This window comes from Ascaphus truei, chromosome 7 (assembly GCF_040206685.1).
Source record: "Ascaphus truei isolate aAscTru1 chromosome 7, aAscTru1.hap1, whole genome shotgun sequence".
Classification (NCBI taxonomy): Eukaryota; Metazoa; Chordata; class Amphibia; order Anura; family Ascaphidae; genus Ascaphus; species Ascaphus truei.
Window position 1 is genome coordinate 60982025 of NC_134489.1, and position 62184 is coordinate 61044208.

The 62184-nt window shown below is 46.0% G+C and overlaps 1 protein-coding gene across 1 annotated transcript; it reads right to left on the reverse strand.

The window, feature by feature from the left end:
• Positions 1-8216: 8216 nt before the first annotated feature.
• LOC142499382 (caspase-8-like) lies at positions 8217-41576 on the reverse strand. The gene is made up of 9 exons (XM_075608649.1): positions 41422-41576; positions 38558-38867; positions 28287-28389; positions 25441-25573; positions 13467-13517; positions 12716-12795; positions 11627-11756; positions 9591-10080; positions 8217-8721 (listed from the first exon to the last, which is right to left on the reverse strand). Exons 2-9 carry the CDS (start codon positions 38836-38838, stop codon positions 8544-8546), a joined length of 1446 nt encoding a protein of 481 aa, XP_075464764.1. The 5' UTR covers positions 38839-38867; positions 41422-41576; the 3' UTR covers positions 8217-8543.
• Between the last annotated feature and the right edge of the window lie 20608 nt (positions 41577-62184).

The following is a 62184-nucleotide window of genomic DNA, read 5'->3' on the forward strand; positions in this document are numbered from 1 at the left end:
ATATACACACACACACACTTTCCCCCCGCAGCTCCTTCCCTTCTCCCAACCCAAGCCGCCTCCCTTCGGTAGCTACTTCCCTCCCCTCCTTCCCTCATTTGCCGACTGCCGCACCACGTGACGAGTCAGAGCTGCAAATTACTAGGAGCTTGCAGCATCGGCCGGCTGACGCGTCACAGCACGCAGTCAGCCAAGTCGGAAGGAGCAAGCGGGGACCTCCAGACTGCAGAAAAGGTGCTGGTGGCCCGCTTCCGCGCACGCCGCCGGACGCAGCGGGACCAAAGCCACACTTTTGTTACTTTACCTTCTAATACCGCTTTGTGAGCTTCCCGGACAGATGATGAACTGTTGCACTGTCTTTATTGGTTTGAAAAGGTGACACTGTGTGGTCATTTGCATGTCATTACCCAGAATCCTTGGCTGCAGTGGAAGAATTGTATGCAAAGAGATAATAGGGAAATGAGATTTTTAGAAGTAATTAGTTTAATTTCCAGGAGTAAATGGAGGGAGGTCAATATTTTTTAGGACTATTTCAACAGATGCGTGATTTGACCAAAGGATTTTGTGAATGTCCGCTTTGCAAATTAGGGGTAAAAAAGATGCTTTTACATAAATATAGTCATCGTGTGTAGGGGTGTGCAAACGTCTTTTACTGCGCCCCGCTACCTCCACTCCCCCTTTCCTTCCTGTCGGCGTCAAATGACGCAATGGGGTCATGTGACATGCCATGACCCTGTTGCCATAGCGACGGCCGTCAAATGACGCCGCGGGTTTATTTGACGCCTCTTTGCCATGTCAACGCATCATCTGAAGCCGGCTGAACCTCAGTAAGTTCAGTTGCAGAGGCCTCACCGGATCCCCCGGCATTTAAATGCCTTGGGGAAAAGCGCGGGGCCTCTGCAACTGCCGTGCCCCCCCAAAAAAAATTCTGGGCCCCCCAGTTTGCGCACCGCTGATCTAGTGTATAGTTAATGTGGGGTAGAGAAAAATGTATAATCTCATTTTATAGGATGTAATTATCTCCAAGCGTCGGCCATGTCCATCTCTTTCATGTGTGACGACACGGTATTGAGAGCTCTTTTGTTCTGGATAACGGATGAGGGGAGGGTGCTCCTGATCTAACTAATTGGTCTGAAATGGTGAGGTTAAAATCTCCTAGAATAGTTCTGCTCTTATTAATGCTGCTTAGGATGCCAGAAACTCTATCTTGGAATTGGGATCTGTTTTCGTTTGGGGTGTATATGTTGGCTATTGTTAATTGTTTGCTATAGAGCAGTGATTAGCAACGTGATACACATCAAGGGCTCTAAGTGGGGCCCTTCAGCCCCTAAAAGAGCCGCACATAGTGTTTTGCTATATAACCGCCCCCTATAACTCCTATCTCCCCAGATAACCGATACCTATAACACTACCTATTGCTCCATATAACCCCTCCCTATAACTCCTGCTGTAGCTCCCTATAACCACTCTGTATAACATCTCTCTTGCTATATTTCTGTGGTGATCTAGCTCTCCCCCTCCCTGTGCTATTTTCACAGCTCCCTCTCTCTCTGCCCCCCTCTCTCTTTCTGTCCCCCCCTCTCTCTCTGTCCCTCCCTCTCTCTCTGTTTCTTCTCTCTCCCCCATCTCTGTTCCTCTCTCTCTCCATGTTCCACCCCTTTTTCTTCCCCCCCCGTCTGTCCCATCTCTTTCTCTCTGTCCCCCCATCTCTCTCTGTTCTTGTCTCTCTCTTCGTTCCTCCCTCTCTCCCCCACCCGCTTCCCCCTCCTCTCTCACTGCCCCCTTTCTCTGTGTTCCCCATCTCTTTCTGTCCCCTGCCCTCTCTGTCCCCTCCTTTCTCTCATTCTCTCCCCACCTCATCTCTCACTCTCTCCTCCACCCCTCTATCACACTGTCTTCCCCATCTCTCTCTCTCTCTCTCTCTCTCTCTCTCTCTCTCTCTCTCTCTCTCTCTCTGTCTCTGTCTCTGTCTCTGTCTCTGTCTCTGTCTCTGTCTCTGTCTCTGTCTCTGTCTCTGTCTCTGTCTCTGTCTCTGTCTCTCTCTCTCTCTGTCTCTGTCTCTGTCTCTGTCTCTGTCTCTGTCTCTCTCTCTCTCTGTCTCTCTCTCTCTGTCTCCCCCTCCTGGTTGACACAGAAGATCTGCAGTGAAAATACTCTATGTTGGTCGGACAACAAGAAAATTAAAATGAAGGTTCGCTGAACACATTACCAACATTCAAAAGGGGTTTATGCAACATAATTTATCGAGACATTTCAAGGAGTGTCATGGTCAAAATCCTGTTGGAATCAAATGCATTGGAATTGATAAATTGGAGCAGAACTGGAGGGGAGGCGATATTGTCAGTCAAATCTCCAAACTAGAGACCAAATGGATCCACACTTTAAAGACATTAGTGCCATTAGGGCACAATGTAGATATTGATTTAGGAGCTTTTCTCCTCAAATAGTCATTTTCCCCTCCAGTTCCATTTTTTTCTCCAATTTTGTCTTGTACACTTGTGTATTTCATCTGTAGAATATCCATGCAAATATATTACACGTTTTTTGCTCTGTATGTATATACATTATGAGTTGAGCTATGCGCTAATCTTTCTATAACAATTGTGATACCTAGCAGTTTTATCGCTTTATCATATTTTCTCATTTACTTTCTATAAGTATAAATTTAGTTTTTCATTTGATCATTTTATTATATATATATATATATATATATATATATATATATATATATATATATTCCATATTTATTTATATGTTGATTATTAAATATGTATAAATTATAACATTTTATTATGTGCTTATGGGTATACAGTGTTGTTGTTCCCTCATGTATTTCAGCTCTTAGTGTCGTTAGTGGTTGAATTCTACCTCTGTACCATTGGAGGATTAATTATTCAATTAACCTATCTGAAAACAGACACTGGTATAAATAAATGTTACTATCTTCATTTCTTTATACCCCTGATGAAGTCTAGATTAGACGAAACGCATAGGGTTTATAGAGCGTACCTACTGTCTATATTCTTGTACATCTGTATGTCAAGTTTCACCAAATATAATTTTAAAAGAAGCAGGCGTTTATTGTTCATTATCTCCACCATGTGAATCACCAGTGTACTGTGATTGGGGCTCCTGATTGGGACAGCAGCTTGTTTGACTGCAGATTTCAGCAAGAGAGGATCTGTGGAGGTGCATCCCATGCACCTGCCTGCGTGCAGTGGTCGGAGGACGGGGTTCCTGGTTTGGAGTGGTGGCGTGTCCAGATGCAGGCTGGAGTGAGAGGAGATCCGTGAGAGTGAATCCTATAGCACCTTCTTGTGTGCATTGGCCTGTGGACGACCTAACAGGCTGTGTTTTGGGACGAGAGGCACGGGTAGTTGTGTGACATCCGGGCAGACTTAGCAGGCACTCCGCATAGCGGTCCGTTTGGAGATCCGACGGAGAAACGCTGAGAAGGGGCGTGAGGTTGGAGGACGTCCTGGCGGAAAGACTGGGGCACTGAGGTTCTCAAATTATTGGTCATAGCAGACTAAAGGTGAACAGTCTTATCAGCGTGAAGGTCCGATTACCAACTACATTCCTGAGCAGTATAAAGCCCAAGGTATTAATCATATTGTCCCCATTTATAACTGGTTAACCTCTATCCCTCTTTCAGTTTGTTGGACTCTTAAAAAAATTGTACTGAAGCTTTAATTAATTTTTTTACTTCAATAGTTTCATGTGGGCAATCACTAATTACTTAAAGAACTGCATAGCTGCCGGTCAATTCGATCTCTGTCTATTGATTGGCAAAGTTTGGCGACATCTTTAAATATGGGGAATGTAAATCGTTGCTATAGGAACAAGCATGCTTGTTAAAATAGAATATAAGAAAATTGGTCTTTCAAAGTTGTTTTTTTAAAACAGAAAATGCTAAAAGTATTTTTTCTTACTACAGAACTGATTTATTAAAAAAACACGGATGCAGGATATTGCCTGAACTGCAGCTTTAATAGAAGTCACCAACAAGTGTGACAAAGAAATTTTGTATCTACGGCTTAAAAGCAACATTTTGTACAATAACTCTTTGCACACTATTTGTCCATGCTCTGGCTGCATTGGTAAAACGTATCATTCTATAAGTTCCAAAAAATATCTGATCTACAATCAAAAAACTTTATCAAGTCCCTGGACTTCAACCAGGATTATTTTACATAAGGACTATTATTAAAACCAGCATTGTGGCTGCACTGTTAAGAATTTTTATCCCCATTGATCCTGTGCGCCTGATATCTTTTGAAATATATATATATATATATATATCTTAATATATAAAATCGAAAGGTTAGTGGTATCTGCGTTGAATCTGATTGGTCCTTAGCCTCTGGCCAATCAGATTGGTGGCTCTGACGTCACCCAACTGCCTCTCTCTCTCTCTCTATCACACTCACCTCCCTCCCCGGCGCTCACTCACCTCCCTCCCCGGCGCTCACTTCCCTCCCTCCCCGGCGGGGGGACAGGCAGTGAGCAGGCAGCCTCGCCGAGTGGCTAAGATGGCGGCGCCCGGTAGGACCCCCTTCCTCCTGCAGCTGCCTCGCGGCACCGAGTGCCTAAGATGGCGGCGCCCGGAAGGACTCACCTCCCTCCCAGGCGCTCACTTCCCTCCCTCCTCGGTGCCCACTTCCCTCCCTCCCCGGCGCTCACTTCCCTCCCTCCCCGGTGCTCGCTTCCCTCCCTCCTCGGCGCTCACTTCCCTCCCTCCTGGCGGGGGGACAGGCAGTGGGAAGGCAGCCTCCGGAAGGACCCTCGCTCCCCGGCGCTCAACCACTTCCCCCCAACCGCCCAGAGCACGCTCTCTATGGCTCACCCCCCACCCCCACACGCCGCTACCCCGGTCAACATCCCCGAGGAGCAGGAGGAGGGCGGCAGGGAGTTGCGGCCGCGCAATAGCTCCTTTGTGCCACCGGGAGTCGTCGGAGGCCACGAGGGGGAAAAGAACCACTGGCAGGCCGAGGAGCAAGCACATGCTGCCAGGTGAGGAAATGCAGGGGGAGGAATCCATGCCTTTGACGCCCCCCCCTGCCTTTGACGCCCCCCCCTGCCTTTGACGCTCCCCCCTACCTTTGACGCCCTCCCCTGCCTTTGACGCCCCCCCGCCTTTGACGCCGCCCCCCCCTGCCTTTGACGCCCCCCTGCCTTTGACGCCCCCCCCGCCTCTGACGCCCCCCCCTGCCTTTGACACCCCCCCCTGCCTTTGACGCCCCCCCCTGCCTTTGACGCCCCCCCCCTGCCTTTGACGCCCCCCCCCCTGCCTTTGATGCCCCCCCCCTGCCTTTGACGCCCCCCTGCCTTTGACGCCCCCCCCTGCCTTTGACGCCCCCCCTGCCTTTGACGCCCCCCCCTGCCTTTGACACCGCCCCCCGCCTTTGATGCTGCCCCCACTCGCCTTTGATGCCGCCCCCACCCGCCTTTGATGCCGCCCCCCCCTGCCTTTGACGCCCCCCCTGCCTTTGACGCCCCCCTGCCTTTGACGCCCCCCCTCCCCTGCCTTTGACGCCCCCCCTCCCCTGCCTTTGACGCCCGGGATTCTGGGAAATGACATGGAAATGAGCACACCGTGTCACCTTTTGCCTGAAAAACCATTGTACATGAGGTAATGCTCGCTTTTACCACAGTTTTAAAGCACAGCATGGGAATCAGATTCAAAGCCAGAGAAACCACTCACAGACATGTTTCAACCATAATGGGTCTCATCAGTGTGAGGTTGGTTGTACTGGCTTTGCAATTTTCAAGGCTGTAGGATTTACCATCACGTTTTAAGTTATTGTGGGTGAAAAAGGCAAAAAGAAACCTCCACCGTATTGCATATAGCAAATAAAAAGATTGGGATTTGATTCACCTTTCACCTACTTCCATGAATGAAGAGGATAGCGCTCCTCCTCCAGCTCCATTACCGCATTACATATACACACACAAATTGAGCCCCTCCTTGCATTGCACTGATAGGGCTGCCTGAGTGCTGATTCACACACCCACACCATACACATGTCCAAATTAAGTAAATATTGTATACTAGCTGAGAGACCCGGCGTTGCCCGGGATGTAAATGCGTAATAGGTAGTATTATTTATAAATCGTGGAACAATAGGTGACTGTTTGTTGTAAAGGTTGGATAATAATATTGAAAAGAAAGATGGAAGAAAATGTAATACGATGTTGTATAAAAATGGTTTATTGTAACCACACCACAGTACAATGTATATTTTGGTGGCATAAGTGATGTAAAAATCTGAGTCGTGTGTCCTGCTAGGGTGTGAGGCGGCGGGTGGCGCGTGGGTTGTGAGTGCTGTGTGCGAGTGGGGGTCCTGCTAGGGTGTGAGGCGGCGGGTGGTGCGTGGGTTGTGAGTGCTGTCTGTGAGTGGGGGTCCTGCAAGGGTGTGAGGCAGCGGGGAGCTGATGGGGGGTGAGGGGAGGTGAAGGCCGCTCACTCACCCGTCCGGCAGGTCCCACGTGGATCTGAGGCGGGAGGCAGCGTGTTGTGGCCGCTCTCCCGCTGTGTCCCGGGCGCTCGCTCGCTCCCCCGCTGACTGTTGCGGCGCCGGGGGGGGGGATCGGGGAGACACTGACACTGGAGGGGAGGGGGGGGGGTGGAGGGGAGGTGAAGGGGGGGTAGAGGGGAGGTGAAGGCCGCTCACTCACCCATCCGGCAGGTCCCACGTGGATCTGAGGCGGGAGGCAGCGTGTTGTGGCCGCTCTCCCGCTGTGTCCCGGGCGCTCGCTCGCTCCCCCGCTGACTGTTGCGGCGCCGGGGGGGGGATCGGGGAGACACTGACACTGGAGGGGAGGGGGGGGGGGTGGAGGGGAGGTGAAGGGGGGGTAGAGGGGAGGTGAAGGCCGCTCACTCACCCATCCGGCAGGTCCCACGTGGATCTGAGGCGGGAGGCAGCGTGTTGTGGCCGCTCCCCCGCTGTGTCCCGGGCGCCGCCATCTTGGGCACTCGGCGCCGCGAGGCAGCCTGCCTGGCCACTGGCTGTTCCCCCGCCGGGGAGGGGTGAGTTGTAGCGCCGGGGAGGGGGGGGCATGTATATGTGTGGGGGGGGGAGAGGTGGGAGATATAGAGGGGGGGTCTCGCACGGCCGCTGACACTGGGTGGGTGGGGGGGGGGGGGGCGCTGAAGGGGTAATAATAGTGTGTGTGTCCCGCTGACTGTAGCGGCGCCGGGGGAGGGGGGGGGTCGGGGTGAAAGCGCGGGAGACACGGGGAGAGGAGGAGGTGCGCGCGGGTGCTGCTAACACTGTGAGCCCCGCTAATGTATGTAACAGTGTGTGTGTGTGTGTGTGTGTGTCACTGTGTGTGTGTCACTGTGTGTGTGTGTGTCACTGTGTGTGTGTCTGTCACTGTGTGTGTGTGTCCCTGTGTGTGTGTGTGTCTGTGTGTGTGTGTGTGTCCCTGTGTGTGTGTGTCCCTGTGTTCCCTGTGTGTGTGTCCCTGTGTTCCCTGTGTGTGTGTCCCTGTGTTCCCTGTGTGTGTGTGTGTCCCTGTGTGTCCTTTGGCCCGTCACTCCGCCTCAGGCCAATGAGAGGTGTGCGGGGGCGGGCGGGCCAAGGGACCAATGAGATTTCCCCTAGGGACACCGGACATCCAGGCAGGCATGCATGCAGGCAGGCAGGCAAACATACAGTGCTTTCACTAATATAGTATAAGATTGCACAGAGGCTGCACTTCAGAACAGACAAGTACGTCCACTAATTCTATAACATTGTAGCACAGATTGCACATGGATGGTAATGTAAAAGAGAACACATTTATTTAGTTCATGGTCTACATGGAGAGTGCACAGATTGCACCTAGAGAAACAGAGAAATCACTGCAGAGGCACAGATTGCACCTAGAGAGAGCACTGCACAGGCACAGAGCAGAGATTGCACTGCACAAGCACAGAGCAGAGATTGCGCTGCACAGGCACAGAGCAGAGATTGCACTGCACAGGCACAGAGCAGAGATTGCACTGCACAAGCACAGAGCAGAGATTGCACTGCACAGGCACAGAGCAGAGATTGCACTGCACAGGCACAGAGCAGAGATTGCACTGCACAGAGCAGAGATTGCACTGCACAGGCACAGAGCAGAGATTGCACTGCACAGGCACAGAGCAGAGATTGCACTGCACAAGCACAGATATTGCAAACATGCTTTTTTTTTTTTTTTATATATATATATATATATATATATATATATATATATATATAAAGAGAACATACATATTTTGGCTCATAGTGCACATGGAGAGTCCCAGAGCACATATTGTGCAATTAGTGTGTTTGCAGCACAATTACCCCAGTACAGCATCTGAGACTTTGATAAATAATAAAAAGTGCAGGTATTTTTTTTTTTCTTTCCCCCAAAGCATTTAAATTAGTCTTTTATATGCTCTCTGGCAGCTTCTGGTGACACGTCGCCATGGCAACACAATGGCAAATGAAGCCGTGGGGTCACACGACGTCGCGTTGCCGATGTCGCGACGCAAGAAACGCAGGAGAAAAGGTAAGGGTGTGGGGTTGTTCCTAGGAACCTTGGTTGAAAACCACTTGTGTAGGAGGTGGTAGAATCAGTGCTTTGCGCAGCTCTGATTTGAATGATGGCATCTGTGTACAGTCTCTCTGCGTTCCTCCGCTGATCTGCAACTTCATCTCAGCGATTTTGTTATTCACATGGGTCAGGATGGTTAACAACTCTGTATTGCTTGCGAAAATAAAAAAGAAAGGATAATATGAATCAAAAATATATAATTATGTGACTGCAAAACATACAACAGAGGTATCGGTTCAAATGTATAGATTTTGTGGCAGTGCAGCAAATGTAAGGGTTAGAAGGTTGGACTAAAATGTATGCTTTGTTTTATGCTCGTGTGTGTGCACTTAGAAAGCAACAACGCTAAATAGATATCACTTTTCTTTGGGCGGACTAACCCCAACTGTTTTTAAGTGGGGACATCAATTATAATATATGTATTTTCTGTGTACGTTACAGTGTCACAGAAGCAGTTGGGTGTTGTATGCAAGACCCCTGATAATTAGTGGAGGTGAGTCTTGGAACATTTTATGTAGCAGAGGCTGTAGCGCCTAATATGCAATCTAACACAATGGAGTATGTGTATCAAGACAAAAGTGGAGCAACTCTTGGATAAAATAGTCCCATTGAAAGCGATAGGATTTTTTTCTTTGATACATCGTGCCATTTCTTTGTCCCACAATTGCTCCACTTTTTTGCCTTAATACATAGACCCCAAATTGTGACCCAATTCATGCACCTCTCCCAGTACTGTAGTCATTGCTTATTATGCTAAAAGCATATATATGTGAAGGTAAACACATTTGCAGCATAAGGCTCCCCCAAGCTCAATTATTGTGACCTAATCAGGGTCCCAAATGGCCCCCTGTCAATGGGACAGATTGAGTGAGTTCAGTTTTTTAACCCAATTGTCTCAATAGGATAAATAAGGCCGCACATTCCTGAATGCCTTGAGAAAGGAAAAAAACCTCAATGTATCCTATCGAACTGGCGCTGCCGCACCACTGTTGATAGTTATGTCTAACATCGCTGGTACTTACTGAAATTGGGGACTTTCCAAAGTCTGGCACAGTTGCTGAATATAAATAGTACCAGATTTTTCATGCCTCAGAGATGTATAATCTTCGACAGTGGCAAAAGCGGTTAAAAAATCCGCCATGATTGGAAGGTGGCCTTCTGCAGCATCACTAGTATATCCAGCAGCATTGTCACCTATATGATAATAGACAGGTGGCTGCATATCTTGTCCTCGGCATGCTTGAATGAAGAATACTTTGGGTTTGTTAACCAGAGATTTGCAATTCTGTCCATTAAAAGGGTCCGTTAGCTTCTTGATAGCTACCTGTGCTCCGTCTGTGCCATATACAGTTCCCACATCCCCGTGTGAGAGGACAAAGCAGACAAAGCTGTCTCTCTCTGTGTGATCCAGTTTGCGATATTTCTCCATTATTTCTAATATATTGTCCCCAGTCAAGTCTTTGTGCTCTTTTATTACATAGCCGCGGGCTTTAAATACATCCGTTATTGCCTCTGAAAGTGGAAAAAATAGGAGTGAGAAAACAAAGGGCGTTATTTACTCAAGTCTCCCAGTGGTAAAGAATTGCACCTGATTTATTCATGGAAAAAATCCCACTGCTTTCAATGGAAATAATTTTCTTTAATTAATACAGTGCTGTTTTTTTATACTGGTTTATCCTCAATTTTGCAGCGAATAATACTTTTTGTATATGAGATTTTATTTTTACATTACTGTTTATCACTATACCATAAAGTACGCGACATTCAGTGGGGTAACTACATTTTTTGGGCTCCCCTGCAAAATTTTGAAAGTGCCCCCTAAACAAAAAACTTAAAATCCATTTTGTTACTACACTACAGTGTCCCCATGTGAGGGGCATTGCGAGCATCCCCCTCCTCTAACCCCCCTCCTCTCTCCCCCCTCCTCTCTCCCCCCTCCTCTCTCCCCCCTCCTCTCATCACACACCCCTCTGCTCACCCCCACCTGTCCCACCCCTCCTCTCACACAACTCCTCTCACACCCCCCTCCACTCTCACACCACTCCTCTCACCCACCTCCTCTCCCACCTCACACTTCCTTACTGTCTCCCTCCCACCTCTCTTACCACCCTCACACAATCCCACTCCTCAATCAATTACACACACACACAATTCCTCCTCCCCACACACACATACACAATCCCCCCCCCCACACACACAATTTACGCCCACATGCACACACACAATTTCCCCCCCACACACACATCCATAATTCCCCCACATACAATTCCCCCCCTATGTCCACATAATTCCCCCACACAATTCCCCCCACCTGTGTACATACTGTATATACACATACAATTCCTCCCCCCCCATACGCACACACACACACACACACAAAATTCCTCCCCCCTTACACACACACAATTCTACCCCCTATACACAAACAAAATTCCTCGCCCCTCCTCACACACACACACACAATTCCTCCTCCTCTACACACACACACACACACACACACACACACACACACACACACACACACACACACACACACACACACACACACACACACACACACACACACAATTCTACCCCCTATACACAAACAAAATTCCTCGCCCCTCCTCACACACACACACACACACACACAATTCCTCCTCCTCTACACACACACACACACACACACACACACACACACACACACACACACACACACACACTGGCAGCTGCTAAGTACTGAGCCATGTGGGGGACAGGGAAAGAAGCAGGCGGAGGAGAAATTAATTGTTTGCAGTGAAGACCCCGCCCCCGCATTACAGAGAGCAGCGAGCATCCTTAAACTGCAGGCTGTCAGGGCCCCCTGGCGCCAGGCCCCCTCCCCCTCCCACATTGCGGGGTTTAAAGGCACGACAGTTACACCATTGGTGGCATTGCAGAATAAATAATAACAAGATGATCCTATAAGTGCTGTAGTTTACTGTGACTGTCTGCTAAACAATGCATTGTTGTTTTTCGTATGTCACTGAAACCGATTTGTTTTTGTTTTTTTAAAGGATCCTTTTTTTTTTTTTTTTACCTGCATCTTTCTCTGTCCCTTTCCTGTCATTCAATTGAACATTGCGAGACCTGGCTTCTTCAAAATTGTAATTATTCATGATCACGAGCCAGCCATGTGGCTTCTTTTCCATCTTGTAGATCTCTGCATGCTGTTGAGAAACAGTGGAATATGCATATTACATCTTCAAGAGTCAACAGTGTTGTGTTGACTACCACATCAACTCAACGCAAAGAACAATGGCCCAGATACATCAAGCAGTGTTAAGGAAAACTGGAGATGTTGTCTCTAAAAATTAGTACATTTTTGGTCAACTTGCATGCAAGTTGATGAAAAACGTACTAATTTTTGGAGATAATATAGATAGTTTTCCTTATCTCTGCCCGTGATGGCCGCCTGTCCTACTTGCATATGCATTTACTACAATTATCAAACTCCCAAAAAACACACAAGTACCCAGTCCATCCTTCACCTCTACAATTCATTTCAGGCTCATCTGGCAGCAAAGAAATCCATTCATTAAAACAATTTGTGTATCTCTTATGTGTGTACAGGACCAACGTGCTATGGGTTAACATGTGCTTGTACTTTGTGCAACGTCAATCCCACCCACTGGTATGTTAATGAGCTAAGAGGACACAAAGAACTTATTCAGCTGCAACAGATTCAATCTCAACCACCCCAGTGTACATCCGCGTTGCCCCAAAGGCGGACAGCCTTTGGCACAGCCAAAGGGTGTGAGCCGTTTGCTGCCATTTGCTGATGTTTGCTGATGTTAAAGCTGCTCTATTTCAAATCTGAAACTCACAAACCCTTTATCCCCTGTACCCAATTTTCCAACTATATCTGTCCATGAAATGTCTGTGAATTCCCTGTATAACCCTGTTTTTTTAATGTAGCCATGTATTTTTTATAACTCTGTGCCCAGGACATACTTGAAAACGAGAGGTAACTCAATATATTACTTCCTGGTAAAACATTTTTATAAATAAATAAACGTTGTATATCACCGGTGTGTACAATATGGGCTACCTTTGGCCCCTATAAAACTTTCTTTTCTAATTGCTTTACTAGTCCCATTTCATTTTCAGGTCTTATGCCTTTTCTCACCGTCGCTGGAAGAGATTCATTCTGCTGTTTATTGAGTGGGGAGTCTTTGGCAGCACAATTTGTTGAATGTTGGGCCTTCTCTAGAGGTAAGAGATATACAAATATGAGAGCCCTCTAGTCAGTGTCGGACTTACGCAGAAGCTAACGAAGCTACAGCTTAGGGCCTCATAATATGGAGCGGCTTCGAAAATAGAAAAAAATGAATGCATTTCAAATTGGATGATAAATAAAGAAGATATGACCCCAAGTATCATGTGCATTGAAAGTGACTAACTTTGTAGCTTATCATTTGAAGACATCATCAATGACTTTGCTCTCCAAAAATCACGAAAGAAAATGTTTTAATATTAAAAGTAATATGATGTGCAAGCACTGTTCATTTTAGCTGTACACCGTCATCCTTGTATATAACGATGCTAGTACCATGCTTTCATTCAAGTTCATGTTTATATTTTTCAATGGTACTGTACCATCAATCAGAATAATACATCTATTTCTAATTGTTGGGGCCTCTGAAACTTGAAATAGCTTAGCAGGCCTGGACAACTCCAGTATGAAGTAGGGATATCCTGAATACCTGGCCTGTTTGCGGCCCTCAAGGACTGGAGTTGTGCAGGCCTGGCTTAGGGCCTCAGCGGGTCAAAGTCCGGCGCTGCGTAAGTATATCTTTGCTACAATATAAATAATTCATTCATACACAATGATTTTAGCCAAATGTTCACACTAAAGAGATTTGATATGAATTGAATACCTTCAACAGACATCTTTTCAAATGTAGATTCCAAGTGTGGTGCTTCACTACCTGCAGTAGAAAGAAGCATGGTTGAATTCCAATTTTATTTTATTATTTCTATTTGTGAAACATTGGACATCTGTTTTTCACTTGACATCCTATGTAACATTTAAATGTATTCACTTTTTAAATATATAGTGATTCTTTATTTGTCTATGCGTTTTTCATTCACATTACTCCTAGCACCAGCTTGTAATGTTTGTAAATTGTTACACAGATAAGCACATAGATTACTATTTATTATATGAATTATATTTTTCATTGACATTGTTTCACTACACATTTTGTATTTTCAAATAAATTATCTGAGAACTAGGCTCTAATATTCTTTTCTATTAGGTACGATCAACTTGTTATTGTGATGCAATGTCCCTCCCTTAATTACAAGTCTCCCTTTATAAGAAATGCATGTGGTTAATTAGTGATTGGGTATACACTGGCATTAGATCTCACGTAATGATTGTCCCCTGATGAAGACTATGAAGGAAATGTGTTGACGTTATGCGGTCGTTACTCAAAGTCTTACGGGACATGAAGAATCCACACGTAGGATCTAGGGACAGCATTGCGCATGGCCTTGCACTGTAGAACAACTATGGACTGTGGAAATCTGCTATGTTTTACTTAATTGTAAGTTTTAGATATTCTGTATGCTGTACAAATACAATTCATTTTTACTTATCTCCTGTGCGGATTTTCCATGTTCCATTCTCTTTGTATTCAAATGTGCCTTATTTTCCGGGGGTTATTGGTTGATGCTAATTGATTGTTAGTGTCTTGATGTGTGTATATATATGTGGTTTGTCTGTCACTCTCCCCTTGTATCCCCCTGAGGAAGGTCCCATATTGGAGGACCGAAATGTTGGGTTTCTTGATGTACCACTATTTTCACCAATACACTTTGTGAAGTTTTCTACAATTGAGTGCTGTCTCTTGCTTTACCAGACTTTGGAACGGTAACGTATGTCTATATTATCCATATGGGGCAAGCACCTACAGCCTATCAGCACCTAAGGAGTGCCAACTGTTCTATTTGACTATATATATATATATATATATATACATACATACATACATACATACATACATACATACATACATACATACATACATACATATACATACATAAATACACACACACACTGTACACACACTGTGTTTATGTAATAGGTGCGTTATTGTAACACACATTATTACTTTGAAAAGTAAAGGAAAGGTTCCTTTAAAGACAGTGCTTCAGCAAAATGGGGTACAATGGCAATGGTTGCTCAAAAATGTAGATAAACAGGTTAGGACAAGGTTAATTAAGTAATACAGAGTATTGGACCCAGTGCGTCATAAAGCAGGGAGTGATATTAAAGATTAAACTGTCTTTGGTGAGGACACATTTGTAATGCTAGAAAAGCACCTCACCAGACAAAAAATCTCTCTTACCTGCGGCACTGTTACTGGTCAGCAACTCCCCTAAATCCATGAGTGGGGAGAATCAAACTCTTTTGGAAACCTTGATCCATCTTGTGCGTGCATCACGCTGAGTAGGTAAATGTATAGAAAATTATCCAAGGATAGCAGCGGAGCACAGCTGAAGGACGGGATCAACACCAGCAATGAGAGGGTTAAAATTCTTCTTTATTGTAACATGGTGCAGTGGGGGAGACAGCAACAACTCTAACGCGTTTCAGGCTATGCAGCCCTTTTTCAAAGAGTGAAATCGCGTCTCCACTACTCGCAGTTTTGAAGGGGAAACCCCGCCCACTTTTCCCAGAGATGCCGTGCGGTTTTCGCGCGGATGCTATTAGCTCTCTGGTTGGTCAGAATAGACCTCCAACTGGGAGCTGGATCGGAGGGGCGTCTCTGGTAGCTGCAGATACCAGCTAGCCTTCTGTTTGGTCAGAGTTAGTCTCCAATCAGATTACTGATTTAGAGATGCATCTTTGGTGGTCAGGGTTACCCGTTCAGCTGCGGGAGTGGGGGAAATAACAGAGGGTATAACATACAATTGTGAATGACAACACAAATATAAAAACAAAAATCAATGACAACGCAATCAATTTCCTCATATGGATAGATTCAGGATATGGAATAGCCTAAGGTATATTATTGGTATACAGTGTATGGTTATATCAGAAGTATATAATTCCTTCTAGCCCTTAATTTATTTATAATCAATATGCAGGGCAAAGATTTATTCATAGAGATATTTAGTGATGAACAGTATGTTCCTATTTTTGTGCAGAACAATAAATGTCGAATCCATAGAGAATGAGTACACAAATGCAAAGAGAAGGCAACAGAAGAAGATGGAAGAAATAAGTAAATGAATGAGCCGGGAGGAGGGGGATAGGGGGTGGGGGGGGGAAGGTGGGGGGGGGTGGGGGGAAAGTCAAGGTGGAGGGGAGGGGGGGGGGGGTGGGTGGGGGGTTGGGGGGGAGGGGGGCTGGAAAACAAGTGAAAAACGGAGAATAAAGATATACTGTGAATAAAGAAAAACAAATCATTGTAATAAATCATTATAATATAATCTGTATGAGATATGGAACATAAATAAATCAAGTAAGAAAATGTTTTAATTCCCAGTCCTGGTTCATGCCCCTGGGTGCCATTGTCCCAAGGGCATAAATCCAGAACATCTCTCTACGATTAAGCAGGGCTTCTCGATTGCCTCCCCTGACGTGACTCTGAATGTGTTCTAGAGCACTATATGTGAAAGATCTTAATGTTCCCAGAGGGCAGTGATTAAAGTGGCGTGCGACCGGGTATCTGTCATCACGTTTCTTGATGCTCCTGATATGTTCATTAATGCGGACTTTTAGCGGTCTTATTGTGCGGCCTACATAATTACTCCCACAGGGACAGTTAAGTAGATATATCACAAAGTTGCTGTTACATGTAAGAAATTTCTCAATGCGATAAACCTGATTGGTATATATATTCTTAATAGATTTAAGTTCCTTGGCATATCTACATGTGTTACAGTTCCCACACCTAAAGAATCCCTTTGGTGTTGTGGGGGTGGGTTTCTTGGTAGAGCAGAACAGACTAGGTGATAAATGATTCCCAATGGTCTTGGCCTTTTTAAAGACTATTTTGGGGTTAGATTTAACTAAGCTCTCTAAATCTCTATCCAATTTAAGGATAGACCAATGTTTTTGTAAGATGCACCTAATCTGTTCTGCCTGCTTGGAATAGGTGGTTATGAAGAGTGGTACCTGAGGGGTTGTATCTCTCTTGATTTTAATTACTCCTCTTTTCTTTCTAGTATTTTTGCTGTTTGTGTTTAGGAGCTCTGCTCTATCCATTTTGAGTGCGTTCTCAAATGCAACCTCTAGGTCCTTCTCTCCATAACCCCGACTCATAAATCTTTGTCTAAGTTCCTCAGCCTGAAGGAGGAAGGATTGTTCCGTAGAGCAAATCCTCCTTAGTCTGAGGAACTGTCCCTTTGGAATACCCCGAATTAGGGATCTGGGGTGAGCACTGTTGGACCTGAGCAGCGAGTTTCTTGAGTTCGTTTTTCTAAATACATTTGTCTGTATACTCAGATCTATGTCTATGTATAGGTGTAGATCAAGATAGTCGATTTTAGTTTCATGATAGTTATGAGAAAATTTCAAATTATAAGTATTTGCTTCCAGATATTCAAAAAAGGAGTGTAGAGTGTCAATATCACCGTTCCAAATTAATATCAAATCATCTATAAATCTACGGTAAAACATAATGTTGTGCCTAAAAGGATTCTTATCACCAAAAATGTGAATGTTCTCCCAGAAACCCATGAATAAGTTCGCATATGAAGGTGCAAATGATGTGCCCATTGCTGTGCCTTGTGACTGTAAATAATATTGTTTGTCAAACATAAAATAATTATGTTGTAACAAAAACATAAGTGCATCTAGTAAAAAAGTGCTCTGTGCTAAGTTAAGGTTAGAGTGATTTAGAAAGTGACTTATAGCTTTAGTGCCCAAGGTGTGTTCAATTATTGTGTACAGTGAGGTCACATCCAATGTGACCCATATGAAAGTATTAGACCATTTTATGTTTTGAATATCTAGAAGCAAATCTGAAGAATCCCTTAAATAAGAAGGGAGTTCTTTTACAAAAGTCTGCAAGAAGTAATCAACGTACCTAGATAGACCATCCCCCAAAGATCCAATACTAGAAATAATAGGTCTGCCAGGAGGGCTAACCAGAGATTTATGGATCTTTGGGAGATGGTGAAAAATAGGCACGTTGGGAAAAGGATTATACAAATAAGCGACTTCTTGTTTTGTGAGAACACCCAGCACGCTGCCCAGGTCCAACAGGTCACGAATTTCTACCAGAAAGGCTTGTGTGGGATCTTTATCCAATTTGCAATATGATTTCACATCACTAAGCTGTCTGAGGGCTTCTAAATGATAAGCCTCTGAGTGCATCACAACCACTGCACCCCCTTTATCCGCACTTTTTATAACTATATTTGATCTTTTTTTGAGTGTGGAGAGATGTAGATGTTCCTCTTTTGTCATGTTATTAAAGGGGGGTGTGGTAAATGAGTAACCCTTGGCCATAAGTTGTAGGTCTTTCTCAACCAGTTTCTCAAATGTCTCTAAATGGGGGCCTTTTGTAAAGTTCGGGCAGAAGACTGACTTATTTCTAAAGGAAGTGTGTTTAGCTCCCGTGAGGAATGCCAGTTGTTCCTCCTTATCTATACAGTCCGCAATTTCTTCTTCACCTATAAGATCAGTGAGGTCTTGTATCGCGCCAAACTCTTTGAAAGATAGTCTTTCCCCCCGTGTGTCATCAATCACATGGTGGGGATCAATGTCCCCAGCATCTGATGGAGGAGACATGGGGATCTGAACATCCTTAGAAGAAAAGAATTTTTTCAAGGAAAGTTTTCTAATAAATCTCTGGAGATCTATAATAGTATTAAACAGATCAAAGTCATTCATAATGGCAAAATTGAGGCCCTTGTTCAGGATCGCCAGTTCTTCATCCGGGATCGGAATGCCTGAAATATTTCCCCCCACCCCCCCCCCCACCTTCCCCCCCCCCCACCCCCTATCCCCCTCCTCCCGGCTCATTCATTTACTTATTTCTTCCATCTTCTTCTGTTGCCTTCTCTTTGCATTTGTGTACTCATTCTCTATGGATTCGACATTTATTGTTCTGCACAAAAATAGGAACATACTGTTCATCACTAAATATCTCTATGAATAAATCTTTGCCCTGCATATTGATTATAAATAAATTAAGGGCTAGAAGGAATTATATACTTCTGATATAACCATACACTGTATACCAATAATATACCTTAGGCTATTCCATATCCTGAATCTATCCATATGAGGAAATTGATTGCGTTGTCATTGATTTTTGTTTTTATATTTGTGTTGTCATTCACAATTGTATGTTATACCCTCTGTTATTTCCCCCACTCCCGCAGCTGAACGGGTAACCCTGACCACCAAAGATGCATCTCTAAATCAGTAATCTGATTGGAGACTAACTCTGACCAAACAGAAGGCTAGCTGGTATCTGCAGCTACCAGAGACGCCCCTCCGATCCAGCTCCCAGTTGGAGGTCTATTCTGACCAACCAGAGAGCTAATAGCATCCGCGCGAAAACCGCACGGCATCTCTGGGAAAAGTGGGCGGGGTTTCCCCTTCAAAACTGCGAGTAGTGGAGACGCGATTTCACTCTTTGAAAAAGGGCTGCATAGCCTGAAACGCGTTAGAGTTGTTGCTGTCTCCCCCACTGCACCATGTTACAATAAAGAAGAATTTTAACCCTCTCATTGCTGGTGTTGATCCCGTCCTTCAGCTGTGCTCCGCTGCTATCCTTGGATAATTTTCTATACATTTACCTACTCAGCGTGATGCACGCACAAGATGGATCAAGGTTTCCAAAAGAGTTTGATTCTCCCCACTCATGGATTTAGGGGAGTTGCTGACCAGTAACAGTGCCGCAGGTAAGAGAGATTTTTTGTCTGGTGAGGTGCTTTTCTAGCATTACAAATGTGTACTCACCAAAGACAGTTTAATCTTTAATATCACTCCCTGCTTTATGACGCACTGGGTCCAATACTCTGTATTACTTAATTAACCTTGTCCTAACCTGTTTATCTACATTTTTGAGCAACCATTGCCATTGTACCCCATTTTGCTGAAGCACTGTCTTTAAAGGAACCTTTCCTTTACTTTTCACTGTGATATATACAAAACAGTTGCACGCTTAAGGGAGACATTTATGGTATATGAACTACATCATTGGGATCAACACACATCACATTGTGATCACTAAATCACGGTTTCAACCTATTTTTTAATATTGGTTGCCAGGGGGGAGGCACTCTATTTCCATAAAATGGATGAGGATGCACAGGACTCAGATACAGTGGATATGATGAACAGTACATATGTTCAGAAATGTGCAGACAATACCACTAGAAAACGCAGAGCAGCGTATTTATTTGACAATACTGTACATGATGTTTGTGAAGATACGGCTGATCTTGGGTTCTATTTCAATAAACTAGAAAGGATCCTTCTCACCAATATTCGGTTGTGGTGGGATATCACCACGCTTGACAATTATCTCATTACCAAACGAATACCAAGGGGACTTCGCGTTAAGAAAGCGCCCTCCTTTGGCTTCCCCTCCAAAGATTTCGAATTGGAGTGGACGAGTATTCTCAATGAATGTTCTCTTAAATTGATGGACCTAATAATAAAGACAAAGGTACAAGAACGAATTAATGTGAAGAAAGATATTAAAAATATACAGCAGAAACTCAATCAATTCAAGGAAATGAAAGATTTTGAGACCATGGATAAAAGGTTGTCTAACAACATAGAAAAGGCTGAGAAAGAGATTATGGTCAAAAAACAAGAAAAGTTCGACCGAGATAGAGTCGATTACGAACGGAACCAGGTGTACATGTGGCAAAGAGTGCCACCACCTAGGACACCTACTCGCCAAAACCCTACATATAGAAATCCTAAATCACAAAAGGAACATCCAAAGAAATCAACACCAAAGAGATCTATCCTTAAGAAATCATCTGAAACATCCAGTGTCTCTGACATCTCGGACGTAGAGACCCGTCAACAAATAGTGTCATTCTCAACTGACGAGGACACGGACAGAGGCCGGGACAGCACGGATTATGAATCAAGTCAAAGAGGAGAAGTGTCTACTTCCTATGAACTACGAAGTAACAAGTCCTCAAAAAACTATACAAAAGGACTAGGCGCTCGCCAAAAAGACGTGGCATTAAAGAAACGAAAGATCGATCCATAATAAATACTAACAATGTTTTGAATATTTCAGGCATTCCGATCCCGGATGAAGAACTGGCGATCCTGAACAAGGGCCTCAATTTTGCCATTATGAATGACTTTGATCTGTTTAATACTATTATAGATCTCCAGAGATTTATTAGAAAACTTTCCTTGAAAAAATTATTTTCTTCTAAGGATGTTCAGATCCCCATGTCTCCTCCATCAGATGCTGGGGACATTGATCCCCACCATGTGATTGATGACACACGGGGGGAAAGACTATCTTTCAAAGAGTTTGGCGCGATACAAGACCTCACTGATCTTATAGGTGAAGAAGAAATTGCGGACTGTATAGATAAGGAGGAACAACTGGCATTCCTCACGGGAGCTAAACACACTTCCTTTAGAAATAAGTCAGTCTTCTGCCCGAACTTTACAAAAGGCCCCCATTTAGAGACATTTGAGAAACTGGTTGAGAAAGACCTACAACTTATGGCCAAGGGTTACTCATTTACCACACCCCCCTTTAATAACATGACAAAAGAGGAACATCTACATCTCTCCACACTCAAAAAAAGATCAAATATAGTTATAAAAAGTGCGGATAAAGGGGGTGCAGTGGTTGTGATGCACTCAGAGGCTTATCATTTAGAAGCCCTCAGACAGCTTAGTGATGTGAAATCATATTGCAAATTGGATAAAGATCCCACACAAGCCTTTCTGGTAGAAATTCGTGACCTGTTGGACCTGGGCAGCGTGCTGGGTGTTCTCACAAAACAAGAAGTCGCTTATTTGTATAATCCTTTTCCCAACGTGCCTATTTTTCACCATCTCCCAAAGATCCATAAATCTCTGGTTAGCCCTCCTGGCAGACCTATTATTTCTAGTATTGGATCTTTGGGGGATGGTCTATCTAGGTACGTTGATTACTTCTTGCAGACTTTTGTAAAAGAACTCCCTTCTTATTTAAGGGATTCTTCAGATTTGCTTCTAGATATTCAAAACATAAAATGGTCTAATACTTTCATATGGGTCACATTGGATGTGACCTCACTGTACACAATAATTGAACACACCTTGGGCACTAAAGCTATAAGTCACTTTCTAAATCACTCTAACCTTAACTTAGCACAGAGCACTTTTTTACTAGATGCACTTATGTTTTTGTTACAACATAATTATTTTATGTTTGACAAACAATATTATTTACAGTCACAAGGCACAGCAATGGGCACATCATTTGCACCTTCATATGCGAACTTATTCATGGGTTTCTGGGAGAACATTCACATTTTTGGTGATAAGAATCCTTTTAGGCACAACATTATGTTTTACCGTAGATTTATAGATGATTTGATATTAATTTGGAACGGTGATATTGACACTCTACACTCCTTTTTTGAATATCTGGAAGCAAATACTTATAATTTGAAATTTTCTCATAACTATCATGAAACTAAAATCGACTATCTTGATCTACACCTATACATAGACATAGATCTGAGTATACAGACAAATGTATTTAGAAAAACGAACTCAAGAAACTCGCTGCTCAGGTCCAACAGTGCTCACCCCAGATCCCTAATTCGGGGTATTCCAAAGGGACAGTTCCTCAGACTAAGGAGGATTTGCTCTACGGAACAATCCTTCCTCCTTCAGGCTGAGGAACTTAGACAAAGATTTATGAGTCGGGGTTATGGAGAGAAGGACCTAGAGGTTGCATTTGAGAACGCACTCAAAATGGATAGAGCAGAGCTCCTAAACACAAACAGCAAAAATACTAGAAAGAAAAGAGGAGTAATTAAAATCAAGAGAGATACAACCCCTCAGGTACCACTCTTCATAACCACCTATTCCAAGCAGGCAGAACAGATTAGGTGCATCTTACAAAAACATTGGTCTATCCTTAAATTGGATAGAGATTTAGAGAGCTTAGTTAAATCTAACCCCAAAATAGTCTTTAAAAAGGCCAAGACCATTGGGAATCATTTATCACCTAGTCTGTTCTGCTCTACCAAGAAACCCACCCCCACAACACCAAAGGGATTCTTTAGGTGTGGGAACTGTAACACATGTAGATATGCCAAGGAACTTAAATCTATTAAGAATATATATACCAATCAGGTTTATCGCATTGAGAAATTTCTTACATGTAACAGCAACTTTGTGATATATCTACTTAACTGTCCCTGTGGGAGTAATTATGTAGGCCGCACAATAAGACCGCTAAAAGTCCGCATTAATGAACATATCAGGAGCATCAAGAAACGTGATGACAGATACCCGGTCGCACGCCACTTTAATCACTGCCCTCTGGGAACATTAAGATCTTTCACATATAGTGCTCTAGAACACATTCAGAGTCACGTCAGGGGAGGCAATCGAGAAGCCCTGCTTAATCGTAGAGAGATGTTCTGGATTTATGCCCTTGGGACAATGGCACCCAGGGGCATGAACCAGGACTGGGAATTAAAACATTTTCTTACTTGATTTATTTATGTTCCATATCTCATACAGATTATATTATAATGATTTATTACAATGATTTGTTTTTCTTTATTCACAGTATATCTTTATTCTCCGTTTTTCACTTGTTTTCCAGCCCCCCTCCCCCCAACCCCCCACCCACCCCCCCCCCTCCCCTCCACCTTGACTTTCCCCCCACCCCCCCCACCTTCCCCCCCCCACCCCCTATCCCCCTCCTCCCGGCTCATTCATTTACTTATTTCTTCCATCTTCTTCTGTTGCCTTCTCTTTGCATTTGTGTACTCATTCTCTATGGATTCGACATTTATTGTTCTGCACAAAAATAGGAACATACTGTTCATCACTAAATATCTCTATGAATAAATCTTTGCCCTGCATATTGATTATAAATAAATTAAGGGCTAGAAGGAATTATATACTTCTGATATAACCATACACTGTATACCAATAATATACCTTAGGCTATTCCATATCCTGAATCTATCCATATGAGGAAATTGATTGCGTTGTCATTGATTTTTGTTTTTATATTTGTGTTGTCATTCACAATTGTATGTTATACCCTCTGTTATTTCCCCCACTCCCGCAGCTGAACGGGTAACCCTGACCACCAAAGATGCATCTCTAAATCAGTAATCTGATTGGAGACTAACTCTGACCAAACAGAAGGCTAGCTGGTATCTGCAGCTACCAGAGACGCCCCTCCGATCCAGCTCCCAGTTGGAGGTCTATTCTGACCAACCAGAGAGCTAATAGCATCCGCGCGAAAACCGCACGGCATCTCTGGGAAAAGTGGGCGGGGTTTCCCCTTCAAAACTGCGAGTAGTGGAGACGCGATTTCACTCTTTGAAAAAGGGCTGCATAGCCTGAAACGCGTTAGAGTTGTTGCTGTCTCCCCCACTGCACCATGTTACAATAAAGAAGAATTTTAACCCTCTCATTGCTGGTGTTGATCCCGTCCTTCAGCTGTGCTCCGCTGCTATCCTTGGATAATTTTCTACACATTATTACTTTGGCTGGTGCACGAACTGATGCAAGAAAGTGTGTTACATCTGTAGGTGTATGGTGCACATATGTTGTGTGTGTCTACGTATATATAATACATGCATAGTATGTGTGGTGCACGATACATGTGGTGTGCACATTTGTGTATGGTGCATGTAACTGGTGTGTATATTTGGTGTGTGTCTCTGTGTATACGGAGTGTGGGCTGCCTGGTTCTTGGGCTTGCCCCCCGAGCTAAATTTTGCCAGCAAGCCCCTGGTCACGTGCATTACTGCTGTGAAGCGCTATGTGCATAGATTGCACTATATAAATAAAGATATACATACATTTTATTTTTGTAAGATATGGTACTAGCCACTCTTTACACTTGTATCCCTGTACTTCACACCTGGTCTCATAAAGCAGCATTCCCTCTATGTAAGCAGTTACTGTTTTCTACTACCTTTTGTTAATCTAGAGTGGAATTGTGTGACTGATTGTGTATTTGAACTCTTGGACATCACACAATACCGTTACTTTTTAAAAAAAATCTAGAATGGATTTTATTCTGCAGCACTGGTTACTGCTTTAAACGCTTTAATTGATTCTGTTTCCTAAAGGTTACATGCCTTATCACCTTCATTCTCATAGGGACCTGCAATGCATTGCAAAACACAGCAAGAAATCAGCATTTCAGACACGGCAATCGCTTGTAGCTTGGTGTTAGTGTAAGTTTTGTATTATTTAAAGAAGAGCGGTCTTTGAGTGGGTCCACTTCCTTATACTAGACTTATCTATACAAGCTGTGTAATGCAACAGGCAAAATCTCTAGGGAACCCACCTAATAAAGTGTATAGGAAGCTGAAAGTGACACGCTCACTGGGTGCTCATTTACATGTTACTACCCAGAATCCTTGTCTGCAGCTTAACCCCTGTATGATGTGACAATAGTAGGGTATGCAGCAGGTTTGGGGACTTGTGGAAGAGATACAGGTGCACTCGTGTGTTGTATCTTTTCTGATTTTTAAAAAAGAGTTTTGGTAATTGGAAATGTATAGAGACACAGGATCGTTATAGCATGTTCAGTTTCTATAGGGGCTGGGCCTCATCACCTATTCCAACAAGCAGTGCAGCTAATATGTCTCGTATTAATGTCTTTTGCCTCCACTCATTTTTTAGTTGTTCAATAAAAACCTTACGCTGGTTTTCGTAGGCTTTCACTTTTTGCAGCAGGTCTTTACGAATTAATGTTAAAATGTTTTTTAGTTTTTCCAGATTGTCTTTACTCAAGTGTCCAGCCTTTTCCAGTTCCAGAAGTATATCCAACATAGTCTGTGTAAAGAAAAATCATACATTTTATATTAAAACTCATACAAAACCAGGAAGGGCCAGTTTGGCTGTTTTGCTTGTTCCATTTAAGATACTGGTATGTGTGATCATTATAAGAAGAATGTGTACAATATTGAGTACTATCCATATAGAAGCGCAATGGTTTAGGTTAGACACTGTGTGTGGATATTCTAATGCATTCATAGAACCCAAATTAATACAGAAACCCTTTTAATGCTATTATTAGGCCTTTTATCTCTGGAATCGGACATTTGATTGTGACCAAGTTGCCAGCTGCGATTGACCACCGAGGGACCCTTCACCGCAGCTGCTCCTTCGCTGGACTCTCAGCCGCCGGCTGTTTCGCCAATAAGGTATGTTAACCTAAGTGGTTTTAGCAGTTAGGATAGAAGGTTAAGGTTATAGGTTGTAGGGGAAGTAGGGTTAGGGTTTTTAGGGCAAGGAGTTAAGGTTTTTAGGATAGGAGTTTAGGTTTTTAGGATAGAGTTTTAGGGCAAGGGGTTAAGGTTTTTAGGTTAGGGATTTAGGGTAAGGGGGTCTAGGGTAAGGGGTTAAGGTTTTTAGGGTAGGGGTTTAGGGTAAGGGTTTAAAGTTTTTAGGGTAGGGGTAGAGTTAGTATTAGGTTTTTTTTAGGGTAATGGGTTTTTAGGGTAAGGCGTAAGGTTAGGGGCTTACCTTAGCGCTGAAACGGCCGGCAGCAAGATGTCCCTGCGGCGAGATGAGTATCGGCTAAACGCCAGTGGTGACTTAGTCCCCGCAAAACGTCTGCAACCAAATGTCCTAGACAGTCTTGTCTCTGTTAGCATTAACATGAGTGCAATGCAGGTTGGTTTGCTAACTAAATCGAATCTTTAGACAAGCAAATGAAGCGCAGCAGGTAAGTAACAAAAAAGGACAGCAGGTAGAAACGTGGTAAACCTTTCAGTCTTTTCCTGATACAGTTTCAGAGATTTAGCATAACCATAATCCAATAAGATAAAAGTTAAGCAATAATATGCACAGGGATAACATGGAAATGTGGTAATATAGAGTGGGTAAAGGTGCTGCACCCTAAATATTTATAACCCAATCATAGAACAGAATTATATATTCTGTGGCCAATACAATTCTGGCTGATTAGCACTTAGGCTGTATGTGTAAAGGGGTGAGTGAAGGATTCTGCTATATAATGAATCATTTTAGGTAATTACCAGCACAATAGGCAATCTGAAACCTTATCATTAGTAAGCAACAAGAGGGGGAGAGAGGAAGAATTACCTTATAGTTGCACTCAGTACCCCAAAACAAAGATACAAATTAACTTCCATTGTATATACTGTACATCAAATACGATAGTTCTAAATATTACAAAGAAACAAACTGAAAAACAATTAAAAATGGACAGAGGTGGGTGTGTGCTCATAGGTTGTGACGTAGGCAAAATCTCCTGCCAAAAATTGATATAATAGTCTTACACATTCACAGTAGAGCAGGATTTTCAAACCTTTCAGGTTTTTTTGTCACTATTGAGCAATAGCAACAATAGAAAAATGAAACCCCTATAATGAGAGCACTCTAAACATATATGTACACTGATGACACCAGAGGAATCTAATGATTTAATGAATTGATGAATTATTAAAATAATCTTTATTAGGAGATACCTCAAAATTAAAATATTGCAGGTAAGTGAACCTATGCCTCCTCTGAGGCTTGCCTAATCTAAAGTGCGAATTTAAAATGGAGTGGGTATAGACTGGGGTATAAAGTCCCAATATAACGTATAAGTAGGACTATAAAGCCATCACATTTAGATGCAAAATCACATCTAAATAAGTGTAGCTAAACACCAGACTCTGAATGGTTAATGAGTAACCTATACAGAGAAATAAAAGGATCTACTGTCATAGAGAGTCTCAGTGATTGCTGCACTGTGGGGGAGCAATGCCTGTGGCCAAATATGTAAATGAATATTAATATATAACACTTATATCAGCTCTGGCCTCCCACCCAGCAGGTAGTGCAGTGTAGTGTGAACACCGTAGTCCACATTTCAATAAACGCCTAGATCCTTGTTAAATGAACATATATGTTGGAGCGTTAATATCACTCATAGTGTAAACATTCGTTGTAGTTAGCCTCATATAGTATCACACAGATGATGAAACATTGTAGCTCCTGTGCAATTTAAACCTCATGTAAGCACATATTTCAGACTCAGAGCTATATAGCTTGACAGAATGACAGACTCAATATGTCTGACAAAATGTCTCTTAGTTAGCCAATATAGTAAATATATCCAGATAAAAGCTTTTGGCCGCTGCAAAAACTTGGTAGTTAACAGAGAATATATAACTGGACAGAGTGACAGACTTGTAGTGTCTGACGCAGTGTCTCTTTGTCACAATAGTAACTGTGGTGTAACAATCAAACCAATTAAAATTGGGAGGTATGATACAATAAACCTCACAGGTACATAGCAGTATATTCCATGTAACCAATTGTCCATGCACCTCTACCGGATGGACAATTCTCAGCAATAATATGTGGAAAAGAAAAATGAAAACATAGCACAGAACTGCGATATACCATGCTGCTATATACCATACTGCTATATACACAACATGAACTGCTATACCAAAAGTTAATGAACCAACATTGAAAAATTCTGGTAAATCTGGTAAGCGAGATCTAACATAAGCCCTGAAAGTCTTACTGCTTCTTCCATTTTGTTTTTTGGTAGCTTCATTTTCAGCAAGAACTTCACGTTATCAACTTCACTTTTGGACAGGTCTTCTGAAATGTTGTACAGAAGAGCCCTGTAATTCGAAGAAAAGAAAAAAAAAATAGAGGTAAATAATTATAAATTACTTCAAAGACAGTTATTCACCAAAGTGACTTAGCCAGTCGTATTTCCTTACTTAAGGGGTCTATTCATGAAAGTATCCCGGATGCAGAACTGGAGCAAAACCATTGCAAACATGACCTTACCAACTGCCCTTGGCACAGAATCGATTTAATTCCCGACCCTGTTTCTGCGCTCGAGTATTTCCAATCCGAGTTCTTAAAACTCTGTGATACCCATGCTCCACTACGCAAAATAAGGGTACGGGGGGCCCACCTTCCATGGGTTACAACTGACCCTATAGCACTCTACCAGTTCAGGGTTACCTTGTGGAAAAGCTACAAAATAACTGGCACTACCAAGGATCTCAATCACTACAGATGCCTGTGGAACATGTGCACAAGGCAAACAAGGCATGCAAAAGCACAATATTACTCTGACAATCTCCACCAGAATACATCAAACCCAGCTAACTTCTGGAAGGTTATCAACAATATATTCCAGCCTTCTAACCATCAACAGCCAAGTACTATCACTAAGGGGGATATTACTCTGACAAACCCCACTGACATTGCAAATGCATTCAATGATTACTTTGTGAGGTGTGCCACTAACTTATTAGCGAAACGCAACCCAAACCACAAACCTGAATCTCATCCTGGGAGTACCCACATAGCCCCACCCCTCCCAACACTGCCCACAATTTTCAATTTGGCCCAGTATCCGAAGAGGAGATTACACAAGCGCTCCTCAAATTAAAACAAAGCAGCCAATGTGGACCTGACTTACTACAATCTTGGTTCCTACGACTTGGTGCCCCAGCCATTGCCAAACCAATTGCTTCCATAGTCAACTCTATCCTGTCTGCAGGCCATATCCCTAACACCTGGAAAACTGCCAGAGTTGTCCCAATCTTGAAAAGCGGGGACAAAAACACTGTCTCAAACTACAGGCCAATCTCCCTTCTCCCAATTCTATCCAAAGTCATGGAAAAATGTGTCCACTCCCAATAAAGCGATTACTATACCAAGACAAATTTCCCTAGCCAATTCCAATCTGGCTTTCGTCCCAAACACTCCACCGTAACTACTCTGCTAAAAGTTTGCAAGGAAATCCAGTGTGGAATGGAATGGGGACAACTCACTGGTGCAATATTCCTAGATTTTACAGAGGCTTTTGATACTGTTGATCATGCTTTCCTGCTTAAGAAACTCCAGAGCTCTGGAATAGGGAAGCATGCTTTAAACTGGTTTCAGTCCTACCTATCAGGTAGATCCCAACATGTGTCCATCTCGGGCTCTAACTCCAACCCCCTGGATATCACCTGTGGTGTCCCGCAAGGCTCTGTTCTGGGGCCCCTACTCTTCTCAGTGTTCATCAATGATCTTCCCACAGCTTGTAAGGACGCCTCAATACACATGTATGCAGATGACACAATCCTATATGCACACAGCCATAGCCTCTCCGACCTTCAACACATACTTCAGTCTGACTTTTTGATACTCGAAAACTGGATTTCCCAAAACAAACTGTTTTTAAACACTGACAAGACCGTAACAATGATATTTGGGACCAAGACTACATTTTTGAAGCTTCCAGCGACTGAGCTCCAGATTAGAACCAAAGCTAACACCACCCTAACCCCTGTCACTAGTTTTAAATACCTGGGCATATGGTTTGATTCCCACTTAACATTCGGGATGCACATTAATACCCTGACAACCAAGACCTATGCCAAACTAGGGGTACTTTACAGGAACAAATCCTCCCTAAGTCTCCTGGTCAGAAAGCGTATTGCACAGCAGATGCTAATGCCAATTATTGATTATGGAGACATAATATATGGCTCGGCACCTCAAACCCACTTTAGCAAACTTGACACCCTCTACAATTCAATTAGTCGTTTTGTTCTCCAATGCAACTACAACACACATCACTGCGAAATGCTCAAAGAACTAGATTGGTCATCACTCGAGTCTAGGCGCAAAGTTCACCTTTCCTGTCTTGCCTTCAAATTCTTTCTGGACAAGCTACCCAGCTATCTGAACCAGCTCCTCACCCCTACCACATGCAGCACTTATCATCTGAGATCAGTCTCCAAAAGACACAACAACCCTACTACCCACCTCCTCTATCCCCAATGACCCACCTCAGAACATATAGTACAATAATGGGCAAAATTACTATTATCCAAATCTGGATAATAGTTAATTTGCCCATTAAAAATAAAACATTATCCAGCCATAATAAAGTCAATTAAAGTTGTGCTTACCCCTGCCAGGATTAAGGCCATCCTCATTCACTGTCGTCTGCGTCCATGTCCTCCGTGGACAGTAACAGTACAATAAAAAAACAGGGAAACTAATGGCCACTAACCCTTTCATCACCTTAGCGGTTAGTAACCGCTATTGTAATTAAGGGGCTAACACCCCTCCCCTGCTGCCCACCCGAGACCCTTCCCAGGGCAACAACTCCAACCCTCTACCCATTGATTGGCAAAGTGGTACACCATGCCCATATAATATGGGCATGATTTGCCACTGTGGCAGTCAATGGACAACCTAAAAAAAACAATTACCAAAAATAGAAAGCAATAAAAAACAGCAATCACCCAAAAAACACAATGAAAAATCCCCTAGAATAAATTCAAAATTAAACAAACCGATCACCAAAAAAACCCACAATTAAACAAACTAAGGATAAAAAAACAATAAAAAAAAAAAACAAGAATGAAAAAAACACAATTAAACAAATCAACAATAAAAATACCACAATTAAAAAAACCAAGCAGCAAAAAAAAAACAAGCATCAAAAATATGCACTGAAAAAAAATACAATCAATGTTTATCTTACTTTTGACTGCCACTGACCTCAGCCCGTGACCCCAAAAATCCTTGCCTCCCCATCTGTTCTGACCACCGAGATCCTACTTGTTCCTGGAGTCCCAGTGACACCCAGCTCTCTCCCCAAGGAATCAGTTTAATTGCTGTGGGGAAAAGCGCGGGGCATCTGTAACCACTTTGGGGGTGGGTGGTTAAACACAAGTCTGGAGGGAGGGTCCCAACTCCCTTTGGGCCTCCCCCCAAGCTGGGGCCCCAGGGAAATGTCTGAACATCCCAGGCGGTAGTTACGCCACTGATTGGGACAGGACACTAGCCGATGTGCTTTTTGCAATTCATGAAATTCCATAGGCATCCATGGGACTCTCGCCTTACGAGATGCTGTATGGGCAACAACCTTGTGGAATCCTGGGTCTCATTAAAATGACATGGGAAACAGAGACATGCAATGCAGAGAATACAGTCCAGATTGTCAAACACGATGGGAAATTTGCACAAGACAACCTGAAATGAGCTCAGAAAAGACAAGGAAGCTGTTATAACAGGAATGCAGTTTGAGGGAATATCTCCCACATGACATGAGTTCTGTTATTACCATCATCCTTCCGAAAGTAAATTGTTGGCAAAATGTCTGGGATCGTTACAAATCTTGGGGTAGGGAATGTAGATTATGAGGTTTGAAACCCAGATAGACGGAGAGGGTCACTGGGTTTTCACATAAACCTTATGAAACCACGGCTTGAATGGGAAGCCTTCCTCATCAATCCAGTTGAATCTGCACAGGAGTTTGGCCCTGAAGTAGAGATGGGCGGTAAAGTTAGGGTGACCAGATTTTGAAAATGAAAATTTTTACATTAACAGTTTATTTATTGTATTACACTTATACTTTACTACCATTAGTCCTAGTTACGTGTGTGGTGTGTGGTGTGTGTGGTGTGTGGTGTGTGGTGTGTGTGTCGGATGGCCTCACTAATCGAACAAAAAAAAAACCCTTAACCATTATCAGGATGCCCCCTCTTCACAATTTCTAAAGCAGCAATCCCGCCTGGGATCTTACCTGATCCTCAGTCCCTCAAGGTACTATACTGGAGGGGAGGTGTTCCCTACCTGTCTTCCGATGTCTCCCGCGTGAAACTTGAGTCGGATCTGGAAGAAAGCAGGGTAGGTTACTTCGGTGTAGGTATACGGCAGTTAAGATCAGAGAGAGACAGAGAGAGACAGAGAGAGACAGAGAGAGACAGAGAGAGACAGAGAGAGACAGAGAGAGACAGAGACAGAGAGAGACAGAAAGACAGAGAGAGACAGAAGGCAGAGAGAGACAGAAAGACAGAGAGAGACAGAAAGACAGAGAGAGACAGAAGGCAGAGAGAGACAGAAAGACAGAGAGAGACAGAAAGACAGAGACACGGAGACACAGAGACACAGAGACACGGAGAGATGGAGAGAGGGAGAGGGAGGGAGGGAGAGAGGGAGGGAGAGAGAGAGAGGGAGAGAGAGGGAGAGAGAGAGGGAGAGAGACAGAGAGGGTGGTTGACTGACACTTGGGTGGGCCCCCTGACTCACAGGGCCCGGGACGCCAACCCCGACAGACCCCCGTTGCCAGCCCTGTCCCCCATTCTCTCTCTACTTCCCCCCCCCCATTTTTTCTCACCCTCCCCCCATTCTCTCTCTCCCTTCCCTCCCCACCCCCATTCTCTCCCCTCCATTCTCTCCCTCTCCCCCCATTCTCTCCCTCTCCCCCCCATTCTCTCCCTCTCCCCCCCATTAGCAGCAGACACAGGAAGTGCCGCGAGTGGCTGTGAGCGGGCTCGGGGGGAGAAAGGGGGGGGGCAGGTGAAGGGAAGGGGGGGGGGCAGGTGAAGGGAAGGGGGGGGGGGCAGGTGAAGGGAAGGGGGGGGGGGCAGGTGAAGGGAAGGGGGGGGGGCAGGTGAAGGGAAGGGGGGGGGGGCAGGTGAAGGGAAGGGGGGGGGGGCAGGTGAAGGGAAGGGGGGGGGGGAAGATGGGGGGGAAAGCAGGGAAGAGCCAAAGCCCCGCCCCATGCATCCTCCACCAATCCCCAGCGGCCCGACATATTCAAGTAAGAAACCCAATCCCTGGCATCTGAGAGTACTCACCAGCCGGGCTACCGCATCCTCGGGTCCTCGGGTTCTCCTCCTCACTGCCTCCGCTGCAGGGGGCGGGGCTTAATGCCGGGACGCAGGGGATTGGCCAAGGTAGGAAAATGCCGGGGGGGCGGGACTTTGTACAATGCCGGGCCGCATCCTCCAATCAGCAAGACCCAGTTTCTACACAAGCCCAACCCCTGGCATTAAAAAAAAAATACTTGCCGGGCTGCTGCAGTGTCCTCCTCCGAGCCGCCGTAGACTCGCGCACCGGAGCTTACTCGCGCACCACAGGCAACAATAAAAAAAAAACGGGAACATATTGAAGAAAAAAAACCGGGACATTTCCGGGACACACAGGAAACCGGGACAGCTCTCGAAAAACCGGGACTGTCCCGGCAAAAGGGGGACGGGTGGTCACCCTAGGTAAAGTCCAAATCTGTCCCCCGGAATTCCACTGATTGTTTTGCCCAAATCCACTCCCCCCTCCCCACCATCTGTGGATTGGGTACTAAAAAAGCCATGCGGATTCATTCAAATACGTTATTGAATACCATCCAAACGGATTTTTAACAATCCAAACTCGAATTTCATATATAATCCAAAATATGAGATAGGGTGAAGACTTTCAAATTTAGTAGTAATTTAGCAGTTGTATATATATATCCCTTCAAATGTCCCTCCACATAAATTAAGCAGACATGCCTGTGCTGAAAAAGGGGCACACCTGAGGTACCTGACTGGGAGATATGCTAATGTCTATGCAAAGTATGTTTAAATGAGTTCCATCCCACACTTCCTAAAGGGATTTCTATATAGAGTTGATAACCCTACTACAAGACTGTGAAAATATATAGTTTTATGTTAGGTTTTTTGTTTTTGTCAGTTTTTACTTTGTGTCATTTTATAAACTTTTGGAGTAAGCACAGTAACTTTTTTTTCATTACATTAAATCTAAAATTGAAATTCAGTTGAAGTACTGTCTTTGGGCTGTATTTAAACTCTTTGTACCTTTGAAGGGAGTATCCTCCATTTCTGATACATTGTCTGACACTATTCTTGTTAAATGTGTGCATTATATTGAGGTCTGCATGGTCATTTTAGAGTCCAGCAGTAAGGCTAGTGCCAAACTGGATGGCCAGTTTGTGGTTAACCCCTTACACGTACAACACACACAGGCACGTTCATGAGCGCAAACATGTATGTGACAATCATATTTGATGGAATTATTTTAGGTTTACAATTAATTGTCTGGGAATTCTTAAATTACCACCCCAAAAAATTCACCCATGTGAAAAAAGAATATATTCTGTGAAATCCATATATTTTTTTTTTGTTTAGGAGAAATTGTATTGTATGTCTTTATTTATATAGCGCCATAATTGTACATAGCGCTTGACAGTAGTAATACATGTGGTAATCATATAAATAACAAATAATATAAATAACAGGTCATGGGAATAAGTGCTTCAGACATAAAAGTAACATTAAGGAAGAGGAGTCCCTGCTCCGAGGAGCTTACAATCGAATTGGTAGGTAGGGGAACATACAGAGACAGTAGGAGGGAATTCTGGTAAGTGCGTCTGCAGGGGGCCAAGCTTTATGTATCATGTGTCCAGGATTATCCACAGTGCTATTCATATGCTTCTTTAAGCAAATGTGTCTTAAGGTGGGTCTTAAAGGTGGATAGAGAGGGTGCTAGTCGGGTATTGACGGGAAGGTCATTCCAGAGGTGCGGGGCAGTCAGTGAGAAAGGTTTAAGGCGGGAGAGAGCTTTAGTTACAAAGGGGGTAGAAAGAAGACATCCTTGAGAAGAACGCAAGAGTCAGGATGGTGCATAGCGAGAAATTAGGGCTGAGATGTAAGGAGGGGCAGAAGAGTGTAAAGCTTTAAAAGTGAGGAGAAGAATAGAGTGTGAGATGCGGGATTTGATCGGAAGCCAGGAGAGGGATTTCAGGAGGGGAGACGCGGAGACAGATTTAGGAAAGAGTAGAGTGATTCTGGCAGCAGCGTTTAGGATAGATTGTAGGGGAGACAGGTGAGAAGCAGGAAGGCTGGATAGCGGAGGTTGCAGTAATCGAGACGGGAGAGAATGAGGGCCTGTGTCAGAGTTTTAGCAGTTGAGTAACAGAGGAAAGGGCGTATCTCTGTGATATTGCAGAGGAAAAAGCGTCAACTTTTAGAAACGTTTTGAATGTGAGGGGCGAATGTGAGAGAGGAGTCGAGTGTGACCCCTAGGCAGTGTTCTTGGGCTACTGGGTGAATGATCGTATTTCCAACAGTAATGTGGAAGGAGGTAGTAGGGCCAGGTTTGGGAGGAAGTATAAGGAGCTCTGTTTTTGCCATGTTAAGTTTAAGTCAGCGGAGGGCCATCCAGGATGATATTCCAGAGAGACATTCAGAAACTTTGGTCTGTATAGCAGGTGTAAGGTCAGGTGTTGAAAGGTAAATTTGTGTGTCGTCACCTAAGAAAAGAGAAGGGGTCCCAGGACAGAGCCCTGGGGTACTCCGATAGAGAGATCAATAGAGGAGGAGGTAGTGTTAGCAAAAGAGACACTGAAAGTACGATGGGAGAGGTAAGAGGAGACCCAGGATAGAGCTTTGTTCCGAATACCAAGAGTATGGAGAATGTGAAGGAGAAGAGGGTGGTACATGGTGTCAAATGCTGGAGAGAGGTTGAGTAATATGAGCAGAGTGTAATGTGTCTTTGGCAGCATGGAGGTCGTCAGTTATTTTAGTGAGGGCTGTTTCAGTAGAGTGAGCAGTGCGGAAGCCAGATTGTAGAGGGTCTAGGAGAGAATAGGTGTTGAGAAAATGAAGCAAGCGAGAGAATACAAGACGTTCAAGGAGTTTGGAGGCAAAAGTCAGGAGGGAGACAGGTCGATAGTTAGAAGGACAGGTATAGTCAAGGTTGCTGTTTTTGAGTAATGGTATAACGGTTGCATGCTTGAAGGAGAATGGAAAGGTACCATAGTAGCGGGAAGAGTTAAAAATCTGTGTGAGCATAGGGATTATAGAAGGAGCAATAGGTTTTAGGAGATGGGAGGGAAAGGGATCAAGAGGGCAGGTGGTAGAGGGAGAAGAGGAGATCAGCTGTTACACATCCTCCTCTGAGATAGCGAAAAAAGAGTCAAGAAATGCAGGAGGATAGTTAGGAAGCAGTGTGGGATGGGAGGAGGCAACAGATGGTTTGTTCTGACGTATGGATTCCACCTTTTCCTTAAAGTCAGCAAATTCCTGAGGTGAGATAGAGGAAGAAGAGGCAGCCGAGGGTGGTCTGAGTAGAGAGTCAAAGACAGAAAAGAGTTGGCGTGGGTTAGACTTGTGTTTGTTGATTAGTGATGAAAAGTAGGTTAGTTTAGCCTGAGAGAGGGCAGAGTTGAAACAGGACAGCATAAATTTGTAGTGAAGGAAGTCTGCGAGCGTATGAGATTTCCTCCAGAGCCATTCAGAGGAATGAGTGGAGGAACGTAGCATGCATGTGATGGAGTTTAGCCAGGATAGAAGGGCAAGGACGGCGGAGAGAAAGCGGGACATGTAGATCAAGAGAGGAGGATAAGGCAGAGTTGTAGTTCCTGACCAGGTTGTCAGGGTCTGAAGCAGAACTGAGAGGGAGGAGCGTAAAGTGGAATCAAAAGCTGGTAGGTTAATAGAGCGCAGGTTTCTGCAAAAACGAGGGCTAGATGGAGAGGGGGAGAAGCGAGAGAGAAAATGAGATGAGGTGATGGTCAGAGAGAGGAAAGGGGGAAATGGAGAAATCGGTGAGAGAAAAGTTTTTAGTGAAAACCAGGTCTAGGTAGTGGCCATCCTTGTGGGTGCTGGCTGCAGTCCAATGTTGAAGGCCAAAAGAAGAGGATAGAGAGAGAAAGTGGGAGGCCCAAGGAAGAGAGTGGTCATCAATGTTGCAGTTGAAGTCCCCAAGGAGAAGAACAGGGGAGTCTGAGGAGAGAAAGAAAGATAGCCAGGATTCAAAGTGAGAGAGAAAGGCAGAAGGGGGATGAGTAGAGGTAGGTGGGCGATAGATGATCACCACGTGGACAGGGAGAGGAGAGAAGGTCTGGACTGTGTGAACCTCAAAGGAGGGAAAATCAAGAGAGGGGGGAATAGGAAGGGTTTGGTAACGGCAGAGAGAGGAGAGCAGAAGCCCCACGCCTCCACCCCTGCCATCAGTGCACGGAGTGTGGGAGAAGGAAAGGCCACCGTAGGAGACTGCAGCTTCCAAAGCAGAGTCAGACTGAGTGAGCCAGGTCTCAATTATAGCAAATAGGAACAGAGTGAGAGAGAAAGAAGTCATGCACAGAGAGGAACTTGTTGGAAAGGGAGCGAGCATTCCAAAGGGCACAGGAGAATGGGAGAAAGGAGGGAGGGTGGCAGGGGATGGGTATGAGGTTGGAGGGTTTGACACCAGAAGTAGAAGTTGCATGTGGGAGGCGAGGACGAGAGCATGTAGAAATAAGGCAGGGACCAGGATTGGGAGAGATATCCCCAGAAGCAACGAGGAGAAGCATGGATAGAAAGAGAATGTGAGGATTATTTGTAGGGGTGTGTTTTAGTGCAGGGTGTATAGCTGTGGGGTGTCAGAGGGCACAATGAAGAAAGTAGTTCATGTGAACTGACAAGTGGTGAAGAAAGGAGAGATGGAGATATATGAATAGAGTTAGAGACATAAGGAGGCTGGTGGAAGGAAGTGCATAATTTGAAAATAAGTGAGGTTACAGCAAATATAAAAAGTAAAGGTGGCATCACAGCAATCGTTAAGTGCTGAGATGTGCAGTCTGGGATGATATCCGCCTTTCCAGCGTAGATCAAATGCAGGAATCAGAACCATTAGGTGTTGTCCACTTTTCCACTTCTTTTTAAACTTCATCTAACATTCTACTTTAAACATGTATACTTAAAAGCATGGCTGCGAACAGCAATGGCTGCTGTCTCTTTACTTATATACTTTTAAAAAGTCACCTGGCTATCCCAAGCAACTTAATTAGCACATGTGAGGGACGTTAAGGCAGATGGGTTTTTTAAGCAGGGTGTTGTCTTGCCCAAATGTGAAAGCTAAATTGAATTAAGACACTTCAGGGGTTGATTTGAAGACAGACAGACAATTTGAAATATGTTTTTACCTAAATAGAACTAAATAGACAGCAGGGGGTGATTTGAAATAACAATGTACAGTAAAAGCCGCTTTTTTATGGTGGCTCACCTATATGAAGAGATAGAGGTAGAACTTTGAAGAGACAATTCCATTTGTTCTTTGGTTGTTCCCAGTTCTTTGAGAAGGTCCACTCTGTGTATAATGTAGAGCAGTTCTTTTAAAAAGGACAGGTTACCTTCTGTTATGATATCGCTTTCCTGCAGACATAGGAAAAGCTGCTTGGCGTCTGTGATCTCTTGTGTGACAATGTGATCCTTACACAGGAACTTCATGGCACTAACGTTCCATTTGTCTAGATTTTCACTGATGCTGAGCAGCGAATGCTGCATCTTTGCACCGATTTCAAATATTGCAGGTGCTGAAAATGAAAAGGAGTATTATATTTTGGTTGAATAATCTCACAAATGGAGAAATGCTCCACATCTGCAACGTACAATGTTCCATCAGAAATGGCACTTCACGCACATTGAATAACTTTCATCTTTACGTGTTTGTCTTTATGGTATTCTAAACTTCTAAAAAATAAAACGAATATAAAGAGAATTGACTTGTAATAATGTTGGAGATGGGAATGGTCAGTAGAGGTCGGTGTTTTTCTAAATATAGTATTTCCAATCGTACATATCTCACATCAAAGATATATTAACCCAGAGGTTCTCAACTCCAGTCCTCAAGACCCCCAACAAGGCCAGGTTTTAACAAACGCGTTGTGTGTGTAGAGACCTGGACCAGAAGTTTTGTGTGTCTGCTCGAGGACACCGTAGCCGGCGCCTGCACCAAAGGTGAGCAGTCCTGTGTACCGGACGCGGTGACCAGGAACACACTGCACCGGAGAGAAGGAGGCTGGCGTCGTGGTCCTGGAGCAGTTTTTTATATGCGAGTCATTTGTTATCTCACTTGTATTCTTAAATAAATGCTTTTTTAATCAACTTCTGTGGCGCTGTCTTCAACTATATGCGCCCTGAGTGGCTTTACCTGACGCACAGAGGGAGAAGGCGTGGGACTGAGTGTTAAGACGAAAGAAAGTAAAGATACTTATAGCGACATCTAGTACCACACAGGCCCGTGTGAGTACATTTTTTGTGCATCCCCCATCATCCCTATGTTATTTTATTATCGGTCTGGTATTGATTCTGACCCCCGTCTGCACCCCCCCCCCCCCCCCCCCCCATTTCTCTTTTCCACATGTTTCCTTGAGGACGCGGGAAGATCCTCTCCCTGGGGTTGAGCAGCAGACATCTCATATGTGTGGCATATTTATGTATTTATTTTGACTTCGTGCATCTGAATAATATTATGCAAGGGAGCGCCCCGGTTCACTTCCACTGAAGCAGGAATATCCTGAAAACATGACGTGTTGCGGGGTCTTGAGAATCTCTGTATTAACCCCATTCAGTACAAAAACGGCCAACAGCAATACACAAGAGGCCCTTTGGCACTGGGGTAATTACATGCCCCAGTATACAATGCTGCTTATCATTTGTCACCCTCCATTATCTCTGTTAGAGAACGGCACGATGCTTGAGTTTTCCAAAAACACTCTCTATTGTGCCATCCGAAATACAAAAAAAGGAATACTCATGAATTTTAGAAATTTCCCATTTACATTTTTTAAATATTAGGGCTAGGTGGGGCCTTGTCTTTTTCACAGTAAATCTCACATTATACATTTGCTCAGAGGCTTCTACAGTAATGTTTGCTGAAGTGGAGTTGGCCTCAAAACCCTTCTTGCACATCACAGGTTAAAGCAGCAATAATACATTTCCCCGCCTCCTTTTTTTTTTTCTTCTTGTATATGTAAAGCATGTGGCAATGTATAATTCTACATTCTTACCTAAACTGGCAATCGTTTGGTTCTCCTGTTATAAATCTGTAAAAATCCTGATTGTGTGCCTAACATAATGGCTGCTTCAGTCAGTGTAACTCAGCAGCTACAATGTATCCTTATATTACTAAGGTAACATTATTTATTGTTACAGTTTACAGCTGCTGGGAATATTGGCAAAAATGATCACAAACAGGAAAGTGTTACATAGATCTTGCACTGCTGGGGAGGTGGGTTACAACCTGCTATAGAAATCAAAGGATGCTATAAAAACTCATTAAAAATGGCATTGAGTTGAATAATAACTTTAAAAAAATGCAGTATTAGCTAATACTACAGAACAGATATATTTAAATAAAACATACACGATTTCACGTTTTGCTGCTTAGTAAATACACCTTTTATAGCTGCTCCGTAAACTCAGCCATTTTGTGATAAGTGAGCAGCAGGTAGGTGGACAACAGAAGATGGCCGTAACCCTTTGTGTCGGCCTGACGTAGCTACTTCGTCATAGGGCTCCTAGAGTGCCACACCCCATGTCATAGTAGCTACGTCAAGAAGCACCCAAAGTGCTAAAGGAGCCGGATTACTCAGCAACGACCTTGACAAAGGACCCAGGAAATTAGAGTGTACTCAGACACGACTTACCTACATACAAGAGATTTCCAATAGCTGTAGAACTACCCACCTGGCTACTCATATGAAAATGTTTAATAACATTTAGTGTTTCCTCTGATATATAAATTCAGCCATCATCACAGCCCCTCACGTTGCAGAAACAGCACATATAGTACATACACTACACCCACACTCTTGGGGAACTCAAGTTCCCTATGCCCCAGAACTGAATATGCTAATTGCACCGCGTTGGAGAGGCCAGCATCAATGCAAAGTGTAATGCAATGCAAGCCCTTACAGGAATAACAGAGTAGGAGAGAATTTACTTCCTCATATATCTCGCCGTATGTAAAGAGAGACTTTTACTTTCTGTTTGCAAGCTTAAAACAGCTTTTCAATGCATAAAAATTAGACTGAAATAATAACATTAGCTTTTCTGAAAAAAGTTAGATTCGCTACTTGAACTTACTTGTTTGGAAGAAAGTCCTGTTTGGATGGAAAGAACCTGCTTCTTCCTCTGTTACTTTACTGCTGTGTTCTGTAAAACAAAAATAAAGTCCAGGAGGCGGGAAAAGGAAATAGTGAGAGGGGCAGGTACATCTCCTGACCTGTAATCCAGGGGGGGGCGGCGCAATGATACCATTGGGTGGGGCAAAAGGGGCGGTGATATCTCGGGTTTTCCTATATCATGAGATTCAGACAGGCTGTGATGGGACGGGCGCGCGCTTACACGAGTCACTCTTTCGCTTTGGTGTGTGTGAGTTTTCAAAGTGAAAATGACCCCCAGTGGTGAAATACAGCGCTGATGCCGCTGCTCTTGAAGGACACAAATAAAGTTGTGATTTTATGCGGCAGCCACGTCATGTGTACTTCGTCAGCCAATCACAAACACACAGAAAGTTTCTTTTCTATTCTTATTCAATGACTGAGAAGTCCCGCCTCCAAGTCACGTCATTCTGTCTGCTGGGCATGAGCGCACATCGCCCAGGAGACAGAGGCGGGGACGAGCGAACGTGCAGTAGCCTGTCTGAACTCAAGGAAACTTGGAAACTTGCACGGCACATGATAGGAGCCATGGGATTTGTTTTCCAACTATGCATACAGTTAATAGTGTTTTATGGAATGTTATATTATCATAATTAACTTTTTTTTATATGGCACCAACAGATTCTGCAGTGGAGTACAATGTGGGAGTTAGGATAAGAACAAAACATAAAATACATACAACTTAAAGCATATCGAAACCCAGGGCTGCCGACAGCGTGCCCAGAACTACAGTTTCCACAGCCCATCCCCCCCTCACCCTGTGTGAGCGTCCTTGCAAGGACCCCCTTTCTCTTATGCCCTCGCTCCCCTCTGTCTCCCTCTTCCCTTATGTATTTCACTCCCCATATGTCTCTCCTTCTTCCCCCCTCTCTCATGCTCCCGGTCTAACACTTTTCCCCTTTCTCTCACTCTCCCGTCTTACACTCTTCCCCCTCTCTTACTCCACATCTTACACCCTTCCCCCCTCTCTCTCCCCATCTTACCCTCTTCCCCCCTCTCTCACTCTCCCTATCTTACACTGTTCCCCCGCCCACACTCTTCCCTTCTCTGTCCACGTATTACACCCTTCCCCCCCTATCTCTCCCCATTTTACATTCTTCCCACTCCTCTCACTCTCTGGATCTTAGGCTGCGCTTATAGTGCCAGCGACGCGACGTCGCAGAAAAACAAATATATTGCCGCCGTCGCATGCGCTTATAGTAGAAGCAATGTGATGGCGTGACGGCTTGGTCGCGATCGCTCGAAGTCAATTTGATTTTTCCAGCAACCGCAGCGTGACGTCACCGTCGCTGTCACTGGCGACGGCACTATAAGCGCAGCCTCGCACTCTTCCTCGCTCTCCCTCCCCCTGCCTCTCTCCCTCTTACACACCCTCACACACTCTCCTCTCCCCTCCGCTATCACTCAATGCCCCCTTCTACCACATAATCGCACCCCTCAATTCCCTCATCTCTCACTCAACCCCCACCTCAATTCCGCCCTCCCCCACTCGACACACAAAATATTACCACAAACCACCCTACACTCAATAGCCCACAACCCACCCCCACACACACACGCATGCACGATACTCCCTCAAACCCTCACTGCGCAAATACACAGTATAGGGGTATATGGAGAAATGGGTGCTCCAGAGATGGTGGAACTTCAAGCACAAATGTCCATAATGATTAATCAGGACTAGAGGACAGAGTATATAAAGGAGTGGGTATAACGATGAAAGTGTGATATGTGAGTCACCAAAACACCCGCTTCCTGAAGGAAACAATCAAGGATGCCAATGAGCACCCTGGTGTAACCTCATTGGAGACATGCCGGTGCTAATTACGGTACTACTCCATGAAAAATCACTGAATCAATAATGAAATAAATCTTACCCACTCCATCTGTCCTCAAATATCCTGCAAGGTCCGTCCAAATGGCGTGCAATCTGTAGAGAATAGTCCAGCAGAAGAAGAAGAGAGCAAAAACAGTGCACTTCCAGGGAGCCAGGTGGTAGGAAAAATAAAATTCTATTTATTCAGCAACACTCAGTAACATAACCCCGCTGCGCGCCGGTGTTTGCCGCCATTTCTGTAATCTTGGATTGGTGATTTTCTAGTTACAGGGTAGATATAAAGGGGTCCCCTTCCCTTAGTCCCCCATACTCCTTGATAAAGGAACCCTACGGTCCGAAACGCGTAGGAGTTTTTGTCTCACCCTCTGGGGTTATGTTACTGAGTGTTGCTGAATAAATAGAATTTTATTTTTCCTACCACCTGGCTCCCTGGCAGTGCACTGTTTTTGCTCTCTTCTTCTTCTGCGCAAATACACACACTACCCCCACAAACCCTCCCTACACACACAATACCTCCACAAAACACAATACCCCCACACAATACCTACGCAATACATGTATCGTTGGGAGTGAGACACGGGCCTCTGGTGCCGTGCTGGTCCTGTGCGCTGATGCGGAAGTTGGGCTCAACTTCTGGCCTGATGGGGGAGAGAGGTCGAGCCCCCTGCAGCCACTGGGTCCGGGACAGTTGTCCTTGTTTTCCCCTCCCGTCTGCGGCCCTGATCAAACCATAAGTAATAAAATCCTTGCTCTGAGAAGCTTACCATCTATAGGATTGATTCCCTCTCAGGAAGCCCAATACACCAAGTTGTTTAAAAAAAAAAAAAATCATCATTTGATCTGTTATATTGGATTGTTGTTTTGTACAAATATTTACAAGACGCAGTCTTGATACAAGCTGTATAACAGCTTCTACTTCCTGCATTACATGTTAGCCTTCAAAACCAAGTGCAGCCCCAGGTTACATTATCACCCATACACAGGTTTAGCAAGCTCAAAACCCAACCCCACGACAATGTATACAGTACATATTTGTGTCATTTTGAAGTGCTACTGGGTTTTTGACCTAATGTACAGTATATAACAAAAGACAAAAGCTACAATGATACATCCAACATGACAAATTATTTAGTGCATTACCATATATGTTATCTATATTATTTCTTCATAAGTATGGGTCATTTAGTTCAATCCTTTGGCCAAAAATTTTAAGCCTTCAACCACCTCAAGGTAAACCCATTTCAGCATGTTCCATACTACCAATATTGTACTTAGGCTATGTCATGCATTTCTTCCACTGCGTAGAGAGGACACAAAATGCTGCACCCAACAGCATGGGGCGTGTGACTTGTATGCGGTGCCTAAAGAGTTAACATTTAAGAAGCACTATATGTGCTATGTATAAGTTGCAATGCAGGTAAAACGGGTTAAACCAGAATATATTTACACACATACACATAAACAACGTTGCAAAGCGTCGTAAGAGCGTTGGATACGCCGTTTTGAACATAGGTATGCATTGCATAGCGTTGGATAAGCCATTCGTTGTAAAACGAGGACTGCCTGTATAAAAAAAAAACAATACATATAAAAAAAACTCCAATGCATATAAATAAACCAATACATGTAAAAAAATACCAATGCATATAAAAAAAAAACCCAATGCATATAAAAAAAACAAATGCATATAAAGAAAACCTAATACATATAAAAACAAACAAACCCCAATGCATATAAATCCCTCCTCCCCCCAATGACATTACAAAAACACCAATACATATAACAAATACAACCACCTGCCCCCTCCCAATACTAAAAAAAAACAGACTTACCTTGTGGATGGTCAGGCCGGGTCCGGTGTCTGCAGGGGCCCCGACCTCTGGCCAGGCCTGGCTGTCGGTCCTCTTGCAGCCGGGCCCCGGCTCTCCCTCAGTGGCAGACCTCTATGTCTCATGTCCTTCCAACGCTGGCATGCGTGCCGGAGGCTGGGCCACACTTACTTCCGGCATGTTGACATCAGAGAGGACCATCGCACGTCAGCGTTGGAAGCTCGGCATGGGGCAGAGAAGAGGCCTGAAGCTGTGGGAGAGCCGAGGACCGGTTCCGAGAGGACCGGCTGCCGGGCCTGGCCAGAGGTCGGGCCCAACTTGCTGTGCTGGCCGGGCCCCCTACAAATACCGGGCCCAGGACACGTGTCCCAGCTGTCCTCCCCTGTTGGCGGCCCTGCTGATCGCGATTTGTGTTCCCATAGTTGTGTAGTGATTTCTCCCTCTGCTAGTCCTGTACTCCTCATTATTTTTCAGTACCATTTATTGGTGGTTTGCTGTATACTACATATTTTCTTTGTACCTTTCTCTTCCTGTTCTGTTTTTTAGGTGGTGGATGTGCACTGCATTTCTGTTGGTATATCTTATGCCTTTCAGATACCTTTATAGTATACTTTGATTTATTGTAGTGTTCCTTTACACTGTCTCATCAGCATGCTTCTGTATGCCCTGGGTAGTTACACTTGCAGTAGTTAGGCTCATTATAGCTGGATCTTCTGTGTATAACTTAGACTTATAACTATGCTGTGAGTGTTGTACTACAGATTATTTACCTATGGCTATCTCTGTGTGTGCATTTTAGGCACTTGATTATGCATTAAGGTTTATACCTAGAACGGCAAAATTTGGGGGTGGCAAAAATGTCCACCCCCATATACAGAAACCGCGCTCTCAGGACTTGCCTGTGGCGCCCGCCTCCTTGTTGCCACCTTCCTTCTCCTGCCAAATCGTTGGCGATGTCAGCGGCATCATTTGATGCTGCGATTCAGAAGGAGGATGACAGCAGCAAATAAAAAGAACTGAAAAACCAAAATGTGTACTGCTGAAGCCCAAAAACAGACATGGCAATGTGTGCTTAAAAACAATGTTCCCATATGACGATCTTGGGGTAAATGAAATGAAGAAATGTACAGGTGGGTAGTGTAGCATACTCATCTGGTGACCTCCCAATCAGTGAATGCGGCGTTAAATCACATAGATAGTCCAGAAATGGTAGCATATATTGTCACTCCAATTATACCTTGTTCCAAATTAATGATGAAGGTGATAACACTGTCACATGGACCTTGAGAAAGTGCTTAGGCTTTTTCTGAGCCGAGTCCTGATGGAGTAGTGATTCGTAAGCTGAAGGTCAGGGCTGGAAGCAGAGTGGCGTAGTCAGTGAGAATGCAGAGGTCGAGGCAGGCGTAAGACCGGGGTGGTCGAGGTACGTAGCCAGTTCTGGTAATGAGGAAGACAAAAGGTAAGTGCGTTGCATGAACTGAAACTTTGCTCTGCAACTTCATGCAGGGTTGTCCTTTTAAAGGAAGCTGCCAGGAGCAAAAATGGAGAATCCTGCCGCAGAGGGCGAGCTACAGCAAAATCCCAGTCCGGACTCAGAAAACCCGGGAGGGATTTTGCAAAAATCATAGTACCCCCCCTCCAGAATCGATCTCCGGACGATTTAACCCAGGCTTGTCAGGGAACCTCCGGTGAAAACCTCAGATCAAGGAAGAAGTGTGGACATCACTAGCCTTCACCCAAGAATTCTCCTCTGGACCATATCCCCTCCAAGATACAACGTACTGGAGACTGCCTCGAGACTTATGGGAATCCAGGATCCCACGAGTTACATACTCCACTTGGCCATCTACTGGAACCGGGCCTCGGACAGTGGTAGCATAAGAGGAGTTGTTGCAGGCCACCGCCTTTAGGAGAGACACATGAAAGACCGGAGGAATCTTTAGGGTATCTGGTAACTCCAATTTAAACGTGACAGCGTTTACTTGTTTCGCAATCTTGTAGGGACCTATGAACCTGGACACGAGCTTCAGGGAAGGTGTAATGATGCGCTCACCACAAACAAGGCAGGACCGCGAGGCCAAGGTGGGGATTTGATACACGTCAACCCACAGCCGCGAGGGCGCGTCTGGAGTGTAAATAGGTTGAGGTAGCCTGGTCGGGGTAGGAGAGGTCAGGATGGTCAGTGATAATTGCTGAGGTCTGGATAGGAGAGGTACGGATCGTTGCAGATACTTTAGCCAAGGTCGGGTTGGAGAGGTGCGGATCGCCGTGGGTAAGCCGGGGTCAGGAGCGGAGAGGTACGGATCATCGTTGGTAAACCGGGTCAGGAGCGGAGAAGTGCGGAATCCAAAGGACAAGCAAGGTCAGACAACACGGAACAAGGCAGGCAAGGCTCAGACAGGAGGCAGGACTGCAGTGAACACAGCGCACATAAACAAGGTTATGCTCAGCTAATGTGCCAGAGGCAGGCTGAGCATATATAGGAAGAACAGACTAATGAGGAGGAAGCATACTCCCTAGTATGCATGGCTGCGGTTGGCTGATGGAGACAAGACAGATGAATCCTATTACACAGCGAATGGGGGAGACTCTGTGTGCGTGCGCTGGTGCCGTGCAAAGCAGGTGCACGCTGCGCGAGCGAAGCCTGGAGGTGGGACCAGCGGGGACGGCATTTAGTGCAGAGTGAGGTCCGCGCGCGCCCCTAGAAGGTACGCTGGTAATGACTGGTCTGCGAGATGTGCTGTAGGAGGCAGTAGATGCAGAACACACGATCGCGGGTCTGGATAAGCTGGGAGCTCGCTGGGAGCAGCACGGATGACGGATCCTTACAGAAGGACTTCAGATGGATGTTCCTGGTAGATAACCATACGAGATCTCCAACCTGGAACTGCGGGGCTTGCTGACGACTCTTATCCGCGTGATACTTCTGCTGAAGGGAGGCTTTAGTTATGTTGGCATGAATCTTTCTCTAGAGAGACTTTAGCTCTTGGACCTTGTCTTTTGCCGCGGGACTTCCAGATATGGAAGTGGACGATGGAAGAGTAGAAGAAACTGCCGAAATAGTCTGAGATGGTTGAATGGCTCCTGGAAACAAATAGATTGGGTCACTTAATGCCTAATGCGTTGTTATCCCCTCTGTTTGCTTCTTGTTGAAAACTTCCCCAAAACCTGGTGTGCGAGGATAAGGCCATTCGGGAGAGATACAGATGACAGCGGTAAGTCCCAGCTGGGACGAGGTACAGACAAGCAAGTCCCATTACATTGCTGGCCCCAGGTGGTCACTTGCCCCATTAACCAGTTGACAGTAGGATTGTTGGCATGCAACCAAGGGAGACCTAATACTATAGGTGCTGAGGGTGCGTTGATAACCATGTGTAAGGAATCGGGGGCCACGTCCCTTGCGGCGTGACCCCTCCTTACCCACTACCAGTACTGCAGCGGCTGCTGCCCCTGCCCCCTGTCGCTACCCATGCCGTCGCCCAGTGCATACCTTGAACTCTGCCGTCGCCATCTTGGATTCTGGCACTGGTGTTACAGACTCTCAGCTGTGCTCTGCTATTTCCTGGTCTCTCAGCCACTCACGAGCAGCTCCTCGACACGCCTCCGCCATGCCCCTTGTCCGGATTGGTCACTGTCGCTTTAAATATCCTGCTTTGCCTTCACTTCCTTGCTCTGCATAGCTCCTTGCTTCCTGTGTAGCCTGGAAACGGTGTCGTGCTCCTGTTTCTCTTTACTTCCACAGATTTGAACCGGCTTGTCTGACTTACCTCCCTGGCTCCCGACTTCGGCTTACCCATCACGATTCTTACCTCTCAGACCCTTGGACACGGAAACGGATTTAACTACGGAACACTCTATACTCCTGAACTTGGCAAGTACAACGACTATTCTGAATCTTAACCCAGGCCTGGCCACGCTACAACCACATCCCGGACCCGCTCCCTCTGCTGTCGGTGTGTATATTCAACATCCCACCTCAGTACAGGGGACTGGCCTGGTCTGCGGGCTGCACAGGGTGACATTATGCAGAGCCAAACTGAAACAGACCTGACTGAGGTGGGCCAAGTAATCAGGGGACTTGCGCAATGCATTGATACTTTGGGAACTCAGATCACAAGCCTGATACAACAGCTTTCCCAGCTTTCACTACAGCCTATTCCAGCCCCAGCCGCACAGGGTGGCAACCGGCCATCAGAACTCAGGATTCCTACGCCTAAAGCATATGCGGGTGACCCTCTAGCCCAGGCATGTCAAACATGCGCGTGGACCGCAACGGATATTTTTGCGGCCCGCTCACAACCAGCGCAGCGGTCGTGTGTGTCGGCGAGCACGTGGGCGGCGGTTAAAAGTTTTGGCCGCGGGAGAAGCGAGCGCGGGTGTGGGGGAAGAGAGTAGCACGGGCGGAAGTAAAATCTGGCCTGCAGGGGCTGGAGGCGTACGGTGGCCGTGTGCAGTCAATCTGCACTTGTGCCGTGTGTGGGAGGACACGGGGGCGAAGTCAAAACCCCGGCGGAGACATTCTCCTTGAAGCCTGGTAAACGGTGTGTGTGTGTGTGTGTGTGTGTGTGTGTCTCAGTGTGTGTATCTCAGTGTTTGTGTTTGTGTGTGTTCAGCTCTCAGGCTTACATGAATGATGAGCTTTCCTCTCCAGCACTGCAGCATGTGCCATGTGTGGGATGTGGAGAGCACAGCAGGGGCGGAGCCAACTCCACTGCGGAGAAAGCTTTAGAGACGTCTGTGGGACTGCCTCCTGCCTAGAAGCCTGGGAATAAGGTAAGGACAAGATGCTGAGGGGGCATGGGGGCCAGTCTGGGGTCACCCACCCGACCCCTGGCACCCCCTGCCTCTGTCACCCTCTGTCACCCCCTGTCCCTGTCATCCCCTGCCCCTGTCATCCCCTGCCCCTGTCACCCCCTGCCCCTGTCACCCCCTGCCCCTGTCACCCCCTGCCACCCCCTGTCCATATCACCCCCTGCCCCTTTCACCCCCTGCCACCCCTGCCTCTGTCACCCTCTGTCACCCCCTGTCTCTGTCACCCCCTGCCCCTGTCACCCCCTGTCACCCCCTGTCAACCCCTGCCCCTGTCACCCCCTGTCACCCCCAGTCTCCCCCTGCCTGTCACCCCCTGCCCGTCACCCCCTGCCCCTGTCACCCCCTGCCCCTGTCACCCCCTGCCCCTGTCACCCCCTGCCACCCCCTGCCTCTGTCACCCCGTGACCCCCTGCCTCTGTCACCCCCTGCCTCTGTCACCCCCTGCCTCTGTCACCCCCTGCCTCTGTCACCCCCATCAACCCCTGCCCCTTTCACCCCCTGTCCCTGTCAACCCCTGTCACCCCCTGCCCCTCTCACCCCCTGCCTCTGTCACCCCCTGTCACCCCCTGCCTCTGTCACCCCCTGCCCCTGTCACCCCCTGCCACCCCCTGTCACCCCCAGTCACCCCCTGCCTGTCACCCCATCACCCCCTGCCCCTGTCACCCCCTGCCCGTCACCCCCTGCCCCTGTCACCCCCTGCCACCCCGTGTCACCCCCTGCCACCCCCTGCCTCTGTCACCCTCTGCCTCTGTCACCCCCTGCCTCTGTCACCCCCTGTCACCCCCTGCCTCTGTCACCCCCTGCCACCCCCTGTCACCCCCAGTCACCCCCTGCCTGTCACCCCATCCCCCTATCACCGCCTGCCCCTTTCACCCCCTGCCACCCCGTGTCACCCCCTGCCACCCCCTGCCTCTGTCACCCCCTGCCCGTCACCCCCTGCCTCTGTCATCCCCAGTCACCCACTGCCCCTTTCACCCCCTGCATCTGTCACCCCCTGCCTCTGTCACCCCCTGCCACCCCCTGTCCATATCACCCCCTGTCACCCCCTGCCCCTGTCACCCCCTGCCTGTCACCCCCTGTCAACCCCTGCCCCTGTCACCCCCTGCCCCTGTCAACCCCTGTCACCCCCTGTCAACCCCTGCCCCTGTCACCCCCTGCCCCTGTGTGTGGGGGGGAGAATGTGTATGTGTGGGGGGGGGGGGAGAGTGTGTGTGTGTGTGTATCAGTGGCTGTGTGTGTATGTCTGTGCAGGCCAGCAGTGACTGTGTGGGTGTCTGTGCGTGGTCAGTGTCTTTGTTGGTCTGTCTGTGTGTGTCTGTAGGTCAGTGGCTGTGTGCGTCTGTGCAGGTCAAAGAGAGAATGGGGAGGGGGGGGAGAGAATGGAGGGGGGGAAGAGAATGGAGGGGGGGAGAGGGAGATGGGTGGGGAGAGAGAAGAGGGGATTGCGAGAATGGGGGTGGGGAGGGAAGGGAGAGAAAATGGGGGGAGAAAATGGGGGGGAAGTAGAGAGAGAATGAGGGACAAGGCCGCCAACAGGGGGTCTGCCGGGGTTGACGTCCCGGGCCCGGTGAGTCAGTCAACCACCCTCTCTCACTCTCCCACCCTCTCTCACTCTCCCACCCTCTCTCCCCCCTCTCTCTCTCTCTCTCTCTCTCTCTCTCTCTCTCTCTCTCACTCTCCATCAGTTTCTCTCTGTTTCTCTCCGTTTCTCTCCGTTTCTCTCACTCTCTCTGTTTCTCTCACTCTCTCTGGTTCTCTCACTCTCTGTCTCTCTCACTCTCTCTGTCTCTCTCTCTCACTCTGTCTCTCTCTCTCACTCTGTCTCTCTCTCTCACTCTGTCTCTCCCACCCTCTCTCTATCCCACCCTCTCTCTCCCACCCTCTCTCACTCTCCCACCCTCTCTCACTCTCCCACCCTCTCTCACTCCCTCTCACTCTCCCACCCTCTCTCACTCTCCCACTCTCTCTCACTCTCCCACTCTCTCTCCCTCTCCCACTCTCCCACCCTCTCTCACTCTGCCTCCCTCTCTCACTCTGCCTCCCTCTCTCACTCTGCCTCCCTCTCTCACTCTGCCTCCCTCTCTCACTCTGCCTCCCTCTCTCACTCTGCCTCCCTCTCTCACTCTGCCTCCCTCTCTCACTCTGCCTCCCTCTCTCACTCTGCCTCCCTCCCTCTCTGCCTCCCTCCCTCTCTGCCTGCCTCCCTCTCTGCCTGCCTCCCTCTCTGCCTGCCTCCCTCTCTGCCTGCCTCCCTCTCTGCCTGCCTCCCTCTCTGCCTGCCTCGCTCTCTGTCTGCCTCGCTCTCTGTCTGCCTCGCTCTCTGTCTGCCTCGCTCTCTGTCTGCCTCGCTCTCTGTCTGCCTCGCTCTCTGTCTGCCTCCCTCTCTCTGTCACCCTCTCTCTGTCACCCTCTCTCTCTCTCTCTCTCTGTGTCACCCTCTCTCTGTCTGTCACCCTCACCCACTCTCTTCGTTTTTATCTTAACTGCCCTATACCTACACCGAAATAACCTATTCTGCTTTCTTCCAGATCTGACTCTCAAGTTTCACACGGGGGACATTAGAAGACAGGTAAGGAACACCTCCCCTCCAGTATACTACCTTGAGAGACTGCGGATCAGGTAAGATCCCAGGTGGGATTGCTGCTTTGGAAATTGTTAAGAGGGGGCATCCTGACACTGGTTAATGCGTTCAGAATCATTGACATCTGGCTTTTTTTTTTTTGAGGTCATCACACACACACACACACACACACACACACACACACACACACACACACACACACACACACACAGACACACATACACACACACACACTGTACTTTTCGAAATAAACCTACGTTTCTATGAAAATGTAAGTTTTGTTTTTTTTGCGGCCCACCTAGACTTAAACCTTGTTTATTTGGCCCTTGTTAGCATTTGAGTTTGACATGCTTGCTCTAGCCTGTCGTGGGTTTTTGAACCAATGTGAAATACAGTTTGAGATTTCTCCCAGCCTGTTCCCCACCGGACGCACCAAGGTAGCCTATGTTTACTCTCTTTTAACAAGCCTTGGCATGGGCCTCTCCCATCTGGGAGTTGCGTGCGGAGACCACCCAGGATTACCAGCTCTTCCGTCAAGAATTCCAGCAGGTATTCGGTATTCCCGCCCGCAGTGATACTGCCGCTGCTTCTCTTGTTCAATTGTCTCAAGGTCGTAGGTCCGTAGCCAAATACGCATTGGAATTCCGGACTGTCGCGGCGGAGACGCATTGGAACCAAGAAGCCCTTATTGCTGTGTTTTGGCAAGGTTTGTCCGACTCTGTAAAGGATGAACTTGCAGTCCAGCCCAGGCCCCAGGGATTGGAGGAATTGATCGCACAATGCATACGAGTGGATCAGCGCCTTCAACAGCGCCGTCATGAACGCCAGCGCCCCAGAATTTTCTCGTCTGAACCTATTCTTCCCAGGTCCTTCCCAGCTATTCGCCCTGTTCTAGATGCTGTGGAACCCATGCAGATTGCCAGTCAAGAGTTCCGTAATACCGACAGGACTGCCGATAGAACCCCTGACCGGACTGCCGAAAGGGCTCGTCGCCGGAATGAGGGTCTTTGCTACTACTGTGGATCTCCTGAGCATACGGTACGTTTTTGTCCTTTGAGGCCCAAAGAACAAACACGACCAATGGGGCAAGAGGGACTCATTTTGGGGTCAATATCTGCTCACCCTACCTCTGAAGAGGAACTCCCTAAGAGAATTATGCTTCCAGTCTCGCTTGAAGGTCCGAATTTTCTCATAACCACCACCGCTTTTCTTGATTCAGGATCCGGTGGCAACCTTATGGATCAAGATTTTGCTACTCAGAACAAGATTCCGCTCATAGCTAAGAAATCGCCGATTGGCCTCGAGGCTATTGATGGTCGTCCTTTGTAACCTTAAACAAAGAAAAAGGTAGCGCTAATCTAAGAAGGTGAAACCCGCAGCCTGTGATATAACTCTGACCCCCTAGGTCAGATGAGAGACTGGAAACAAATGTTATATCTATGGCGCTGGGTACATCGGTGCACTGATCCCCCAACACATCAGAGCAACCGGTAGTGGGTCCTGACGCGCATCCTGAGGAAATCTTGGCGGCTTTCCAAATACACACCAGCCGGTGCACGTTGGGAGCGGAGGTTCGTGACGCAACAGACGGCAGGGGATTCTCCCTGGGCTCCAGCCAGATGCCAGCACACGCGGTGTGGTTCATATGAGAGGGGATACTCTCCGATTTATCCACTGATTGTGATCTGTGTATGTCTGGTAAGCGGGCATTTCATCTGAGGCTGCTGTGCAGACGTGACCTTTTATTTTTTAAATGCTGTTTTATTAAATGTGATATTTTACTTCAGTCTTGTGTCTCAGCACATGTTTGTCTATTAGTGTTATAGTCTGTCTAGTATGTATTGTTAGTGATTGTATTACGCTATGTATGTCTTTATCTTTTTTGCATGAATTACTGCATTCATTGAAAGAGCACCAGAGGAGTTCACCATTATACTGGTTGTATGACATTTATATCTATTTCTGTGTTATGTACCCAGCGACATAGATATAACATTTGTTTCCCGTCCTTTGTAACCTGCCTTCATCACTTTGTAACCTGCCTTCATAGAAACTCTTCCTCTCACCCTTTCTACTGGTACTCATACCGAAATCATATCCTTTGACGTGATGCACTCTCCTGCCGTTTCAGTTATCCTAGGATTACCCTGGCTACAGCAGCACAACCCACGCATTGATTGGAGGGATGGCAAGACAATTCAGTGGGAGTCAGACGCCTCACCATTGCCGGTCATTTCTCCTACCACAGTCCTCGCGGGAGTGGAAACGCCTCCGGCTAATGATTCCACTCTCCCTGAAGCATATGCGGATTTCATCGACGTGTTTAGCAAGACACAATCAGAGGTTCTACCTCCTCACAGACCTTATGATTGCCCCATTGATCTGGTTCCCGGCACTTTTCTTTCGAAATGTAAGTCCTACCTACCCCTTGTCTCTCCCTGAAACTGAAGCCATGGCAGCATACATCAAAGAAAACCTGGAAAAAGGATTAATTCGTAATTCTTCGTCCCCCGCTGGTGCCGGTTTCTTTTTTGTCAAAAAGAAAGACGGATTCCTGAGACCATGCATTGATTACCGAGGGCTCAATCTCATCACAGTCAAGAATCGATACCCCCTTCCGCTGATCTCCGAATTTTTTGATAGGCTTCAAGGGGCAATTTTTTTTTCCAAGTTAGACCTCCGAGGAGCTTACAATCTTGTGCGCATCCGAGAAAGCGATGAATGGAAGACTGCCTTCAATACCAGAAGCAGCCACTACGAGTATCTGGTAATGCCCTTCGGCTTATGCAATCCTCCTGCTGTTTTTCAGGATTTTATGAATGATGTCTTCCGTGATGTTCTCAACTCTTTCGTAATCGTCTATCTGGACGATATCCTAATTTTTTCTAAAAATCTTCAAGATCATGTCCAGCATACCAGGCTCGTCCTCGCTCGCCTTCGTGTCAATAATCTCTATGCTAAGCTCGAGAAATGTCTTTTTCATCAAACCTCTTCTGCCTTCTTAGGCTATATTATTTCAGATAAAGGATTTTCAATGGACCCTGAAAAACTTAAGGCTGTTTTGGATTGGCCTTTGCCCAACTCTCTCAAAGCCATCCAGCATTTTTTGGGCTTCTCCAATTACTATAGAAAATTCATCCGAACATTTTCTACCACTGTGGCTCCCATTACTGCCCTTACCTAGAAGGGAGCTGACCCATTGTCACGGTAGCTTATGACAAGATATAATGAACACCAAATATCTGGGTTGAACTGAACGAGGCTTAGATATAATAAAATATAATTAATTCCTTAAATAAGGTGAACACATCAATATAGTACAATTAACAGACAAGAAGGTAACACTTACTTAGGGTTGGGGGATGGAGAAGTATCCACTAGCAATTCTCCAGCAGTCCAGTGACATTCAAGATGGAATCAGAAGCACAACTCCAGCAATCCAGTGACATTCAAGATGGTATCAGAAGCACAACTAAAAACTGTAGGGTTGACACAGTTTATATACCTGTGCAACCCTATTCTTAACATTGAACACAGCCTATTGGTGAACAATTATCTGTATCCACTCTCTAATGTGGAGACACAGACTAACAGACTAACCCATGCCCTCAGGTAACAATTAGACTGGCAGAGTTTGTTGATTGACTAATACTTAATCCCTAGACATTGGGTAACAATCAAGGCAGTTACTTTTTGATCACCGTGCTTAGGCTACTCAGCCGTCTGCCCTTCATGACTTATTAGCCTAGCAAATGGCGTCTGCATTTTCAGAACAGATCCAAAATAAAATACATATACACTTTAATATCTACACATATTAATAAGTTCCATTCTGGTGGGCTCAGTGGGTCGACCTTTGCCAGTTTTTAATGCCTACCGTGACTCCACATATTGGCCAAATATGAACTCTCTGCGACCTCCAGAACTGGAGATACAGAAATGCACTTTAAAACATCAAAATACGTACTTATAATGAAACATGGGAACAGGGGAACATACATTTTCAAGGTACAACAAGGTGCAAACTTCATCCCTGGACCGCAGTCCAGTTAACCCCTTGTCTCTTTGGTGAGGTCAGGGGATGGCCATATGGGGTGCAACCCCTTTAATACCGGGCCACCCCCTTTCTCCCTCTACACCCATCTGTATGGGCTCCGCAGGCCATCTCGTCCTTCGAAACCCTGAAACAAGCTTTTGTCTCGGCACCCATTCTGCGACATCCCGATGTTAGTCTTCCTTTTACTTTAGAAGTTGATGCATCTGATTATGGTGCAGGCGCCATCCTGTCCCAGAGGTTCTTCCCTCAAGATAAGCTTCATCTATGCGTTTTTTTTTTTCAAAGAAGTTTTCGGCCGCTGAAAAGAACTATGATGTTGGCAATAGAGAGCTCTTGGCTATCAAGATGGCCTTACAGGAATGGTGACATCTCCTGGAAGGTTCCCGTGAACCTATTTCTATATTGACCGATCATAAAAATCTTCTTTATAACGAAAATGCACGTCGTCTGGGGTCTCGTCAAGCCCGTTGCGCACTATTTTTCTCAAGATTTAATTATACTCTGTCTTATATTCCCGGTTCTAAGAACACAAAAGCTGATGCCTTGTCCCGACAATTTTCTCCTGAGGAAAGATCCGAAGAAACCCCTGAAACCATCGTACCCTCTAAGTTTATAATTTCCGCCAACTCATTTGACATTCTCGAAAAGATCGTTGAAGCTCAAACACAAATTCCGAGTGGTCTAGAGGTACCGGAAGGAATTCTTTATGCCGCACCCAGGTTTCATCAAAAGATACTAGAATGGGGCCACTCTGTCCGTTCAGCCGGCCATCCTGGCTTCAAAAGAACTTTGGATCTTATCAAGCGTACTTTTTGGTGGCCTAATATAGCAAAGATGGTTCATGAATTTACTAGTGCTTGTCCAGTATGCGCACAAAACAAGACTCTTCATCAAAGACCCTCAGGCTTGCTCATGCCCTTGCCAGTACCTGGACGTCCATGGTCACATATTTCAATGGATTTCATTGTGGATCTACCCCCTTCCAGAGGGATGAATACCATTTTGGTCATCGTTGATCGTTTTTCAAAACAGGCCCACTTTGTTCTACTCAAAGGACTTCCCTCCTCACCCACCCTAGCTGATATCTTCACCAAAGAGGTGTTTCGCATCCATGGGATACCTACATCCATAGTCTCGGATTGAGGCACGCAATTTATATCGAAATTTTGCCGGGCTTTCTCCAAGAGGCTTGGCATGGCGCTATCCTTCTCGTCAGGCTATCACCCCCAAACTAATGGGCAAACTGAAAGACTAAATCAAACGCTGGAACAATACCTACGGTGTTTTATTTGCGATTCCCAGGATAATTGGGTTGACCTGCTACCTTGGGCAGAATTTGCAACCAATTCACTTCGTAATGAATCCACGCACGAAACCCCGTTCTTCGTGAATTATGGTTTCCACCCAAGTCGACTGCCAATCTCAAACATTCCGATAGGAGTGTCGGCGGCTGATGAACGGGTAACTACTCTTCAGGAGTCATGGATCAAGATTCAGTCCGCGCTTCTTAGCGCCGCTCAGAAATTCAAGTCTCAGGCACACCACCGTCGTCAACAGGCCCCTAATTACAAGCCAGCGGACCAAGTTTGGCTTTCGCCCAAGAACATCAAGTTGAAGTCTCCCACCCCGAAATTGGCACCCAGATTCTTAGGGCCTTTTCTGATCCAGGAACAAATCAATCCTGTGGCATTTCGTCTGCAACTTCCGTCTTCCATGAGGATTCCAAACGTATTCCATGTTTCCTTGCTCAAGCCATTCGTCCAGAGCAAACGGTTCCCTGCTAAGACCTATAAATCTAAACCAGTCATGGTCCAAGGACACCCTGAATTCGAAATCCAGACAATCATGGATTCTCGTGTATCCAGAGGAAAGATACAATTCCTTGTTCACTGGAAGGGTTATGGCCCAGAGGAACGCTCTTGGGTACCCAAGGAGGACATCCATGCTCCAGTTCTCTTGGACCGCTTCCACAAAATTTCCACAGCTTTGGATGGATCGTCCTGAGGTCGATCCTGAAGGGGGGGTACTGTAAGGAATCGGGGGCCACGTCCCTTGCGGCGTGACCCCTCCTTACCCACTACCAGTACTGCAGCGGCTGCTGCCCCTGCCCCCCATCGCTACCTTTCCTGAAGCCAGGGTCACGTTTGATGTGTGAATGGCTCCCGATAGCATTAACACAGTTCCCTTTTAAATCACTCCAAGCCCTGTAATATTTCCTCCACTTTATTGGGAAAAGCAGCAGAACACAGATACTTGTGGATGGTATGTAGTGGTGATTATTAGTTAGAAACCGGTAAAAAGAGATGGCCTCACCATGGGGGATGAACAGAGAAGGGTCTTGTACTCACTGTCTCCAGGGTGGAAAAGGAAGTGAGGGGCAGTGTGGGTAAAGGGAATAGTCTAGGGGCAGACTATCTCTGAACAAACAGGAGGGGGGGCAGACTAGCCCATTCTGGTGAGGATCTCAGAAACTGCAGTAGCAGCTCACTGATTCCATGCCCAGAGGCAAGAAATGCAACATTGTTGCAAGTTACACAGGCACAGTATGTGTGTGCAAACTCCATGCAGCTGGGAATGAGATCTGACAGGCAGAAGCTGCAAAGGAGAGAGGGGGGTGAGTCAGAAATGTAGTTCTTGTTCCATGACACTACCCATGCCGTCACCCAGTGCATACCTTGAACTCTGCCGTCGCCATCTTGGATTCTGGCACTGGTGTTACAGACTCCCAGCTGTGCTCTGCTATTTCCTGGTCTCTCAGGGACACACGAGCAGCTCCTCGACACGCCTCCGCCATGCCCCTTGTCTGGATTGGTCACTGTCGCTTTAAATATCCTGCTTTGCCTTCACTTCCTTGCTCTGCATAGCTCCTTGCTTCCTGTGTAGCCTGGAAACTGTGTCGTGCTCCTGTTTCTCTTTACTTCCACAGATTTGAACCGTCTGACTTACCTCCCTGGCTCCCGACTTCGGCTTACCCATCACGATTCTTACCTCTCAGACCCTTGGACACGGAAACGGATTTAACTACGAAACACTCTATACTCCTGAACTTGGCAAGTACAACGACTATTCTGAATCTTAACCCAGGCCTGGCCACGCTACAACCACATCCCGGACCCGCTCCCTCTGCTGTCGGTGTGTATATTCAACATCCCACCTCAGTACAGGGGACTGGCCTGGTCTGCGGGCTGCACAGCATGACACCATGAAAGGGAGTAGCTCATTATGTAGAGCTCCGATGTTCACTACCAGGGGAAGGGACTCCTGGATGATGGTACCAGAACCTTGGGGTCTTCCGTCGATCGTCGCAATCTCTAACGGAATATCCAAAGTGCGAAGGGGAATTGCGTGCTGTTTGATGAACAAAAGATCATGGAATTTACCGGCTGTCCCGGAATCCACTAAGGCCTGAGTAGAGACAGAGGCCGAACCCCATGAGAGAGAAACTGGTAGAAGAATCCGGGAAGGCACAGAGGGAGGAGGGATGGTAGCGATGTCCAGCGAATGTTCTTCCAACTTCACTGGACACAGGCATTTTCCCGGACCCACAACGACAGGGCAGTCATGGATCCGGTGGTGCTGGAACCCACAATACAGGCACAATCCCAAGCTACGCCCCTGCTTCTCTCCTGTTTTGACAGTCTGGTAGTACCCAGCTGCATAGGCTCGTCATCTGGAGGAGACGGAGAAACGAAATTTGGGGCCAACCGAGTCGTCGGGCTCCTAACAGCACAGCATTTCTCAGACAGGCGTACCTGCATTCTGAGATCAATCCGTATGTCAAGAGAAATTAACTCCTCAAGGTCCTTAGGGAGGTCCCGATTAGCTCATCTATTAAGTGCTGCGAGAGTCCCTGCCAAAAGGCCGCTACTTGAGCTTCATTATTCCAGCCAGTCTAAGCCGCAAGGGTACGAAACTCAATGGCGTATTGGCCTACCGAGCGAGTTCCCTGGCGAATCCGCAGGAGTGAAGCTGAAGCAAAAGTGGGGAGGGCCAAGACAGTGCCTCGTCAGTGAGAAGAGAAATGATGTAGGCCACCCGGGCTCGATGCGTAAACATGGACGGTTGTTATTCAAATTGGACAGAGCATTGATTAAGGAATCCCCTGCATGCCATAGGGTCTCCCCCATACGGTAGAGGAGTCGGGATCCGAGGTTCTCTGATTGCAGGAGATAACGGAAGCGGTATTGGAACCGCATCTACAGCCTTCATGTCCGGCTGATGGGTGCCAAAGTGGGTAACTGTGACGGTGAGGGGGTAACCAGGCTCAATAATAAAGGTTAAGCCCACTTGGTTACCCCTTATCCGTGTGTAAAGGTACTAGAGTGTCAGCTCTTGGACTGGACTGTCATATATGCATCACTGAGACTGTGTATAAATGATGCGCCAATACAGTATTTTTGTGTTTTTGCCTTTCCAGCAGTGCTGGCCAGAGGAGCTTGCTAGGCTGTGAGTTTGAGGATGGGTTTCGCAGAGAAACTTCTTTCAGATTGTGGCTATGTATCGGGGTTCCAAACTTTTGGTATACCCCAAAGATGTACCCGGGAATACGGTAAGATTCCCGGGCACATTGAAGCACAGTGCTCTGACAAAATCCTACCCTGAAAATGTTCTTGCGACTCACCGCCAGGGTTCCCTGCTTCAGCACAAACAGGAAAGGTAAAAAGGGCATTGGGGATCAAGGTATCCTCAGAACAGTCCCGGGGTCCCTAGCATAAGGTGAGATGCCCAAGTCACCCTGAACCTGGTATAGGGGTTCAGGGGGTGCCCCAGCTATGTCATAAAGCTGCAAGGGTTTTATTGTGTGTGTAAAGCTAAATTCAGGGTTACAGTGTGCCAGGGATAAGGCTGGTAAGAGTAGGGAACATATATTCTTATTCTATCCCTGACACCAGACCAGAAGACTTAGACCCGTTTAAACACAAGACACAGAAGCAAAGTGTATTTTATTAAAGATTTGATTTAATAAATGTATATGCTTGTTCCATTGTAGATGTGACTGTGGGATTTCCAAGTCCGTGGTTCCGAGAGATCAGGTGGCTACCATGCTTGGCGCCACTGAGTCTGCTCGGGACCCGGAGTTGAAAGCCCCAGGGATGCAAAGGTGTTAGCACAGGAGGAGTACTGTGGTTATCTATGAGTACCCCCATCCTGGGCTTACAAAGGGCTATCCGACGACCATTTGCCCTGCACCAGACTCTGCGGACAACATGTGGGCTCAATATGATAAGAGGCAGAGGTGCCAGGTTGGCGCATGCCCCTTAGCAGAATCCAAATCGATACCCACATGGCTTCAACATACCAGCAAATCGGTGATAGGCTGGCAGGAGGATTCCCACGCGCTAATTGGCTGTAATAGTTTCTGAATGGGGCTCTAAAACCTATTAGAAACCTGGCAGCCAATCAGGACCTCAGATTCCAACCGCCAAACCATTAGCGGCAAATTCAAGTTACGAAAAAGATGCTCTGTGAGAAATAGATGCGAGCCGGCTTCAGAGATTTTTACTCAAGACATTTTCTAAGTCCTGCTTTTCAGTGACGTAGCGGTCGCGGCTGGTATTGCATGCTGAATT

Excerpts from the sequence above, each read along its gene's own strand:
- LOC142499382 (XM_075608649.1), bottom strand. The coding sequence starts at position 38,838 with ATGCAGCATTCGCTGCTCAGCATCAGTGAAAATCTAGACAAATGGAAC. Across the intron at positions 25,574-28,286 it reads AAAACAAAATGGAAGAAGCA|ACTATGTTGGATATACTTCT; the intron begins GTAAGACTTTCA and ends TTCTTTACACAG. Across the intron at positions 13,518-25,440 it reads GAAAGCCTACGAAAACCAGC|GTAGTGAAGCACCACACTTG; the intron begins GTAAGGTTTTTA and ends TTTCTACTGCAG.